General features: G+C 33.2%; 2 protein-coding genes across 5 annotated transcripts; one reads left to right on the top strand and one right to left on the bottom strand.

Moving 5' to 3' along the window:
- Positions 1-12,843: 12,843 nt before the first annotated feature.
- On the bottom strand, positions 12,844-21,556 carry Nlp (Nucleoplasmin). 3 transcript variants are annotated; one of them, XM_085954776.1, is made up of 6 exons: positions 21,453-21,556; positions 20,258-20,400; positions 19,669-19,794; positions 18,786-18,905; positions 15,240-15,287; positions 12,844-14,026 (listed from the first exon to the last, which is right to left on the bottom strand). In XM_085954776.1, the coding sequence occupies exons 1-6, from the start codon at positions 21,472-21,474 to the stop codon at positions 13,904-13,906; spliced, it is 582 nt and encodes a 193-aa protein (XP_085810902.1). In that variant the 5' UTR covers positions 21,475-21,556; the 3' UTR covers positions 12,844-13,903. The 3 variants fall into 3 exon arrangements, with proteins under 3 accessions (XP_085810902.1, XP_085810904.1, XP_085810903.1); XM_085954778.1 differs by lacking the exon at positions 15,240-15,287; XM_085954777.1 differs by lacking the exons at positions 12,844-14,026; positions 15,240-15,287 and adding an exon at positions 17,909-18,535 and having other exon boundaries at positions 18,627-18,905.
- Positions 21,557-26,541: 4,985 nt separating this feature from the next.
- LOC147067310 (uncharacterized) lies at positions 26,542-60,744 on the top strand. 2 transcript variants are annotated; one of them, XM_085954769.1, is made up of 13 exons: positions 26,542-26,682; positions 27,451-27,646; positions 28,171-28,348; positions 28,815-28,955; positions 31,024-31,170; positions 32,560-32,670; positions 32,830-34,961; positions 47,316-50,104; positions 51,055-51,490; positions 51,580-51,697; positions 51,865-52,014; positions 56,623-56,770; positions 59,519-60,744. In XM_085954769.1, exons 2-13 carry the CDS (start codon positions 27,470-27,472, stop codon positions 59,559-59,561), a joined length of 6,570 nt encoding a protein of 2,189 aa, XP_085810895.1. In that variant the 5' UTR covers positions 26,542-26,682; positions 27,451-27,469; the 3' UTR covers positions 59,562-60,744. The 2 variants fall into 2 exon arrangements, with proteins under 2 accessions (XP_085810895.1, XP_085810896.1); XM_085954770.1 differs by lacking the exon at positions 51,865-52,014 and having other exon boundaries at positions 59,519-59,917.
- Positions 60,745-64,354: the final 3,610 nt, after the last annotated feature.

The following is a 64,354-nucleotide window of genomic DNA, read 5'->3' as shown; positions in this document are numbered from 1 at the left end:
CATGTATAGACAATACATTAATTGATTATGCACATCTTTAAGTTTTAGCGAGGGAAGAATTATTTTCTTTTAATAAAAATCATAAGGCATAATAATTATTCTCAATCTATATTAAAAATGTGTCAAGCGCGAAATGTATAAGGTACAACTACTGAGAAGATAGAAGCATATTAAACTGACTTGCTTATTTACTCCAACAAATCGTAACGTACGTCTATTCCTTTGCACATTTAATGCAACTGTGCGGCGTCCAATCCTCCCGGAGGCCAATTGGGTCGGCGTCCAATTGGGTCGGCGTCCAATTGGGCCGGCGTCCGATTGTACCGGCGGCCAATTACCGGAGGCCAATCGCCGGAGGCCAGTTCGCGGTGCCAAATCGTCCCATTCCCAGCATTAACAGGGTTGGGCCAAGAAACAAGAATGGGCAAACGGTACAAATAAAATATATAATTAATTTATACTTCAAACAAAATCAATGTATTGTGGCAGGATGAATATTTAATTGAATATTGATTATAGAATGATGATGGGGATCGTCCCCTCGGACCCGTAAGGTAAAGCCGCCCCTGCATCTATCTATAAAATATCTAAAATTATGCATAATTTCGGATATTTTATAGATAGAATAATATTTATTATCTATTATAGTTTGGTTAGGCAGGGCTTAATGAATTTAAAAAAAAATATCCAAAAATATGTGCACTATGTATTCTTAATCCAACGAAGAAAAAAAGTATCAATGAAAAAGTGTGCACAATTTTGTCGTATCGCCCAAAATATACCAAAACTATTTTGGTTTGGTTTAGGCAAGGTTTAATTGATTTTTAAATACTAATTAACACCATCTGTAAATTGTAGTCTTAGTTTAATAAAAACAAAATATCTATGATCAACAAAGTTTAATGTGCACTATTTATGACGGATAACAGCCTACCTACCCTTCGCTAGTGATGGCAAGACAAACACGTATGGGATATTATCTTTGCCATTTATAATATATTTTCTTCTTCACTTTTGAGTTTTATTTGATGCTATATTTTATGATTCACATACCTAAATATAACTTTTGCAACCAAACAATGACAGTTATTCTTTTGAGAGAATGTGAAAATATTTTTTTCATTTTGATATATTCATTTTCTTATAAGTAGTCCTTGACACTGCATTGTATTATTTGTAGAATTTATTCTCTTGGAGTTATTCTTGAATACATTGAGTCTTTATCTTTTACAAATATATTTTTGCCTGTCTTTATAAAATCTATATCATAGAAAAATAATAAAATGACCATTATTTTTCTGTTAGTAAGTAAGAATAGATTATACTAGAGAATGTGATTTATCAATAAAAAAAATGTTTTCACACCTGCTTTGTTGAATCTTTGCAAAATCTCGATATTATCATCTCTTATTATTTTACGCAATGCTGAGAACGTTTCGAATCGGTTATAGAATTATTTATTTAAAAAAAAACTGATTTTTTTTGCAAAAAATTCTTGGCGGTTTCGTATCAGGCAGGAGTAAAAATGTACATTCCATTTGTATAACCTGAAGTACCTCCCTATTTATATTAATATATTATGTGAAGAGAGAGAGGTAAATTTAATTTAATTTAACTATTTTTGAACAGTGAATTTTCATTGATATGAAATAAGTACACCCGATCCTCTTTTTGCACGGTTTCGAAATAACATGGTTTAAAAAAGTATCGATTATTTTTTATTATCTTTTATTTACACTGATTTTTTTTGCTTTAACACGGCTTAAAAAAACTAAAAAGAATAAAAATACGTATATATGTACATATTTATCAAAAAATTGCGTTGCAATGGACCGTACGCCACTGGTGCACACATATGTTGTCACCGGATGCCGCCCAGATATACATACGTACATACATGGCGCTACTAGTCAGTCACTTCGGGTTCGATACGAGAGACGCGCGGTGTGCTTCAGCGTCGGCGTCATTAAATATATCCAGCGATGAGAGTGATTTTTCGCCAGAGAAAAACAGCAGTAAACGGGCACGTTTATTGTCAAGTAACGAGACTGAATGAATATATTCCTCTATGCTAAATTTAATTTAAATCGAAAACTATGTATTTTATGTACCTATACTTAAATATTTTAATGTAGGTATAAATAATAAATAAATTCGATTTATTTTTCAAGAATTTTGATAAATATCATCTCGCGTGCCATAGGTTCGCCATCCCTGGTATAGGTCATCCGTATAATATAGTAGTAAAAAGTCAAAGATCTCATAGATACATAGCAGCTATAAACAAGCCACTATATTTCAATTCGCCAACTTATAAAATATCATTTTTTCTCATGCTGTCAACTGTACCACATCAAAAACATTCCAGAAATGCCATTGATTGTTTTGATACCAAAATTTCATTGGTTTTCCATTTTGTATAGCCAAGGAGTATTAATTGCACTGATGTATTTATAATATTGGGATAAAATAAAAACAATGTAATATTTATATCGACTGCTCCAAGCCAAAAGGGCGAGTAAAATTTTAGTGATTTTGACTTAACTAAGAGTTTAGGTTTACAAAAAAATATCTACAAACTGGCAAAAGGGCGTTCTTCATAAATGATTGCAAACAGAGTTACGATTTTCTAATTTGGGTGTATGTGATAACATAACCCTACAGAAAGTCAATAAGAATTAACATACCTACCACTAACGTAATGTACCAAAATGATTTAATATAATAAACAAAATATAAAACAACAAATACAAACAAAAACATGAATAAAAAGTTAAAAAAAAACTTTGTTTATTTTCTTGGACAGCCAAAAGGAATTAAGTGATTTAAAAATTATAATTGCAAATAAATAAATTAATTAACACTACACACTTCAAAACAATATTATTCTACTATAAATGAAATAGAAAAAAACTCCAATATGTACTAAAAAAAGAGGTTGTAAAGAAATGTAGTTGTTCTCATTAACATGATATTTTTTTACTGTTTTTGCTCTTCTGAATAGTAGCGATTTGCAACGCCATTTTTGGCTTGGAAAAGTTGATATAGTAACATTTTTAATAAACTATTTTATTCAACGAATAATTCACAACATTTAAAAATGTTTTATTTATTGAACATACATAGTTTGAAAATATCTCATGTCACTCATGTTCACCCACTAGAAAATATCTATTTTAGAAAAAAATATGACACCTGACGGGACTTAAGTCAAGGTTTCTTAACATTTTTCAGCTGTGATAGCTGTAATCCTTTCTCGTCAGTTTCCAGGTAGAAATGTTAAAAATATCCCTTTGATAATATACTTTATAGAATAATTAAATACAAATTGGTTTCTGTTATAGTTGGAAACCCTTACTCGTAGTAATTCATTTATTTTAGTACTATGTTAAATAATGTTGGCTATTCAATTTTTCATTTCAACCGGAATGTTCTTTCGACATGCTGTGGCTCTAAAGTCTAAATGTTTAGATGATTTTTGTACATTTGTATCATAGCGTTTGTATTTTGTAAATATTTTTATTGTTGAAAATATTTCACAACCTACGTAATATACCAATCGACCCATAAGTTAAGAACTGCATTTCACGATAAAACTTCCCCTCCCCCGCTTAACCAGTTTGTTACTTAGGTATTGTTTATAATTATTAATAGGAAGAACATCAATATTTAAAAAATCGTTTCATTGCTGGGAGATTGTTATATTATGATTAATGAGACACTCTGTATAGTTATAGTGTGATATAAAATTTAAGCAAATATTGCAACTGATGTTACAACAGTATTTTTTATAATAAAGTAAATGCTATCAAGTTACCGAGTATTTAGGCTAATTTCGCTTCAATCGCATTGTCAACTTATTATTGAGTGAAAGCAGTTTTAAAATGTGGATAGGCGTAAAATATGTCTTCCGTTTTGATAAGTTAACATTTTTATTTTAAAAAGTTGTTCCACATGATCATATTTATCTCATGTCATGTCATATGTTATAACATTAATTTTATTCACCACTTATGAATGAAATCATAATTGGACATGCAGAAAGTAGCAGGTCCACAAAAAATAAAAAAATGAGATATGATATAGATCAGATGCGAAAAGGTTTTCTCTACGTTCTGCTGAAAAAAGCCAAGCCGCAAACAAATTATTCTTGGAAATAAAATACTATTTACAATTTTACATACATTTTTAATATCATGTTGTTGCTAAAGTGCAATTATCTCAGCTCGACATTATTGTGGTTTGGCTACATTCTGCATAATTACATTCAATTTGTCCACAATATATTTTTTTAAATTCACCCTTCATTTTCTCTTGCTATTGTTATAATCAGTGCTTTTATTCTGGGACCATTATGTATCCACACGATCTTTAAAATTTATTTTATGTTTTAAATGTTATGATTGAATATGCGAAAACTTGGTTTTGACCCTACTGTCAAATATTTAATGATTTAGAAACTAAAAAACCTTCAAATACACACCTAATTTTCTTTCAGAAAAAAAAGCTCTGGTTATATTGCTGTTAATTTGAATCTCTAATAATATTTTGATCTGTATATATATATATATTTTCTCTCCCATGTAAATGTATGATTTATTTTGTATTCTATGAGTTCTAAAAGTTGAAAAAACTAACTTTTCATAAACTTGACATTTCTAAAAAAATAAAAGTAATCAAAACTAAAAAATATTCATAGGATTATAAGAGCGTGATGGAGAATCATCTGGATTAACTTGGCAATAAACGCCATCCAGAGTTGCTAACTTAGCTCGACTTAGTTAAGTGTGTCTTCATTTTAGATGGTTTTGTTCTGGGCTACTGTCTTTTTTTCATAGATTTACCGCCTGATGATAATATGATATTTATTATGTGTTGGTACTGTAGGCGACGAAATTTAAGATGCCGAAATTGGCCTACTAAAGATAGGCGCATATCTTAGAAACTTATGTGCCTAAGTATAATTCTGCATCGCGTTCCAAATGCTATATTTGTTCTGATAATACAACGGAATCAAATATTGAAGACGGAGTTTCCACATCTACATTCAACTGTCTTGATTAATTATTTCTAATTTAATTTTGTCATATGAATACGTGTATTAATTAAGGCGCTAAGTACCAAAATTTTCAAAACTGACATTTTTATAGAAAACTGTTCTACGTACCAAACGCCAATACTGTTAACTATGGTCTAAGTGCATTAAGCAAGTCAAAAAAATACAATAAAACATTTAAATCTGGCGACGATGTAAGTCCATTGGCGTGTTTTATTTGTTAGGGTGTAAGTACCACTGCAGTGTTCAACGGCATTCCATATAAAATGGCTGAAAACGGTGTGTTGACACTCACGAGTTCTGTTAAAAAACGTCGCCAAAAAGATGAAGGAAGTGTCCAAAATGTAAAAAAAAACTAAAAACTAGTGGCCAGAAGTACTCCACAATTAATAGTAAAGTGATTCTAGCCAAAAAACCTTGAAATTCTGAGGTATGTACATTTTTATAATTGTTTCACACAATCAGCTAATTTGTCAAGAAAGCGCTAGTGATGTTCAATGCGTATCGATATAAATGTTATAATATCGATATTAAGCAACTTTTTTTTTCAAAAGCATTTTTCTTCTTGGATTGAAATTTAGAATATTAAGTATATCTAATATATAAAAATCAATATTTGTTTGTTTGTTTGTTCGTATTTTATGCGCTGCCATACCGTTCATCCGATTGTGATAAAAGTTTGTCAACTTATTGCTTGCACTTGCGCGAAGAGTATAGGCTATATCTTATATATAAAAATGAATGTTTGTCTGTCTGTCCCGTATGCGTTCCTATACCATTCATCCGATTGCGATGACATTTTGGTAAGTGGTTGTATGCACACCCGCAAAGGTTTCTGAATTAGAAAAATCATCATCTTCTTCTTCATTCTATTTTCTTTTATTCGTATGGTTCCTATACCATTCATCCGATTGCGATGAAATTTTCATTAGTTGTTGTGGTAACACCAGCAAAGGTTTCTGAATTAGTACAACCATCTTCTTCTTCTATTAGACTATTAGACAATTATTGCATTTTCAATCAATCCCTGATTCGGTCTTGGTTTTATTGAAGAACTCAGAACAATTTTTGGTGGGTTATAAGAAAAAAAATTAAAACCTCAATAAAAAACATTGACCACTAATATCGCCTGGCAACATCGACATTATATATCTTTGTGACCCCTAGAACCTATTCAAATTGTCAGAATGCGTTCCGCATATTATGTATACGAAAAGTCTATGGGATCCTGCACTATATTATAATAATAATAATGTTATCTCTTATACCACATAAGGAAAAAGGCGGACATTTGAGTAAAGTTGTACGTACTTGATTTATGATACTCTATAGCAGCGATTTCCAAACTGGAGGCGCGGGATATTGCTAAGGGAGGCGGGAAAAGTTTAACACAATTCACTTAAAACCAGAATCCATATTTTCATACAGTGAAAGTGACGTGACATATATTTATTTGAATATGTAGATGTTGAATTTATTTAAAATTTAAGAAAAAAATAATGTAACCATAAGTTTGAAGTTTGCAAATGCATAGTTTATAAAACGGTCGCTAGTTATAAACTATACAAAAAAAACAGTCCTATAAAAGGTTGTTTGCAAACCTGTCTGAAAATATGGAGACAAATTTTATAATACGTCACTTCTACACTATTGTGTAGCGCACTGGGTATCTCGTGAAAAAATGAAGTCTGAATCATAATGTTGAAATTTGACGCAAGTTTGTTTAGGAACGATGATTTTGTTGTATTTGGTTGAAATTAAAATAAGCATATGAATAAATCAATGCAAGGACCACTAATGCATTCACTGATTTTAAAACACAAAGTGAAGGCATTCATAAAAATTTGGAACTTTGAAAATCAAAATTACAAAAAAAAATAAGTTCGCCATGTATCCACATTTAAATTATTTTTACTATATACTGAGTTCTAGAATAGTTGATAATGCACTTTTAACATTATTTTATTAATTTTAAAAAAGTCGCCTGCGGCGCTGTTCTATTTCAGGGCTATTAAATATGTGGTTGAAAGATCCTGATCTCGGGGCCCACTTCAGGATATGGGGCCCATGATAGAATCCATTTGTCAATGAACATGATAAATTTGGATTGACTACTATTGAAATTGATTGTGCTAATAAACAAGCACATTCATCGCATGAAAAACAAATTAATTTAAAAATGAATATATAAGTACTTAGTAAAACCTTGTTTATTTTTTTTTCATTTTGTGTTAGTTCATTGTTGACTATTTAAAAAGGTGTCTGTATTATTTAATGAAATAAAGGGGGGGGAGGCGCCAAGATTAGTTTATTTTTAAAAGGGAGGCGTAGTAACATAAAGTTTGGAAACCACTGCTCTATAGTCTCTAGGGTCATATGCACATCGCCGAAATAAAACGCAGAATGATTGTATTAGGACTAGGTAAATACATAATTGAATTATTAAAACAAAAGTATCGAAAAACCTTATTTTTTTAATTTATAATATTTTACCCATCTCTATTGAAAATGTCATCAATGTGTACTTAGATCTCACCAGCGTCCCTGAGCTAGTACTTAGAGCTTAAAATAAGATTCTTTGCGTGGTACTTACACCGTGACCGGAAATGTCAATTTCAAAGCTATGTACTGTGGAAATTCAAAATAAATTTAAGTTTTAAAATTATAGAAGCTGCCGAGATTGCTTCAAACTGTGAAACTACATTTTTCAAAATGTCTACTTCATACAATTTTATTTGACAAATCAGTATTTTGTAGCCACAAGCAAAACTACTTTTTGGTACTTAGCGCCTTAATTAATACACGTATTCATATGATGTAAGAACATTATCATTTCACCCCTGTATGCTTACTTGTATTTAATTTGTTGAGATGTTCACAACCAGAAAAGCCATCTTTGTACTCAAAAGTATCATCGCTGCCAACAAATTCAGACTCGGACTCAAATTCAATTCAGACATTGTGAGAAGTACATGTCGTCATTGTATTATCAATGACGACGTGAGTACTGACCAGAAGATAGTTGCAACATTGCCGGCTGTTTTGATTTATGAGCATGTCAGATGAGATGATTGTGTGTGTGATGAGGCTTCCAGTATGTGTACTGCTGAATGACACTAACAAAAAATACTCATGTGCATTAAGGATTAACCTTTAACAGTACAACCTCGATAATTCAAAGTCCAAGGTACCCTGAAAATTTGATTTCGCTATAAATCGAATTTTCGGAGAAAAATTAATTTTTTTCTTTTCGTCAATTTGTTTTTTGTGATATTTACCAATGAAAAAAGTAACTTACTTAATCGTGAACTTATTCGAAACGTGTTTATACATGTAATTAATCACTGATCACTTAAGGGGGGACATGCTCAGCATAGCTTTTGTTCTATTTTCAAAGCATGATCCTGGACATACCTTAAACGTTGTAGATAATCTATTTATATAATTTTGAAGCCTTATTATCCTTTATATTTATTTTAAACATTTGATGACTGCATAAAGTATTTTTATTACATAAAATAGTATTCTTTTAAACCTCTCGCTCTAATGTTTTAGAATATATGCTAGATATGGCAAGAAAAACGCTAAGTTAGCAACGCTACTAGTCCTGTCAAACAAAGATTCACTTATTGCCATGTTAATCTAAACATCCAGTTGTCAACATAAATTTAAAAAGAAAAGAATCTCATGTAGTTTAATACAAAAATTTATATTGAAAACGTTATTCTGTTGGCTGATATAAAAAATGCCACTGTTACTTGAAAATTATTATGAAATTTCGAGAATAAGATTTTTATGTGCCAAGGGTATTTTTTGTGAAATAAGTAATATTCACTAAAATGTTGTACAGAGTAAATATACGAAATAAAACAATGGGTTCTTTTTTTTTATATGATTGACAAGTACGTGGATCTCTGACATTCACTATGATAATAATTTTTCTTGCATAATATCCGTGGTCAAAAGGAGAAGTAGTATATGTCACAAAAGTGTTATTTTGCAGAATTATTTTAAACTTAAAAGTTTAATATCAAATCAGATATTTATATTTTTAATGGAATTTTAGTTTTATACATATTATAAAAAAATAATGTTTATGTAATCTGCATATTTTTTGCATTTTTATTAGCAATTTGTCTAAAAATTGACATATATACCTATTCTCCTGAATGAAATTCGAGCACTTAGCTGACATAATACTATTATTAAGTTTTTTTTCATAATTTGGTATGGACTAGGACTTTAAATGTGGAATAGATCGTTTATAAGAAGTTGATTATGTGTCATTAAAGTTTTAATTTATTCGTGAAGTAACAATGCAATATCTTAAGTAAAACAAACAAATAAGATTATTACATCTTACAGTTTTTATATGACTAAAAATAATGAAACTTGAAATGATATTTTACTGTTTTACACATTTGAAATATTCAGAAGAAATATAAAATTGAACACTATATAAAATTAAATCTTATTAATCTAGTGGCTTCTCTTCAAAATCTGGATCGAATATAACTATTTTTTCTAAATACAGTTTCCGTATTCTTAATTGTTTTGAAATAAATCATTCCAAATTCTTTTCTGTATTGAAACCATTTCGTTAGCTCAATGGGAACTATTTTATCTCACATTTGAAATATTTTACAGCAGTAGTTTTTGAAACATCCTATTTATGTTATTTATATAGACACATTTATACATCATTATTTTCATCAACAGTCCTACTAAAATATGATGTATAGGTACATTTATCTATACAAGTGATAAGTACCTAAGTAGGTTGTTTCAAAGAACTTAACTTAGAAAAACTCCCTTCTAAATTATTTCAAATGTGAGTTATAATAGTTCTGCATTCAGCTGACGATTTTATTTCAAACCATGAATATTTCTTTCCTTCCGTATCAACTTTGCTGTTTTGGGAAGGTATCCTCAATAAATCAGAAAATTGATCTCGATCCATAACATAAACATGGATATTTTTTCCCCCTCTGATCTTACTACTAGTTGACACCATTCTCGTGGGTGTTTTATCAGTATGCCTTCTTCGTTGTTTTGTTCATTTTTTTTTCTCTCTATTATTGAGTAGTCACTGTTACACTCCATGTAACTGTGCCCTGGTACCTACCAAAAATCTGTGGTCAATAATTGTGTCAACGTAATGCTTGTTATTGAAGTAATGTGCCTGGTATTTTTTAAACAATGCAATCTGTCATTCATTGTTATTAATGTATTACTTTTCTCTTCAAAATAAAATATTCACGTGCCATGCAAATCATCTCGCGTGCCATAGGTTCGCTACCCCTGGCCTACACCAATAAATTTGTAGGTGGTTGGGGGGGTTAAATTGACGAAAAACTCAAAATATGGGAAAATTCAATTTAGTGAGTTTTGAATTATCAAGGTTCTACTACTGTATTAGGTACTAAAATTTTACCAATATTATGTTGTTTATTTTCCAGACATTAAAAGAATACATTTTATCTATCCCCACTCTGATTAATTGCCTTTTATTTTTTATGTATATTTATAGTAACATTGTAAACAAATTGCAAGAATGAGTATTTTTATTCAGTTCATTGGAAATTCTATCTCAGTGCCACATTCCGGGTGCATGACTTGTTTTGACCGCTACAGTTCGACATCCCTGGAATTTTCTTGAAATTGATAAATTGAAACTAAAATTCAGTAAACAGGTTTTTGGATTTATCAATCTTTAATATCCTAGGATAGGAATCGTATGTGGTTAACTTTGCATAACATAAAATGAATCGTGGACTCTTCCATACAATCTGGGCTAATCAAGAATCGCAACTTGTTCAGTAGTCTGAAAATCAAATCACAGTAGAACCAGACTAATATACTTTTGTAGAACATGTTTTCCAAGTTTAATCATTGGTTTCATATGAAGTATAGAAAACAGAATTTCTTTTTCATTCTGGAAGTAAAATATAATTGTATCATTTTTTTCAATTACCCAGACCAGTGGTTCCCAAAGTAGAATGGGCTCCGACCATCCAACAAAAAAATCCAATCTTGGGACCCACCTCTTAGCTGTCTTAGAGAAAAGAGGGCATAAATATTGATAATGCTCAGATTCCCTATTGGCGAGTCGTGGAACTACTTAATGCTGTCTTATTAACTGTTCTAATTGAAATAAAAAAAATATTTTTTAGAGTGTTACCAATATGAATGAAAGACTGTTGAAATAAGAAACACAACTTAAATAAAAAAAAAATTTTACTTGAATACCTACACCTGCAAGGTTATTTCAATGGGTAGGATGTATGTTTCTTATTTTTCTTCATTACAGTTTTAGCATCAACTTCAACTTTAGTTACTTTTAATCGCAGTGAGTTTGATATATCCAATTTATTTCGATATTAAGTTTTAATGTTAACCATAGCCGAAAATCCGACCTCACATAGATATGAGGTAGTAAAGAGGAGGAGGACTTTCATAGCTTCATCGAACAGGCAAGGATAATTATCAGCAACTGTGAGCCAGAATTTCGATGACTGTTTACGATTGAAACTATTTTTCAGTGACGTATCTTCTGATAAATCAACGAGTCCTTCACTTGCTTTTGTTGACATACTAGTTGGTAAGTCGCCTTGAAATGGGTTACAAATCCAACGCAACGAATCAAACTTTTTCATCTCTTCCCCAAAATAGTCGTCAAAGTTATTTATTAACAGTGAAAAAATTATAATTATTTTATCACAGTATTTTCCGTAACTTAAATTTATTTCAATTTTTAGGAATTATAAATAGCTGAATGAAATATCAAATTTATCACTTCCTATTTTTTTTAATTCATGTATACAGTGGCGAGGGCCCACTCAATATTCGCTCGCGACCCATAGTTTGGGAAACCATGACCCAGACTATTGTCATTCCTCCTTAATAATTAATTATTGGCCCAAATAATTGAGGTTTCATTTGTATCAAGTAAGTAATAAGTTCGAGGACAATAAATAGTTTTGATTTGTTTGTGCTCTGCTACTGACCATCGAATGAGCAAAAAAGCGAAAAGCTGTGAATATCATTTCTTCCAATCCTGAAATTGTGTTATTCAGATGTAGATTTGCATAAAATAATAAGGCAGTAAATTTAAATAAAAAAATAATTGTTAAATCTACCATTTTCTGTCTACATATTGATAAAAAACTTTAGGATTATAGGTTTTTTTCAGTTCAAAAAAATTAAACTAACATGGTATTTAATTGACTTGCCGTGCCAACGGAACGCAGGCGTTACTCACTCCACTACTCTTGCGCGTTGGATCTAGATATGAGACCTCCCCTGCAACTGTATATTGATTTTGGGCAGTTCTGAATGGCACAATGTTGTACATCTCCTTGGGCATCGAATGATGTATTGAACAACCATAATATATACATGAATCAAAAGCATTTAAATCAATTTTTAAGTTGCCATCTTTTTTTTCCATAGTGAGAAATGATGTAAGTACAAGGTTTTGATCACTGGGGTGATATACATTGCAGGGATATCTTTCTTATTTATATACAGACCACTAAAAATAATAAAAATGTTATTTGCATTATTGCTTTTTGCTTCAAAACATTTTTTCATTTTCCGACATTTGTTAAAATCGATATACAGTGAGTGTTGTTGCAGGGGAGGTCTCATATGCATTGCAAATAAATAATTATATGTATTTTCATATTGATTACTGATTGATGCAAGGTGTACAGTTAGGATGATTTCTCTGGAATTTGATTCAGTTGGATTATGTGGTTTGTTTGTCAATAGAGAAAAAAACAATATTTCTTATTCTACTTATTTTTATTACTGTTATTCATTTTGTATTTTCACTTACATCTGTGTTAACAATACAATGTAACTCTGCGACCTTATTCTGAACATTGCGGTCAAGTGAACAGTAGCGAGCAAACAACGTTTGGGCGCATTTTTAGTCTTAATTGTATTACTCTGATCGCAATGTTCAGAATGGAGTCACTGGAATGCGCACGAGTCGGAAGGAATGAGGACAACAATCATTAAATAAAATAGAGATTTAGAAAAGTTTTGTTTATTGTTACTGTTATCTTACGTTATATATTATGTACAAAACAAACTAAGAATGTTTGGGATTCACTATAAGTTTCGTTCTACGGTTTGAAGGTTTCCGATAATTAATTTACTCGAAATCGGTTAAATTAAATGACATTCCACAATAATTATATACTATAACTGAAACGAGAGACATTGGTCTACCGGCCCACCGATGGGACGATAGCAAATCGGCAGGAATGAATGCGATACAATAGAAGGAGCCGGAGTACATTCCTCAATGTCCAAAGTCAAAAAAATAACATATCGACGCCGCTACAAAAAATATTCAGTAATAATTCAATATCATTTTTCACACGCACATTATTTTCTTAAAATTGAAAACATGCTCGCGCCATTGTAAAAATGACAACGCGCGTTTACGTATCTTACATGTCTAGGTTTAAATAGCCCTCTCACTGTTCAACTGATCAGGCTTCGGAAAAAGCGAAATACACAGATAAAACAAGGAGCGGTTCATTTCCTGTCCCCCCTTCAGAAGGACATCCTTTAAAACATATTCATAGTCAATGAAAAAATTAAATGTAATTAATATGTTTCTCATTAAAAAGATGACATCAGGTCAGACGTACACATAAAATGAACCATCGATGCCGGGCCCGGCGGGACATATGATTAATGCTAGATCAGAGTCTGAATGATGCCGGACAATACGTTGAACAGTAAAAGTGCACGAAGCTTATAATGTAATTCAACCGAGAAGGTTGCGAGGAGATGAAATGAGGATTGATGGTGAAAAGGAAGTGAGGATATTCATTTCTTGGCGTTTTTCTTGGGCGGAGGAGCTTTTCCTTTAGCGTTGGCATTTGCATTCGCATTGTGTGACATTTTCGATTTCTTATTCTTAGGGCCATCTTCTTCCTCATCTTCATCATCCTTTAAACAAAACAAGCAACATATTAATATTAAATTATATTGCCAGCAAAAAAAACATTTAAAATTAGTTTTGTTTAATTTACTATGGGGCTAAACTATTGACGGATTTATGACTTTTACATATGAAACGACATCACAACAAAACCGTAGCTTTGTAAGCAGAGATAAATAAAGAAACCAATACTGATTTCCTAAAATCGTGTATGCCAAGATATAAAAGATAATGGGTTGTCATCCCTTACGAGTTTACACACATTTGCCAGTAATAATGTCATAAGAACTATTGATCTTTCAGGTTTGGAATCTATGGCAGAAAAAATTGGCTTAATTCGTAATATAAATTTATACTCCACGGTACATTACACAGACAAAATATATCACAATATTTATAAACAATACTCATTATAATACATTAATGTTATAATACATAATATAAAGTGTGGGAGAATTGTGGATAAGCCGTGTGAATTAAATATTTATAATGTTTAAATAGAATACATACACATTTCCAAATTATATCGACTTCCAAGTCATAAAATACATTCATAATAATATAAATAGATTAATAAGCAATATGTATGTTAAATTATAACATATCCAGTAATAAAAGCATTGGCAACATGTACATTTAAACGTGAGTCACAGGTAAGCAAGAACAAAAAGTTTATTGATTGTTGAATTAGCTAAACCATTAAAATTTGCATGCTAAAAATTTTCTTTCCGAAAAACCGGTATGAATGATGAAATTTTACCATATAACTTTGAAATGCAATCTTATCCAGTGTCAACTCAAATATTTTCCATAGAAAATAATTATTGTGTATGTACACACCATAAATACTATAATATTATGTATCTCAAAGGATGTTCAAAGTAATTTATTTAGTATCGCAAAAAAATGTACATCACTGCTTTAATGGAGCATGTACATAATGCAGAATTGAATATTAATAGAATTTTATAAAATAAGTAAGATTCTTTGCATGACTACTTAATGCACAATATACAACAATTTGCACACCGTCAAACACGGCATCGTTTGAATAATTCCCCCAGCAAAAACAAAACAATTACTCGTTTACTAAACAGTGAAGTATAGGCCTCATGCAAAATAAATTTTACCTATATTATTTTTTGATATATGTAATTATAAATACTAAATATATATATATATATATGTATGGGGCAAATGACCAAGTGATAACTTTAATACCTCATCATTCTTGCGTTTGCCAGTTGTCTTCACCTTTTTGGCATCAACCTGCAAATTTCACCAAGCTTAACTTGCCTGAATTATGCTCGGTGTTTAAATTTCTGTGACTGCTTTTTTTTCATTTGAGGGAAGTAATGTTTCTCTCGAAAAACATAAGACATTGCATTCAACCATGGTGGAATATAGAAAAATATATTTTATATTGACGTCCAACAGAGACATTACATTGACAGGTTGCCTATTAGATATTGGGAATAATAATTTCAATATTTATGGTACAATAGTTTTGCCAATAATAATGAACAGTAAGCAGTTTCAATGCATTTTTAGTGGCATAATTTTGGTTTTTGTTTTATAAACACAATTAAAAAAATATAACACTATAATATGTAGTTAAATAATAGGATAATTTTATACCAAGCTGTTAAAAGTGCACACAATGACAATATGTACTACAGTAAAACCTCGTTAATACGAATTCCACAGGACCGAAAATGGAAAAAATTCGGATTTTGAAATGTATGGGGGAAAAATATTAAAATATTTTTTTTTTCAATTCTCATCAATATCGTTCCGTATATGTTAATGGGTTATAAAATGTCAAGATTATTTTTATTACTTTCATAAAATAAGTCATTTATTTTTAAAATAAGTTTTTACAGAGCGTTGGAGCGGAGCTTGGAGCATGGTGGACTGGAGCAATGGGATTTTACCCGGAGCACCGAAAATTTGTAGTGCTCCACTGCTCCGGATGTTTTTTTTTATTATTAAATTTTCATCCCAAAATCCAATGAAAATAGTATATTTTGACACTTTGCAGCACTAGAATTATTTGAAATATGGTTACACAGCAGAGTGATAAATAACCTCACTTTTTTGACAGAAGAGGCAAATAATGAGAGATGATTTGCAGTCGGAAATTTTGTTTAAAAGAATTAATAGAATTAATTTATACCTACATATATTTATTAAAACTTTTTACCCGGAGCGGAACAACTCAAAAAAGGGTCTGCTGCAACGCTCTGATGTTTCACGAAAAGTCTATCACAATTTTCAATGATGGCTCATGAAATATTGTACTTTATTAGGATTTATTGAATATTTTTATATACCAGTGGGTCTATTCTATACTTATCGAACACTAAAGTGATAAATAGTATCAAACTTAGGGTAGGTTTGTATCAAAATATTAGCACTTATTGTAACAATTACACGAAGTTGGTTTTTATTGTTGCAATAAGTGCGATATTTTAACAGCAGCAAGATAGGTGCTGTTAAAATATTGCACTTATTGCAACAATAAAAACCAACTTCGTGTAATTGTTACAATAAGTGCTAATATTTTGATACAAACCTACCCTAAGTTTGATACTATTTATCACTTTATCACTTTAGCGGTCGATAAGTATAGAATAGACCCACAGGACTCTGAAATAATTTCGAATTAAAGGTATTGTTTTATATAAAAATAATGTTCCAAGGGATTTTTTTTTTGCGAAAATTTCGAATTATCCATGTTCTTATTAACGAGGTTCTACTGTATATGAACATGAAAAGAAAAAACTGCATTTTTTACATTAGAATTTTGTCTTGTTCAAAAAGACTTCTCCCATTTTCAGTATACCCAGAATTAAAATTCAGTGCACAGGTGGTGCTAATGTGGGAATGCATTCTATTCAAATTTGTATGCGGTCCAATACTCCGTAACATACGTTCTAAAAAAAATTTAGCTTTCTATTGATGGTCGTATCCATCTGAAAACTTTACTAATGGATCTCATTGACTGTTTCCAAATGAAGCTTGGATGTTAATATAATGGAAGTTAAAATATTATATTTCTCCCTTCAAATGTTTTTTAAAAAAAATTCTTTTTCTTGTGATGCCTTTGATCTGAAACGAAGTGGGTTCATCATATGGAGGAATTTATAAATGTAACATAGTGTGTTATATCTTAGGCTCTAGTGGAGTGTCATCGCCACACCAGTATAGCATAATTTTCATATTCCAATAGATTGAATACATTGCTTATCGCAGTATTTTGGTGTTTTCGTGCCAATTAAAAATTCATACCTCTGGCAAGTTATAACAAAACATACTATTCCGTAATCCTTCTATTTTCCAACATTTATTTAATATTATAATCGAGTCTTTAGCATAAATGATTCAACAAAATAATTACATCATATACACCCGATCCTCTTTTTGCACGGTTTCGAAATAACACGGTTAAAAAAAAGTATAGATTATTTTTTATTTACACTGATTTTTTTATTTTAACACGGTTTAAAAATACGTATGCATGCACATATTTATAGAAAAATTGCAATGGATGGCACGCCACTGGTGCATACATATGTTGTCACTGGATGCCGCTCAGACATATATATGTGCATACATAGTGTCACTAGTCAGTCACTTCAGGTTCGATACGAGCTTCAGCGTCATTAACTATTTCCAGCGAAAAACAGCAGTAAACGGGCACGTTTATTGTCAAGTAGCGACACTGAATTAATATATTTCTCTATGTTAAATTTAATTTAAATCGATAACTATGTATTTTAATGTATAAAATAATAAATAAATTCGATTTAGTTTAAGAATTTCGTATTTTGAGTTGATTTTAGTAATGGAACATCTACCATTTTTGTATGGGCACCTTTTCTTTTTTTACACGGTAGTCTTTGGAACGTATCCCCCGTGCAAAAAGAGGATCGGGTGTAGTTGTTAATACAATTATGAATATATTGACGATTGTTTAAAAACCGAAGGATTATCGAATTCAATAATAATTATAATATATTCAACATGCTCGAAGTTCATAGTATGTATGAGATTCAAAATAACATTGGTTTATTGTTATCGGTCAGACAAATGCCTCATGAAATCTTTGTAAACTAAACCACCAAAACGGCATCAGTTTAGCTCAAGACAATTAAGTAGAAAGCTGTCATCACTCCAATAAGTGCCAAAGAAAACCAAAACAATGCTATTCAATATTACTGCAGAATGATAAAACAGGAAAGGATCAGAAATGGAAATGCCTTCTGTTGTCACCATTTTGAACCGATAAAAATATGGGATGATTTAATTTCTTTAGGCCCTATTATTCTTTTCACCCAACAGGAAAAACACACAAGCTCGAAAACACAAGTCAGACAGTCAAAAGCATGGCGTTCATAAAAAATGATCATCAATGGGAAGTTCTTGTTCAATTCTATCTTGCACAGCTGAATAGCTTATAGCTGAAGGTATTATATTTTGTTATTTTATAATTGGGCCTGCGCGCATTCGCATACCTACTAATCAGATGACGCATAGCTGAATAGCTTATAGCTGAAGGTATTATATTTTGTTATTTTATAATTGGGCCTGCGCGCATTCGCATACCTACTAATCAGATGACGTTATGCATTCAGATATAATTAGGTTTAAAGTTGTCTTTTCTAAGATACACAATGGGATTAAATTAGTGATACTAGAACACGAATGGCATTGACTAGTGTGTGGATTCTGCCAACTGTAAATAATAAATGACATCATCCTTACGTGAGGTTCGTCTCCCTCCTCCTCATCAAGCATCTCCTCCTCCATGTCGTCCATATCTTCGAACTCCTCCACCAGCGCCCCCAGCAGGTGCTGCCCAATCAGATGTACTGGACCAGCGCCCTGCACATAATTCAACACAACCACTCAATGAGACACATTTTTTCAATCAAAAAAATCAAATAAATCCAAATTGTGATAATTGCTATCAGTCAGACAAATGCCTCATGAAATCTTGGTAAACCGGATTGCCAATACGGCCTCGATTTATCTCAAAGTTATGAATGTAGTATAGTTGTCATCACTCTTGACGGTAGAAAAATAACATTATATTTCAAATACAAACAAAATCGCCATTTTCTAGAACTCAGATAAACCTCGTGTTTGCAGTTGAGGAGAAAACCTAATCCGGTGTTATAATCGATAACTAAACAAATTGTCCTCGGTCTCATTCGTCTCTTTATTAAGTAACTTAAAATGAATGTCATAATACGTAGTATGTTTTCATAATCGGTGTGCTAAATAAATAGTTTAAAATAACCATTTATCATAAATATATATCATTGCCGAAATACAACAGATGTTAAAGATCTCCATTCACAAAAAAAAAAAATTATAAAACTATAAAAGGATTGCTTCCATTTTCTTTGAAGTGATAGAAAATTACATCTATCTTTACAAATATATTTGTTAAAAAGTAAATTTGTCTACAAATTCCAAGTATCAATTTGAAAGATACATTACTTTTGACAATTTTGAGATTGTTAAATATTCTACATAGTACAAGCCAAATGGGATCTTCAATTGAAATAATACATTCTTTTGTATAGTATAGTAGTACTGATGCAGCGGTATTATAGGCATTTCATATAAACTCATTGCAAACCTGGATAAGTGTGAAAGTGACAGGTGCATCAGGGAATTCCAAGTCGAGTCTGACTTGTCTATTCTCGCCAGACTTCAAAACGGCCACTGGAATCTTCACTGTGTCTCGCATTGACATTGTTTCCACCTGCAAATCAAAACTTTCCATTTAGAATATGGTTATACAGTTTTCTCAATATATTAGAGATAGCCTATGAGCTGATCAGACAAATGCCTCAGGTGATCACTAGGAAAATGGAAGCCAGGACGGCTTGTATTCCAATCAATATGGTTTGGTAGTTGTGGCTATCATCATATTTTTCGGCAGTATACATTCATTCAGATAGAAATAAATAACTCCTTTTGGTAACTCTTCTACAAGCAGATAAGTAAATACAAATGATATTAGTAAAAGTTTAATGACATTGCGCCACGTCTTGATGCTGTCAATAATTCAAAGTACCTACATATTGGTAGTAGATCAATAAATTAATATAATTAATTCATCCGATTAGCTGCAGTGGTATTGTGTTCTACAAATTAATGTCAAATCCTAACAGTCATCAGTAAATTGAGTGATTAGTGAAGCAAATGGAATGATAAATATTAACCTGGATGACATTGAATTCTCCTTCCTTAGCATCCTGTCCGAGAAGTGCTTGCCGGATGACTAATTTGTTGGTACGGGGGTATTCTTCCGCTTTGATTTCAGGATCCCACGTTTCTGTTTTGTTGGCCTCTGTTAGGGTCACTCCTACAATAATAAAACAGATAACATTGTAATGATGAACTTCAGTCAGGTAAAAAGAACTTTATATTAATATCCTTGATTTCTATCGCCAGTAATCAATCATATCGGTTATCTGGCACAAACACTCAAAATAAAAAGAGTACATATTGGCATATCCTAAAAACTTTAGTATTAGTTAGCTGAAAATGTATAGTGGCTACAAAATTATACAATTTGCCCATGGTAATTAGAAAGGGCAGTAATTATTATTAAGTTATTTATACCACGGTTTCAATTGAATGGATGGATATTTTTATTTCGCGAGTTGTTAACTTTAATCAAATCACTTATAAAAAAAAAAAAACTATGAATCATAAGCCACATGGACTGACAGCATGAGCAAACAGTTTTGTAAACAAAGACTATAGTGTAAAATGTAGTAGACAAAAACCACTACTATGCGCATCGATACACAGCATAAGACACCAGCTTATAAAATTGTCGTGTTTCAATCATCACGGTAGAAATTTGGACACATCCAACAGGCGCACTGAATTTTTGAATAAACGCGCGCCCATGCTGGTCATTACCTCCTATGTTCATGCGAATGCAATGTTTTATTACGCATTGTATGACCAGACAAACAAAACAATATGGAAATCATCGACGAACTTAAACACAATTTCACATCACAACAAAAGCGTCAAATCAAACGTACATAATGTTAAAAATATAGATATTAAGGAAATAATGTCAATTCGTGAAGAATTGAGACTTGAAAATGGCGGGTTTTTAGAGTAAAAATTCTACAAGACGTATAGCACTCATTCCTGCATTTATTATTCGTAGCTACAAGTATACAATAGAAATATTCACACAAATATCGAAAGATCATCATCTTAACAAAAAAAAAGTCAAATATGTATAAAAACCCAAGCCGTGTTGAAAATGGCGAGTTCGCCGGGTTACAGTTAGGAGACGCCCTGCAGAGAGATGAAATTATTCGAAAAGTATGTTGAAATTACGGTAAATAATCATGTCATATTATAGTACAAGGATTATTCAATAGAACTAACCGTAAAAATATTCATCGGCCATGGTGATTAAGTCCTTTACACTGGATTTCTAAACAACTCCGGTTAAGAGCGCCGGCCCAGGAATATGAAGAATGACTGAAGACAGTGTGGACACACCAAAGAATTCAAAGATTACGCTTCCGCAAGATGTTTTTGACTATGGTTTCCAAAAAATAATTACTTTGAAATTAAATTTCCAAATTTATAATTTATACTATTGTTGGTTTACGGTAATTTTTAATTCGAAGCACATCATAATCAAAGCCATTTTAAATCGTACCTAACGATTAAGGAATGTACTTTATCAATAATGTTTATTACTAAATAATTATGGGCTGATTGCCTACTTGAAAATTATAAAAATCAAAAAGATTGTTCATCCAATCGTTGATAAAAACCTCCCAAAGAATACGCAACTTACATAAACAAAAAATCAGCGGTCGAAATAGACTGGAACGCACTGGAGCACATTTCCAGTTCGTAAAATCCTCGAGATTACCGCTCCGTCTAGTGAAAAAGTAAAAATGGCGCTCCGGTTCGGACATTAATTTATATGTTTTAATAAAGTTTCATACGAAACTTGACATGTTGTATACACCAGGAAGGTATTGTTATATTATATTTTCGGACAGTATTATCTAGCGCAAATAAATATCTCTATTAAAAACTTATTAATTAACAATATTAATTACAATAATAATTATATAATTGAGTTCTCAATGTATCTCATATTATCTATGGTACTTCCAATACATTCAATGTACCAATTTGGTCGAAATGAATATCAAAATATTCGAAAATTCTTCAGTTCTGGCTAGGTATGCAGTTATATGTTCATCAGTAGGTAGGTAGTCAGTTCATTTTTCATATTTCATTCCGATTCCATCATCCGGCACATCACTCCAAACGTAAGTATATAGTATATTAAAGTGCTCGGCCGTAGTGAATTGGCGGGCGCGGCGCGGTGGCGTCTTGCGAAACTCAGTGCAAGAACGTGGTGGTCACGCGGGGCGGCGCGGCGGCGTCTTGCGCAACTCAAACGTGTGTGAAATTTTCGTAGACAGTGTCCTTTTTTGGGGCATAATACACACGGTTATACGTTTGAGTTTCGCAAGACGCCGCCGCGCCACGTCCGCTAAACCACTACGGCCGAGCACTCAAAAGTACGCCGCGCCGCCTCCGCGCGACCACTACGTTCTTGCACGTCTATGCTCCAAACTATCCAGTACATGAGTACCTAGGTATCACTGTCAATACCATACGCATACAGTCAATACCTTATTCATACTAGGTACTCGATGGCCTAGTAAAGTATTGAATGGTGACAAGTCAAAAATTCGACATTTCGCGACATTAGTATCAATGAGCTCTTGCCAATTTAGTACAAAAACAATTCGAAGAAAATAATTGGATACCTGAGAGCCAAAACACCCATATGAAGCGTCTAGCTTCAAAAGCCCCTAAAACGACTTTTGATAGTTATGAGAAAAAGTCATATCTATTGAATGCGTGAACTTTATGTATTTATTATTTGATTTATACACTATAAAGAGTATAATATTTAGTATCCCTTACTCACTTTTTGCATATTTTACTGAGAAAATATATTAAAAATCAAATGATTTTCATTTTAGGGGACTTTGAAACTCAACTACCGTTTTAAGGGCTTTTGAAATTAACATGTATGATTTTAGGGGGTAATGCATGGAGGGGCGCAAGAGGAAATTGCAAAAGGCGTCCTGTGGTTATATTTTTCTTGGAGAAAAAATAAAAATGTTTTTTACAAATTAAAAAAATATTTATTCGAAGTAGGTATCTAAAATTAACAATTTAAATTATGTTAACGATATAGAATTTACTATTGTATACATACATATTATATAATTAAAAATATTACAAATAATAATGAAATAGAACAGTAGTCTATACTTATATATAAAAATGAATGTGTGTTTGTCCCGCATGCGTTCCTATACCATTCATCCGATTGCGATGAAACTTTGGTGAGTTATTATGTGCACACCCGCAAAGGTTTTTGAATTGGAAAAACTATATATTTCTTCTTCATTCTATCTTATTTTATTCATATAATTCCTATACCATTCATCCGATTGCGATGAAACTTTCGTCAGTTGTTGTGCGCACACCCTCGAAGGGTTCTAAATTAGAAAAATCATCATCATCATCTTCTTCTTCATCATTCTATCTTCTCTTATTCGTATGGTTCCTATACCATTCATCCGATTGTGATGAAACTTTCGTCGGTTATTGTGCGCACGCTCACAAATGTGTTTCAATTAGAAAAACCATCTTTTTCTATTCTATCTTCTTCTATTCGTATGCGTTCTTATACCGTTCATCCGATTGCGATGAAACTTTCGTCAGTTGGTGTGCGCACACCCCCGAAGGTTTCTGAATTAGTAAAACCATCTTCTTCTTCTTCATCTTTATTCTATCTTTTTTTACTCATATGGCTCCTATAAAATTCATCCGATTGGGACGAAACTTTCGTCAGTTGTTGTGCGCACACCCGTGAATGTTTCTGAATTAGTACAACTATCTTCTTCTTCTATTCTATCTTCTTGTATGCGTGTGCGTTCCTATACCATTCATTCGATTGCGATGAAACTTTCGTCAGTTGCTGTGCGCACCCCCGCGAAGGTTTCTGAATTAGTGCAAACATCTTCTTCATTCTATCTTCTTTTATTCATATGGTTCCTATACCATTCATCTGATTGTGATGAAACTTTCGTCAGTTGCCGTGCGCACACCTGCGAAGGTTTCTAGTAAAACCATCTTCTTCTTCTTTTATACTATCTTCTTCTATTTGTATGCATTCCTATACCATTCATCCGATTGCAGTGAAACTTTCTTCAGTTGTTGTGCGCACACCCGTGAAGGTTTCTGAATTATTTCAACCATCTTCTTCTTCTTCTATTCTATCTTCTTGTATGCGTGTGCGTTCCTATACCATTCATCCGATTGCGATGAAACTTTCGTCAGTTGCTGAGCGCACACCCGCGAAGGTTTATGAATTAGTACAACTATCTTCTTTTTCTTCTTCTTCTTTTATTCTATCTTCTTCTATTGGTATGCGTTCCTATACCATTCATCCGATTTCAGTGAAACTTTGGTGACTTGGTGTGCGGACGCCCGCAACGGTTTCTGAATTAGTACAACCATCATTCAGAAACCTTTGCGGGTATGAGCACAGCAACTGACGAAAGTTTCATCGCAATCGGATGAATGGTATAGCAATGCTTACGAATAGAAGAAGATAGAATCGAAGAAGAAGAAGATGGTTGTACTAATTCATAAACCTTTGCGGGTGTGAGCACAGCAACTGACGAAAGTTTCATCGCAATCGGATGAATGCTATAGCAATGCATACGAATAGAAGAAGAAGAAGATGGTTGTACTAATTCATAAACCTTCGCGGGTGTGAGCACAGCAACTGACGAAAGTTTCATTGCAATCGGATGAATGGTATAGGAACCATACGAATAAAAGAAAATAGAATGAAGAAGAAGAAGATGATTTTTCTAATTCAGAAACCTTGATAGATGTGCACACAATAACTCACCAAAGTTTTATCGTAATCGGATGAATGGTATAAGTATAGTTTACATATAATAATTATTCATATTCTAGTTAGTGGCTGTCCCTACTTTATATTTAGTTATTATCCATTTTTAAATATTTGTATAGAAAATAATAAGTTGGTAAAACCGGTCCTGATAATTAATAAAATATGTGAAAAAAGTATTAAGTCAATAGGTACGTATTTAACGTTTTCAATGGTAAACTGTAATTATTTTAAATCAAGTAATTTTATAATCAACAATAAGGACAGTATGATGAGACACCACTGTATTATTGGACAAATAACACGCAGAAATTGTCAATATTCACTTGCCGTTTTTGGCGTTCGATATTGACTTCCCATATTTATTTTCTTTCTAAACGCTTCCTTGACTCATTGGGCTTACGTTTCAATACATTAATCAGTTCAAAATTCATTATAAATATCGAAAAATACTTTTAACCTACAGAGCGATCAACACGAAGTCACTTTTTATTTTGTTCAGGCAGACATATTGCAATCCGTATCACATGACCATCAGAGCAGCCGCTGATTGGCTAATTCATTTTAGGGGGATTTGAAATTCACACGAAAACTGTTTTAGGGCGTTTTGAAATTGAGCCTAATTTTTGATAATAAATATTGAGGGTTTTAGGCCTTTTTTGAAACTATAACTTTGTCCAACATATAGTGGACAAAAACATATCTCTAAATATATATCTAACTCAAAATTTTATGAAAACCGTCTTTGAAAACAAACTTTCAAACTAAACCAGTTTGTACAGATCCATTTCGAATTGTTTCATAACTGGCGATTGATCGTACGTTTTAATTTCGAATAGGATACATTCGGATATGATTCTTTTTAAAACTTGTGTATTGTAAAATTGTCAAATAATAGAACATGATTATCTCAAAACTACGTTTTTTGAGTTGTTGCTGTTCAATACTGGGCCATCGTACTGATAGACGTATGGGTAGCTGAAGACAATAGACTGTAAGTTATATTGGGTCTAGATGTAAAAACACACAGTAGGTAATGAGCTTGCATTTTTTGTTTTATTACCGATTCAATAACTCAATAAGATTCTATGCATTTGTGTTTACGCATGTGAGTCAATTGATGTTTGAAAAATGTTATGTATTAGTTTATTACAAACAGCGTAATCACGCAAGTTATTTAAGTAATAAAGGTGGAACAAATTATGAAAGAAAAACATTGGATTGTTGTAATCATTGATTGTAAATACTGAAGGACTAGTAATGTACTATTAGTTCTGAATATCAATGGTTTTCATTCTGTCAAATTTGTGAGCTATACACCTTTTTTGTGTTCACAAAAACGCTCAACTCAAAAAGTTCTTCAACTACCTACTGAGTACTGAAAAAATTGACTTAGGTATTTTCACAGACGCTTAATTATTGTATACTATAATAATTGTCTATGTAAAAAAAACGTTAAAAATGTGGTAGGTACCTACCTACTGTCACTGTTTGACTGTTGGCAGTTCTGATTAAACTAGAACGCGCAAACGCCAAACACCGCAAACCGTTGTCGGAATGTCGCCATTTTTATTTTGAATGCTTACAGTTTTATTAGTAAACTTGCTCTTGTATAAATGCATTTGGTATACTTTTTACTTTAAAGTGAGTCAAATTTATCGATATGTTAAAAAAACCGACCATTAAACAATGCGAAATTAATAAAATGTGTTGCTTATGTTACGTACTGTGCTTATGTTATTCATTCTCGTTTCTGTAACGAAATGTTTGGTGTCAGTTCTTTACCTAGCTAGAAATGTCAATTTTCATCTTTAATATAGATCGATGTTTCATCCGGGCGTATCAATTACCCTTGTTTCTAGTCAATTGTGAATTGTAATAAAAGTTGACTTGTGCAAAAGTTATCGCCCGCGATATTCAAATTTCTAATAGCCGGTTACTAAAGTTTGCATACAGCTCGGACGCCCAAACTTTCAAATAGAAACAGTGATAATATCATTATAATACATAAAATTATTTGAATCTCGTAGATTAGAGATAATACGCGTGTTTTGGTTGTGGGATTTTGTGGATGTGAATACAATAATTGTATAAATTTGTCACTTGAACCCCCTGTTTCATGATAATACTGTTAATTAATTTTGTGCTGATTGTTACTTTCATAATCTGTTGGTTGCCCTAATAAATATTGTACTAACATTTGTAATGAGGTAACTTGTCAGTCATTGTCAAAGATTGGATCCAGTTTCCTCATTCAATTATTATAATGCAGTATGTAATGGAAATGCCATAATTGGCGACTGCCGGCGGACGCATTGCACAATTTATATTCTTACCTCTACCACAAGTAGACCTTAGTGACCCCTTTTGGCTCGTATGTATTTGGTATTATGAATTCTGTTTTTGTTTTAGAACATCGTATGGTTGAAGAATGCCTTTGGCCGGAAGTGGCCAAATAGTGATAATCAAACAGGACGGAACTGATGGATCAAATTATTCCTTACCGGATGAAAGTATAGATATTGGAAGTGGGAAGGATTGCGATATTAGAGTACCGATAAAGGAATTCCCCAACAGACAGTGTTCGATAACCGTTCTTAAATCTCAGGTAAAAACTCCTCATGGTTTACTTAACTTCTTATGGTACAGGCAGTCCTCAACTTTCATACATAATTGCTTCCCGAAAATGTGTATAAATGTTGAATGTACATACGAATGTAGAGCAATATAGAAAAAAACATCAAAAAGTGTATTTTAAAATATTTATTTATCGGAGGAGAGGGAAGTGACTGCATGGAAACACAATTTTTGCATTATCGACAAAAATCTAAATTTCAAGAAATGTACAAAATAGCGAATTGTGTAAAAGTAGTATGTATGAAAGTCGAGGACCACCTGTAATGGCTAATCTCTTTTATCGTGAATGAGATCAGTATATTATCATAAAGTAAAATAAAAATGTTCATCACTAATTATTCTGCTTCCAAGACAGAGCAAATGGATCTCTATAGTTTGGGGATATCTTATCAAAGTTTTTCTATGTGTAAGATTTGGCTATTCGCTCAAACTTCTTGGGTCCTTGAATTGATCCAAATATGCATGTTGATTGTATTTTGTAATGTTTTGTTTCAGGCGACTTTAAAGAATTGTTCTTTGGTTACGTCCACACTTGTGAATAACACTCCAGTAAATGAAAAAGTTTTGGATCACAGAGACATTATAACGTTTACAGTAGATATTGGAAGGTTTCGGTGGGACTACCTGAACGGCAAAGTTTCACAAAGAAGCGATTCAAACAAGTTATTAAAAGGTTCGTCTCTTGCTGCAATTTCATTGAATCATCGGTAAGAGTATTTTGAGGCCCTCATTCTTCAACTCACCAAATATATTTAGCGCTTGTCCACAGGGACGGCAGCAGCTGGTACAACTCAAACGTATAACCGTGTGTGATATGCCCCAAAAAAGACACTGTCTACGAACATTTCACATACGGATATACGTTTGAGTAGCGCAAGCCGCCGCCACCCGCACGACCACTACGTTCTTGCACTTAAGGTCTCAACTCTGCAGGATATATTATTTATCTGGACTGTCTTCTACTATGAAAAATTACTCACACGCAAAATTGTTTTTCATTCTACTCTGCATGAATTTTCCATACTTTTACTTATTCATTTGACCAACAATGATTTTTTTCTTGTCTTGTCTCAAATGTCTTTTAATTTAATTTGTGATTGAACTGTTGCTTGTCTTTAATAATAATTGATACGTTATAGCAAGTGGCATAATGAAGCCTAAACTGGTGAAGAAAACGAGAAAGAGTATAGGCCGACGGAAGAGTGAAGGAGTGACCAAGAAGGTTGATCACAAAACAATTTTTGACATCAAAACGAGGAGAAGTCTTGATACTTTGCCAGGTATGTAGTGTGCATAATAGGTAGAAGTGGTGAAAGTCTCCTCGATGATAGTATTATTTGATCGATAATGAAATGATTCATGTTTCTGTTTTCTTGTTGTATAGATGAACCAAAAAATCATGGCTTGATCATCATGATCTTTATCATGATTGATCATCATGATCCATTCGGGTATTTTTTCATTCGCTAGATCAGTGTTTCCCAAAATGTGGTACGCTTACCCCCTGCGGTATGGGAAGAGTTTGGCAGGGGTACGCGCTGCACCGGGCTTTGGCTGCGCCTGGTGCAACAAGCATTAATACGACATCAATACAACATCTAGAAGATTTATCGCACGTGGAAGAAGAGCAATTGTTGCAATTAGCTTCAGACGGATTCTTGAAAAATAAATTTAAGCAGTGTACTTTAACATCATTCTGGTTGTAAATGCACCAGTTTTAACAGAGAAAGTCCTGAAATACACCTTGCCTTTTCCAACTTCATATCTATGTGAAGTTTCTTTATCATGATTAATTGTAGACATTAAGTAAAAAAAAAAAAGGAAGAGGATTTTGGATGTGGCGGTTCCACATCTAAGATTAAAATTAATAACCAGGGAACCAAATTATGATGATCTGTCTCAACATAAACAATTTCATCCTTCGATTATAATGAATGTTATTTTTAATATAAATTTTATTTATATTTTATTATGAATGAATTTTATTTTTCGTTTATTATTTTGTTTATGTAGGGACTAAAAAGGAAAAAATACTTAAATATATTTTGATTGTTATTAAAGTATATGCAATTTTTTTTTGATGAGGGGTACTCAAGTGTTACGAAAATTATAGAAGGGGTACACAGATGTCGAAAGTTTGGGAAACACTGCACTAGATAAATGCATCGCTTCAGTTTCAAAATGGCCGTTTTTCGTGATGAAAGTGCTAGTGCACGTAGCTCCATCACCGATGGATTTCTTTTCAACATTACGTCAGTGTTCCCAACTGACTTTCCACGAAAAATGTATAATAGTAAATTATACTAAAATTTTACCCCAAATAAGCAAAGAATACTATAATTTTGAAAGATTCGAAACAAAAAATGATCTGTGCACTATAGTTTTTAAAGATGCTATAATTTTTACATAATATAAGTCATTATATAAGTTATAAGTATAGTTAAAGTTAAAGGTTAAAAGTAAGGTAATAAGTTATAGTATAATTTTTACATAATATAAGACATAAGTCTTTTACCTCTAAAGACGCACTAGGCGTGTGGCCATTAGATCTAATACTTTCACTGCTGGCGAGTTAACACAATCACTGCTGACCTGTTAATTAATATTTAATTACCACCTTTAATTATGCTAATTGAAACACGCCAGTCGTATCTTTAGCAATGACCGTATTGTGGTAATTAACCGACCAGCATGGAATGTGTTCAAACCAGCATTTTAAAAAGATGACAACACCGCTTCCCATGAAAAATTTAAAACTATTTGATGTACGAGGTTAGACAGTCGACATGGTGCATAACACACTTTCAACCTAAAGCACATGTAAAACTATTTGATGTTAAAGCCAGAATTAAAAAGCTAAAGTGAAGTGGAAGATGAAGTGATCAAATGTAGACATAGCATTTCACATACATGCCATGGAGCCCCGTTTTCATTCATTACTCTACATTACCGCCATGATCTTTTTCATATTTCATAACTGCCTTAAATTCTTCCCAGATAGATGTTTTTCAAAATATTATATACCTACAGTTTTTTCTACTTTTCTAGGAGGTATCAAATATCATTTTTGTTATCGATAACAATGATGATTTTGGAACACACTTTGCCGCATTCCGATTTTTAAGGTGTATCCGTACATCTGACAACTATACATTAATTATTGTCTTTATCCTTTTCCGTTTCTCCTTACTAATTATACGCCCTGCCCCCTATTTAATTTTTAGTTGAGCACAAACCTTAGCAAATCCATTTGTCAAGTAAATTTCAAATCAATAAGATAATAATAATTTATGCTACAATATTTATTGTTCTTCTGAAATTGGATAAGTGGAATATTTTTATTTCCAGTTGCATACTCTCCGAAAACCCGTCAAGTGGCTGTGGTGAAACCTCAAAGGCGTGATATGGGAAATTCATCTTTTGATGCTGGTGTAGTTATATTGACCCCACTAGCCAATCACAGCTCTGCTAGAAAAAATGAAAGCCGCTCTGTTGGTAATAATAATGTGATTTTACACGATTTTGATTATGTGTATATTTGAATGTCAAGTTTAGCAGGATGGTACCTACTTGTAAACTAGGCTACATATTTTGTAATTATAAATTATGTATCTTCATAATCTCTCTAAATTTTTCAACAGAAACGGCTTAAAACTTTGAATTTTGCATAATAACACTTTTATATTCTCATCTAGGTAGAGTACCCATCACGTAGCCTTGCAATTTGGAATAGATTTTTTTAAATTATTTTGAATACTAAAACGTGAGTTAAACCAATCAGGTGCCTGGAATTTACTAATACAATCATACGGAGTGCGTATTACACAATGACATTATTAATGGACAACGCACTCAATATAGTAGCTAGCAAGTAAATTCGCACATAGTGACATTCGCACATGTATAGGTAGACGTCACACAATTTCCGTTATGCGATATCACGCATCGGGAATTTATAGCAATATCACCTTTATGGTAATGGCATTAGAACAGTGTTTCTAGTGTCAACGTTCACTTGAGCGAACCCGTTCGAACCGAACTATTCGGCAGACCCGACAAAAAGCATCGGGAATTTATAGCAATATCACCTTTATTGTAATGGTGTTAGAACAGATTATGCCATTCGGCAGACCCGACAAAAAAGTGAGTGTCATTTTTTTCCAGATGCTTCGTCCATATTAATGTCATTGGTATTACACACAAATCTCGTCATTGTGTGCACTTGCAAAGTTAGGAGGGTACTATAGTTGGTTAAATAATAATTTCAACATGCTTACATAGCACTTACTAATTTTCAAATAAAATACCATTTTTGCTCATAAGCCAAACATACAGAATGAAAGTGGTTTTAAAAGACCTTTTACAAGAAATTTTTGTTATTCATTTGTACAATCTAATATGATCTTGCTCTATTGAAAAACAAAATGTATTATTTTTATTGCAAGAATCTACATATAGGAAAACTATCCTCACAAAAGTGACAACCAAAAAATTTGACCTGTATTAAGTCTGTCCCAAAGCAAAAACCATACTAAATACCTACCGCTGTGATATCAATATGTATCATTGTTCACTAGATTTATTTCATAATTATAGTAAAATCCGCCACTATGTTGGTTAAAGTTAGCTGGTACCAATTTAACAAGACTGTTGGCCACTGCCAGCTGGTTCTGGTACTTTAAAATAAAAAAAACTCTTGTTTTTAACTAGATAATCTGTGTTGATTTTTGTACTTATTTTTTGTTTCTATTTGTCCCATTTTATGTGTTCCAGTTAAACAACATTAAAATATTGAAATCTTCCTACGTGTTCCAAATTTAAACAATTCAACTGTTTATTTTTTAATGTGAAAAGAGATTCAATGAATGTTATCTTTTGTGACAGGTAAAGGGCAAAGCAGAATGGGTAATTCAGCTGACCTCGTGTATTACGACTCTTCATCCAAGAGAAGGAAGACCAATGAAGTTGAAAAATTGGATACCCCTGTTGTGTTAGGTCCGTATTTATTTCTTTTACTGTATTATGTTTGAATTTTGTTTCTCAATGGAAGTTAAAAAGAATATTATATTGTTCATTGAATAAAAATAGTTTAACTATGTATTTTGAATGTGGGTTTCTTCGGGGTGATAATAATTTTGTAAAAACTATTTACAGACAAGAATAAAAGGGCGGCACTGATGCTTTTAACCAGTCGCAGTCCGGTGAATAGAGGGACCCCCAAGTCTCCAGCGGTGAAGAGATCTCCCAAGTCTCCTTCCACGAGAATAACCAACGAGAACTGGCCACAAATGATGGTGCAAAATATTAATGTTCGAGAATCGCTAGCCTTCGATGGCAACTTGTCTTCTAAAGATTCATCGAATGTGCCTGTTTTGAAGCTGCAGGTTGAAAAATTAACTCTGAATAAAAAATATAAAGTCAATTCTAAGATTCCATCAACGAAGGGATCTTCCGCCGTAAGTTACATACGAAGCAGTCGTCCTGTACCTGCTAGCACCGTATCTACTACTCCCGCAAGAAGAACGGCGTCACGCTTTTCCACTGGAAAAGCTTCTGCTTCGGCTCCCAAACTGACACAAGCCAGATCTCCTGCTGTCAGATCGAACTCTGTCATCAGACCGGGGCACTCCGCTACTCCTATTAAATCATTCACTGCCAAAACCCCACAAGTCAAATTGGTGCAAGCGAAAACGCCGACAGCCAAAATTATTCTTCAGAAAACTTCAACGAGAAGCATTTCAAAGCTTCCCGTCAAGAGTGCATCCGTCAGCAAAATAACTCCCATGAAGAGCAATCAGAGGAACTTTGCGAAAGTCACATCAGTCAAAATCACCTCTGCCAAATCGTCATCCATCAAAAAAGCTCTGATCGAAGCCTCCCTCGTCAGGGTCAGGTCTACTCCCAGGCGAGCTAATGTTATTTCTATTCCAGAAGAAAAATCACCTGTGAAGTCTTCTCCCAAGAAAGCTGTTCCAAAGAAACTCACCTTAGAAGAAATTTTATCGCCAGTGCCGGTTAAAACTGCTCTTTCAAAGACGTCACCTCTCAAAATGATGACCGTAACCGCTTCTTTATCATCAAAAGATAAAAACAAAACATTGTCCCCATTGAAAAAATCGCCTGCGGCTAAATCTGTTAAAGATACTCCTGTCAAAACTACTAGCAAGGAGAGATCTTCCACTAGATTGTCAATGAATAACAACTCCTTAAATTCACAATTGCTACAGATAAAATTGTTAACTCCCGCTGAAGTAGTACCACTCAAGCAGTTGTCGTTGAAAATTATAAATGATGTCACGAGGAAAACATCCATGCGGAAAGGAAGCCCAAAAAAGTTTACTGAGTCGATGTATGCATCACCTCTCAGTGTTCTGCGGTCACCTGTTAAAGCCTCACCCGAAGCAAAAGCTATGTCACATGTGGACACACCTGATTTTTCTGTCAGATCATCATCTAAAAGGACATCAAAAACACCATTAGCGTCTACCCGTAAAATGCATCTTATCGTGACCCCTATGTCCACTCGAAAAGGCACACTCAAAGTGAATACAAAGGGCACACCTAAATTTTCTCCAAAAGTTACTGATGTATCCATTCGTAATGGCACTCCCAAGTTTGACTCGAATTCGATGCTTACCTTTGATTCAAAAGTTTCACCCAAGATTCCATCAAATTCGTCTAAGACATCTCTTGTTGCTGATGTCAATAAAAGCACCTCTGACAAGCGCATGCTCACAATGACTCCGAAACTCTCTCCTGAAGGGACACCGAAAGCTAATCTTAAAAATACAACTAAATTGAGTTCTACAAAATCATCGCAATCCACTTCTAAGACACCGGATACATCTATTGCAAATCCTAATCTGAATTCTACACGCAAGGCGAGTCCTCGATCTTCTCCAAAAAAAAAGATAACACCTAAATCTACTCTTAAATCCAGTTTAAAGACACCTAAATCTACTCGGAAGTCTGCTGTCAAATTAAAATTCAAGTTAACACCGAGATCTGTTACAAAAGATCTTGAGGATGGAAAGAATGTTTCTGGGACGTCATCATATTTTAATCTGAGTAGTGCAACTTTGTCCAGTCCAAATTTCCTCGGAGAGAGCACTCTGCTTTATTCTTCAGCTAAGTCGACTCCGGCAAAAGAGAGCCGCAGATCTCAAAGAAAATCTACGATTGCCGAGCTGGTTGTTAACACATTGAATAAACGGAAATCATCAACACCACTTGTTGAAAGTTCTTCTAGCTCTTTCTTATCCACGAGGACATCCAGAAATAGTACAGTAAGTTTCTTTTATATTCTTATATTGAAAATTCTTTACATATTTGTGTATAGTGAATTTTTGTTTTTTGCTGATTGATTTGGTTTTCTTTGTTATTACAGATTTGCTTAAATATCTCTACTATGTAGTCGATAAAAAACTATACGTTACGATGTAACATTCTTTATTAGAAATATATAGTTTTCAAATTATATACGTAGTCAGATGCTTAGTCATACTTATATAAAACCTGGAAATTAGCTACATAACCCCACCCCACCCCTGCCATAGTGGTGGAATTTAGAAGTGCAAGTGACGGTTATCAAAATAAATATGTTTTATACACATAAATCAAGTGAATATATTATTGAATGTTAAATTCTCGTTTCTGACAAAGCAAAAGTGTATCGAGCACCGATTATCTACGCAAATGTGAAAAATTATTACTATTGCATAATAATGTAGAGCCCTACCGGCATAAGAAGACCCGCGAGATGAAGCGGGGGGAAAAGAAAGAAAAATATTGCCAGGTTCAATACATATTTTGTCTCGTTAAATAATTAATCTTTGCTTCTAATAATAATAGTTTTATAGAAGTCCATTTGTGTAATAATTATATTATAATACATGGAATTTTAACGAAATCATGTGTAGGTATAGAACGTATAAAATATTTTGAACGTATAATGCACTATTAATTATTGATGAATGAACTCATTCAAAAACTCAGAACATTACATCACCTTAAAAATGTATGTGTCCGAAAGATTTAAGACAGTACTTACATAAAAAAATATATTAACCTAATTTTTTCCAAGAATTTAAGTAGGTATGAGCTTCGCCCCAGACAATATTTATATTTTACAACCCCATGTGGCATCCATGTGTTTGGGACTTTGGGCAGTTTGGAAGTATTTTAGGCGATTTAAAAGGCAGCAAGGCCTATTGTTTACTTAATTGGTATGCAAAGGAATGGATATTAAGTGTATATAGACAGGTACTTTTTGTAGATAAGTGTAGATATTATAATTTGCGCAAGAAAAATAGAATAGTTGGTCTGAGTGGGTACTAATACAAAATACAATAGTCATATTAAAACACACATTTTCAAACACTACTTAGAAATCAATGTCTTTTTGAAACTATTAAGTACAAGAAATAAAAATAAAGCTTCATTTTTTTCTTTAAAAAATATCAAACTAAATTTTAAATTATTGAGTATATTTTATCAGCGTATGGCAACATTCACATATATAGCAAGACCGTACATGTCATCATGGACGCTCTAAGACAGTCTAAGAATTGAATTTTGCAAAGGGATAATGACTTGCTTAATCTCTATTTCTTTATCGCAAAATTTTGCAACCTTCTAAAACAATCTCCCTGGCAGGTCCGGGTATTGGTTTTCCAGACTTTGTAGTCATTTTGTAAGAGATATTGTTAAAATACTGGAGATGTTCGCGGTAAATGTTTACTGAATGGAATGTGTCGCTGGACATGAGTGGACCTATCACTACCCCCACCTTTCGCAAGTCTTTCCTCTCACCCCGCTTCATCTCGCGGGTCTTCTTATGCTGGTAGGGCTCTAGCTTACTTTCAGTGTTTTTCTTATCATTTTTCACTGGTCATTTAGCTTGTAAAAATTACATCTGGCATGTGACATTAAATTTGGTACATATTTCTAATATTGAAACTAGTTTAAAATTTTCACATAAGACCGACAGTTTATATTATGTTAAACGAAAAAGTACAAGCCTATTACTTACCTTAATTACTTGTACCCCGATCAAAGAAAATGCATACTCTTACACTCGTGATTCGGTGAACATTGAACACTTTGATCAAAATTTGTATCAAAAATATTTAATATGTTCTGATACAAATGTCCATGTATATTTGTTTTCGACATGGATGGAAAAGCTTGTTCACAATATACAGATGTTCCTGATATGGACTAGGCCTTAAAATTATTTTTGTGTAGAATTCGTGTTGCGAACCGTATTATAATTATGTATTATAAACATATCAAAAATTTATTAATTGAGTTGGCATTTACTTGGTAGAATTCCATTTTACAACAAATGAAAATATAAATAATATTAAATTCTACAGGTTTTTTTAAAAAAGGTTTTGTCTATATCTATTTCGGTTGTAACACCATTATCAAGACTAGTAGAAGAGTAGTCTTGATAATGGTGTTACAACTGAAATAGCTATCGACAAAACCTTTTTTAAATAAACCTGTAGAATTTATTATTATTTATATTTTCATTTCATGTCAAAAATTGATTGGTCATAACATTTAGCGCTGAAAACTGAACCCTTGCAAGAAGGCAATTCAAATTTTTTGGGCAAGATCTAAAAAACTCATTCTTAATATTCTGAACATTGCCGAACAAAGGGTACTCTGGATTCGGAGTGTCCCATTGCACATATTTTGGGTTTGTTATTCAACGTAACCCAGGTTGTGTAGCTTCTCCGGTGATAATTATGCTTCGGTCAGGTGGTATGGATGTTTGTAATATGATGTTGAAATGAAACAGAAAATAGAACTGTATAACTTTGTTTGTGATCCCAAACCATTCTGTGACAGTGTCATAAATTCTGGCACAGATCTCGCTATTCTCATGCAGAGATTTGATCAACGCGACGATCGTGGGAGGTATCCCGTATGTATCCAGTATTCTCCGAAGTGAAGAGTGTGGTGGATTTTCGAAGGTCTTCTCGCAATCCGCAGATAGTCACACTAGTAAGGGAAAAAAGGCTGCACTTTTTAAAGAGATTTGGATATCTCATCCTATGGACTTCAACAACATTTAACCCGATCGCCACGGATAAGACATCTGTTGTTTTAAAAATAAGCTCTGATACTGGGCGGATGTCGCACCAACTGATATTAAAAATTGAAAGTCAGTAAATTAGGAAATACTCTGATTCGTGTTCGTACTGCCATCTCCATAGGTTTGTCAAAAACAATCTGTTAAAAGTTCATACACATCATTTCTTCGAACCACTTCAAACTATCGCATATCACTGCCAGTCTGAAATCAGTTTAAACTCGCGCGCGTTTTTATTACGCAAGCGCAGTAGCCAAATCCATGTGTTCGCGAATGGACTTTGTGTCGATAGTGTTTATCTTTCGATCTTTATGATTCAAGTTTTGATACACTGTTTTTCGAGTGAAACTTATAATAACTATTACGATTTTGAACTGTGAAATTAAAAACTGACTATAGTGTGCGTTTAATTATCTGTATTTTGACTTGCGTTTATTGTTTTAACTTTTTAAAACTGTTTATGCATTTTTCGGTTATAATTTATAAATAATATTTGTGGAAAAACTTTACAATGGCGGAAGTGAACGTGGGTCCGGGGGAAATCATGAATGAGGAATTGGACCAAATCGAAAGTGATCATGACTTGGATACGGACTCAGATGAGCCAATTGCATTTTTACGTTCTGGGAGAACCGGGCCACATATTCCAGTATTTCATGAATTCGATAACTTTCAATCCGGCGTAACATCAAATGACCTCAGTGAAACCTCTTCTGAATGCCATTTTTTTTGAACATTTTCTTAATAATAATATAATGTCGGAGATAGTGACACAAACAAACAATTTTTTTACACATATTTACACTACAACTGCCCTGGGACCGAAATCGCGGTCACATAACTGGACCTATACATCAGTGCCGGAACTATACACATTTTTTGCTGTCTCTTTGCTGATGACCATAAATAAACATACTACAATCGAGGAGCATTGGAGCACCGATCCGTACCTCCATGCTGATATTTTTGGTAAAATTATGCCAAAAGATCGGTACCAAATAATCCTACAGATGCTTCATTTTTGTGATTCGAATGTGACCACCACAGATAGGCTGGTCAAAATACGTTTACTTCTGGAGCACACGTGCAAAATGTTTAGAGAGACAATGCTCCTGCTCCAAAACTTGTGCATTGACGAGAGTATCATTGTTTTTAAGGGCAGGCTCATATTTAAACAATTTATTCCGTCAAAAAGGCATCGTTTTGGGATAAAAATGTTTGTATTGTGCGATGTCATGACCGGCTATATAATCGATCTTATTATATATTGTGGCGATGGCACAGATATAGTGGACTACTAAAATTTGGGAATATCTGATGCGGTTGTAACAACGTTATTAAATGATTATATTGGAAAAGGTCACACCTTATGGTGTGATAATTGGTATTCCAGCCCAGCTCTTTTTAAATTCCTCCACATTAATAGAACCAATGCTTGTGGCACGGTTAGGAAGAACTGGAAGGAGATGCCGAGCTTTGAAAGTTTGAAAAAGGGAGAGATGGAAGCCAAACCCAAACACCCATTATTGGCCCTTAAATGCCACGATAGGAGGGATGTCCATATGTTAACCATGCTTCATGATGACTCATTTGAACCAATGGGAAAAATTAATTTTAGGACAGGAAAGCCATCATGAAGCCTAAGTGTGTATGATTATAACAAAAATATGGGGACGGTGGACAAACTGGATATGATGCTCAGTAGTCTTTCGTGCATGCGAAAGTCTATTAAGTGGTATAAGAAGGTTTCCACATAATAGACTTATATTTATTAAATGCTTACTATTTATACAAATTTGTAACAGGTTGCAAAAAAACATTGGCCGAATTTCCGTTATGTGTAATCAAACAACTTGTGGAAAAATATAGTGTAAAAACTACATCCCCATAGGCCACGGCATCAACTAGTGATAATCTGGTACGTTTATTACCGAAATCCGCTACAGACCATTTGCCAGAGCACATTCCTCCCAACACCCAAAAATGCCAAGCCGCGCAGGAGATGCCATGTCTGTGGCAATTCAAAAAAGGTAAAAAAATGTACAAATTATCCCGTTTTATGTATTCAAGTGCCAAGTCGACTTATGTTTACGTTCATGTTATAAAATTTACCATTGTTCAAAACATTTTTAAATTCATTTATCCTTTTTTTAAATGCAGTTAAGTTTTAAGATTTATTTTTTAAGTGTCATGGTGTTGAATAATTAATGTGTTTTCTAATGGCAAAGGTTAAAATAAGTGATTGATTTACGAGTGTGAAGTTGTAACGTGATACCAAGTGATACCAAAAGAGGGTCGGCGCAGTGGTCCCAGCCGATTAGCTTCAGACAAAATGGCGTATTTGCGTAGCGGTGAGTTTGTTTGTATAGAGATGTTTATTCGACTTTACATGATTGCATAAGGCCTTTATTGTTATTTTTAAGTGTGTTTAACTTTCAATATATCGTCGATGCACATCAAATATGGTCTATGTGACGATTTTACGACTACATTAGTTTTAACAATGGACTTGCGGAGTGTGATGTTATGCCCTAAATTGCTGGCATCTGCTGTTTACTACAAACAGAAACTACAACTACATAATTCCATCTTATATGTCCTAAATAATGGGGACGTGACTCCCTGCGTGTGGCACGAAGCAGATGGATGTGTGACCTCCAACGAGTTCACAAGTTATATTATCAACTATTTAGGGACCAGGCCACGTAACTATAATAAGATCATCCTAATTTCTAATGGTTGTAATTACCAAAATCGGAATCGAATACTGGCAAGAGCTTTAAGTGACTACTCAAAAATGACATAAGTCACTGTAGAACAGATATTTTTGACCATAATATGATGGAAGCCGATAATGTCCATTCTGTGCTGGAGCATTACTTCAAGCCCCCAATATATTATCCAAGTGATTATGTATCACGCATGCAAATGGCTCGACCCAAATAGCTGTATAATATTAAAAATGTTCATTTTGATTATTTTTTAATTTACGAAACTTTAAATACGAATTTAACTTCTTTGAGACCAGGAAAGAAAGTAGGGGATCGTGTTGTCACAGATTTAAGGGCTCTGGAATATGGCAAGAGTTGCTTCAACGCCGCAAGACTGGCTATGTTCTCCCATTGCCACTGTATAACAGACCCCTTGCCTTGTCTGACTCCAAATTCAGGCATTTGCAAGAATTAAAACTTGTGATAGACAAAGTCTTTTTATGATTCCCTAATGTCCATGTAGGAATTGGAGCAAAAACGTTAATTTAGTTTTTGTGTGTTGTGAATTATATTCCAATTAATAATGTCAATGTTGTATAAAAACAATTCGTTTTGTTGGTCTTATTTATAGTTACTAGCTGAGCCAGCTGGCTCTCGCCAGTCTGTCTCGCTAGGTCTTGCAGACGGCTTGGCTGTGTTGGATTTTAATATAATTGTGAAGTATGCATAGATGGCGCCACAGTTTTCTCTTCGGGATGGGTTTTTTATTTACGTCAGACAGTTTGACATTTCGCTGATAGTAGTAGAATGAGGTCGCGGAATCCTTCATCCAGCAGTGGATTGATCCTAGTTGATGATGATGATGATAACGATATGAGTATGTAGACAAATATAATATCACCAATTTTGATAAATACAGCAATTCAAATGACAGATAGGAGTAGAATATGGGTAGGGAGGCCTTTATCCAGCAGTGGATTGGATCAGGTCGATGGTGACGATAACGATATTAATATGTAGATAAATATAATATCACCGATTTTGATAAATACAGCAATTCAAATGACGGAAAGGAATAGAATCAGGCTAGGGAACTCTTCATCCAGCAGTGAATTGATCCTAGTTGATGATGATGATGATAACGATATGAATATGTAGATAAATATAATTTCACCGATTTGGATAAATACAGCAATTCAAAAGACAGAAAGGAGTAGAATCAGGCTAGGGGGAGGCCTTTATCCAGCAGTGGATTGGTTCAGGTCGATGACGATAGTGACAATATGAATATGTAGATAAATATAATATCACCGATTTTGATAAATACAGCAATTAAAATGCAGAAAGGAATAGAATCAGGCTAGGGAGGCCTTAATCCAGCAGTGGATTGGTTCAGGTCGATGTCGATAAGGATGATATAAATAGGTATAGTATCACAAATTCGTTTAACTGCTAGTAGTAGAATCAGGTTGCGGAACCCTTTATCCAGCAATGGATTGATCCTAGTTGATGATGATGATGATAACGATACGAATATGTAGATAAATATAATATCACCGATTTTGATAAATACAGCAATTCAAATGACAGAAAGGAGTAGAATCAGGGTAGGGAGGCCTTTATCCAGCAGTGAATTGGTTCAGGTCGATGATTATGATGACGATATGAATATGAGGATAAATATAATATCACCGATTTTGATAAATACAGGAATTCAAATGACAGAAAGGAATAGAATCAGGCTAGGGAGGCCTTTATCCAGCAGTGGATTAATTCTGGTTGATAATGATTTAAATAATATGTATAACACCAATTATTGTTGAATACCTTTTAAATATTTTTGGGTTATATGAGCTAATTGAATGTATATAAGTTTCATTCGTTTAAAAAATTATCATTTAACAGCCATAAAAAAATGTTACGTTATCAAATTTTGAAATAATATTCTATGGTATCCAGTGTTGCCATGTCTACTGAAATTTCAGTAGATCAACTGATATTTTTTTTCGAAATTCAAGAAATCTACTGATATTTGTGTTTCTCCATAATTGTAAATTAACTGATGATTCTTTTAATAATAAACTTTAATCCTGGGTCTGGCTAGTACACATATTGTTTTTCAATTTGTGTATGAGTCTGAGTATGGACCTAATAGGTTGAGCAAGTGGCTGACATCCATTTCTCGTAAAAACAAAAATCTGTCAATACAAACCTCCACTCTGTGGAGGCCCATATGATCCTATTAGGATCGGACATGGTCGAAAGAAGAAAAGAAAGAATGATTTACGCATGACCTTTTTTGATGTTATACACTTCTAAATTGACATAAAAAGCATTGTAACTCTACCCAAGAGCGCCATCATTGCTTACAATAAATTAATATAATCAGTTATTGTTATTCTTATTAGTTTTAAATCATATCTAATAAACCACATTTTTCAAAATCTACTGATATTTTATGAAATCTACTGATTTTTTTGTCAAAATCTACTGAAATTTTAAATTTTGACTTGGCAACACTGGGTTGATCGCATAGTCAGTGTTGCCATGTCTACTGGAATTTCATTAGATCTACTGAAATTTTTGTCAGGAAAAGAAGAAATTATGATATTTGTGATGAACAAAAGTCACTTTTTACATGATTTTTTAAAAGACACTTGTAAGATTGTGTCAATATGCACGCTTTCACCAAACACAATCGTTGAATTTTATACATTTTTGTCAATCTACTGATATTTTGAAGAAAAAATCAAAAAATCTACTGAACTTTGAAAATTTTAGTTGGCAACACTGGTTGATACCTTTTAAATATTTTTGGGTTATATAATGAGCTAATTAAATGTATATAAGTTTGATTGGTTCAAAAAAAATTCATTCAACAGCCGTACAAAAAAAAGTGACATTAAATTTGGAAATATTATTCCTTGGTTATGTTAAAACGCCGATATTTCGTGCGCCCGCGTTTCAATGAAATGATCAGTTTTAATCGGTATTCGTATAAATGTTATTGTTTATTTGAATAATTATAGTTATCTACGGGTACTTGTTATAAATGTGAGTTATTATATAGTGCTGTGCATTTTTAAATCATTATGAGACGTAAATAATATCACCTGTCGTTTTTTACATGAACAACAAATGATGTATGGTACCTAGTTTTTAAAAGTGATTTTTTTGTGACTGTTAAGTTTTACAAAATTGTGCTCACTTTAAATTGTAATTACTCGAATGCATCTGATAAGTAAATATGTGGTGAGTCAATTGAAATACCGTAATTTAGTATACATCGCGTGATAAATATGCGCAGTGTCAAAAGACTTCCTTTCCGTCAGAGGTGTAGAAACTTAACTTAAACAAAGAAAATAATTCATAAAAATTTAAATAAATCAGTTCTAATATGTTTATCTGTTAATCTTATTATGATTAGTTTGTGAAAATTGATTGTATATATCGGTTAAAACGCATTTTAAATTTAAAGCGGCCATCTTTGGTTAGTCGGTTTGAGTGTTGCAAACATTGTGAAAAAATAAATTCCCGACATAATCAGTTGTCAATAAAGTGGCGTGTCGCTGGAAAATGTATCGGGAAATGAATAAAAATCACCGACTTCGGGTGGAATTTCGTCAAACGGCTGTCAACTATGGTTTACCGATATTTCACGATCCGAGAGCCGATTTTTCATTTAAACCTATTGGACATGACGAAAAAGGCACACAATCGCTCGCAAAAACGGGCAAAGCTGTAGGATAATAATATATAGGAGATTATTTTGTTTGATGTAGGTATGTACGATTTGAATAAAAATAACATTAAAATGAAGTTGTGTTTATTTTTTCAATAGAGAATGATTAATATTCATGCTTTCAATATTGTTAAAGAATAACAATTTATTCTTAAAGAAAGAGGGAAAATTTAAATGAAGGCCTCGACTTTGAGTTGAAGCTTACGGGTTTGATTCCCGCTACACCGCCAACATGTTTTACATGGATGTTTTTACTGTGTAAATATGGGTGCTGGTGCTGTAAGTCTGGGTGTTGTGATGACCCAATAATAAGTGTTAAACTTCATGGGAAGATGGTAAAAACATTATCAGCCGAAGTCAAATAAATTTTTGCCAAAACAGAAAATTAATAAATTATTTTGTAATAAAAAAGTCATATCCTCTGCATATCACTACACGATTCCATTGCATAGTATGTCCATAACATTCACATAAATTTTGTGATAACAGAATCTCATATTTTAATTCTGTTAACAAGACACTAGACTAGTGCCTAGTTATCAAATTTGAATAATTTTGAATGATATATTTTGATAGCTAGCATGGGCGGCTGGTTCCTAGGGTCAAATAGTCAATGACCTCCCAAAAATAAATATCTTACAATCTATATACATTATACAATGTCAATTATCTCCTATATATTATTATCCTACGCCTTTTTCCATTTTGGCGAGCGATCGTAACGTGACGCACGCTAATTTGTATGTACGTGTATCTAACCACCATACACACACACGTATCTCAACTCTCACAAGCGTTTCTCGGTCAATTTCATGAACGCCAAGATTCATATTTCTTAATAATATTTCTTTCTCTCTCATTTCCCATATGTGAGACGGAAAGAAAGCACAAAACACGCCTTTTTTTCATATTGTTTTATCGCTTGCATACACTAAATTTTGGTCATTGCCGAAAACGAGACAGCTATACTATTTTCAATATGTAAAATGAAACAGAATGATATAAATTTTTCCTTAAATGTTTCAAGAGTTTTGTTCTGTGGTTTCAAGGTCTCATTTGTGCGGCAAACCTTTTTATTCTTATTTGTTGTCGCTTATTATTTCAAACTGACCATTGTTCTCTGAAAGTTTCATATTATTATGTTATTAATTTGTAGTTCAGTTTAAATCCAACCTTTGAGTAAAACCCATCGACTGCATTTTCTGTATTAAACCATTGTGTACAAGTTACCGATTAAAATGTAATCTGCTATATTAATCATAAAGTTACCTTCTAATGAGATCAGTGGAAATATAAAAAGTGTTTATATATAAATGATCCCGCCATTCCATAACACTAGGTATTATAATGGAGTTTTTATTAAATGTGTTTGATTGTTTTAATCTTATGTTCTTAAATAGTATTAAGTACAACAGTTATTAGGTGTATAAATAGACACACAAAGTTTATTTTTTGACCTAATTTACAAAAAATTATAACGTGTTGGGTGCAATTTCGGTTAACGATGAGTTGACAACGTGAAAAATGGAATTTTTTTAAGGGTAAGTAACCTACATATAAAAATTTATAGTACTTCTTCTATAATGTATAAAAAGCTAATTTGCAATACGTCTTTTAAGTATACAACGAAAAGGCAAATTAAAATAATATATTCAAAATTGACCTACCCCGTTGCCAGGCTTAAGGCCGCTATTGATAGCTAGTATTAAAAATGATTCATGTGACGAAAACTGTGCATAGAATATGAACCATGTGCAAAAAACGCAGTAAAATGCCATTTTCTTGTTCAAAATAGTAAATATTTGCAATAAAATGTATTCTCACATTGAATAAATATTTTTTCCCTAATTTGTCCATTAATAGAAGTGTTATTTTCCATTCCGTTTTTTTTTAAACGGTTTTTATCGATTTTCTCAGAATGTACTCAGAGTCACATAGACCATATTTGATGTGCATCGACGATATTTAAAAAAATAAAAATAATAAGGTTTACTTTTGCTAAAAAATTTGTGGTCTCTCACTTGCCGCCATACAAAACCTCCCCATACCTAACTTGGAAGTACATATTAAATTTATTTAAATTGTATGTATGGGGTAATTTGGGAAACATGGTCGCTATTTTGTTGGGGTTGAATGTCAGATGTCTCTCCTTCCCAAACGTTGGTGATGAACATGATGTATGCCAAATTTGGCAATCTCCTCAAAAAGTGCAGTTTTGTCCAGATAGGAAACCAGCGTGGTTTTCCTGAGGACATACATTATAGGGTCCCTTTTTTTCATCAACCTTTCCCTTCTGCCACCACTGTTGTAACGTTATCTATAACCGCTATTAAGTATAAATACGTTACTAACTGACTCCTAAAATAGTCGACCGACCTATGCAATTGTAACGTTATTTATAACTGCTATTAAGTATAAATACGTTACTAACTGGCAATACCGAAAACAACGCAAAACACGGCAGTGTTGGTAACTTGGAATATTTTTATGTGCCTTGTATATATGTTATATATATATTGGTATATTGTTATATATGCCTTGAACGAGACGATTTCCGATATGGATCGATGACGTCACTTCTACGCGGACGATGCTGGGAGGCGGTCGACTAGTTATCATCTGTGCTCCGTTTCACTCCGCCACGCTGTCGGATGGAGCGTGGCGTCCTCCATGATGGATAGGGTAATTTGTATCTCAAATTCATCTGGTGTTGACTTCTTTTATTAATTTAATTTCTATTGCCAGTTAGTAACATATTTATACTTAATAGCGGTTATAAATAACGTTACACTGTTCTTCCCACATTTTATCATCAGGTGAAACATTGGATGCCACACAGTCGATAGATCATACATTAATTTCAGCAGTCGTAGGTATTGAAAAGATTTCTGATGTCATTCCTGTATTCCGCCTGATCTACTGGTTTTTAATTTTCCAGTCAACAAACTAGCATTTGTCCAACCACGCGGATCTCTCGACTTGGATCCGGTTGTCAGTTCGTTTGGGTCCATTCTTGCACACATTTTTTGTCATATTATAAAGTAATCTGTTTTCTTTATTATTTATTTTGTATATCTTTTTTCAGACCACATCGACATCACAAAAATCTGTCGAATTTTTCACACCAAAATCAGGAAAGAAGTCATCTGTTAATCAACCACAAAAAAGACCATACACCGATAGCAAGACACAATCTTCAACCGCGGCCAGAGCCGACAGCAGTTTAATATCATCAATTCGAACGGCATTCAATGTTTTAAATAATTCACAAATCAATTTGAAGTCGGCTCTAAAGTCTCCTGATTCGAAATCACGGAGAAGTGGAAGAAAGTCTGGTACTATCAAGTTTGATCTGTCCAATGTTGAATCTCCTACTGTAGAGGTAATGGAAATAGGCCGTCCGAGTTCTATAACCAGTAAAGTCGATTCACCTAATAGATCTGTGCGATCCAGTAGATCCAGCCTGGCTAAAGATATGTTTATTGGGTTCAATCGTTCCGATGCGTCTGCCAATTTTGATGACGATGAAGATGAAAGTATGAGATATTCGTTTAATACTAGTTTCAAAGGAAACAATTCGAGAGTGACACCGAATAAATCTGATATGTTTTTCGATTCAGAAGAATCCTATATTGACTTGTCAACAGTTTTTATGAACGACTCGTCCTCGAGTCAATCTTCATCATGCGGTACTGGCACATGTACGTCTGCATCGCCTCGCCAATCCGGAAGAAAATTCTTGTCTGAATCGATCGGGTTTGTCACTCCGAAGAGCAAGCAAAACTCCCTGGAAGTGCAGAAGAAAACCTCACCAAAGAATTCCGTAACAAAGGGTAACATTATGGGTTTTTCGCCAATCGTATCCCCCAAAGTGAGATCGCCTCAGACTCCCGCTGTGCAGTCTAAGAAAGAAACCATTGTTACCACTCCTAACTTGGGTAAACTTTTTGAGATGCAGGCTTCCACGCCAAAAGTCGCCGGTAAACCTTATGTACTGATGGAGGCGAACATTGTTGCCTCACGACTGTCCAGTACTGCTAAAGATGAGAAAAAATCTCCAGGTGAAAGGATATCGAGAAAATCCTCTGCTTTCTCACAGTCAAATTCCAGGAAAAGTTTGCGAGGCGTAGTGAAGACGAAAGTGGACGTTCGGAAATCGAATTCAATGAATCTCTCGATTCCCAGAAAATCAAGGCGAGGGGACATGTCGACAGATCAAGCTTCAAACAGTTCGGGCGGAACGGATGTCAACGCTCCCTGTACTGACAATGAAATCGTCATCACTCCGAAGACTACCATGAAGTTGATCCCCGAGGTGTTGAAAGAAAAGCATTCTACTGCCAAAAAGTCCACATCTCGAAAAACTATCATCGATCATTTGACAGATCTGCCAGACCTTGCCAAAGAACTGTTTGCCAGTCCCGTGAAGAGAAAATTATCACAGAGCATGCGGCAGTACAACGCCTCTTTCAGGTTAGACGACATTGAGGACGCTGGCATCAGAGACGCTTCCTTTGAACTCTTGAACAGTTCAAAGAAGAGAGGAAGGTCCGGCAAGACTTCTGACATTTCTATCAATTCAGGAAATTTGAAAACACCCAACGTTTCTTCTGAGATGTTCGTCAGTCCGATCCCGAATTCTCTCAATAAGAAAGTCGCATCCCCTGGAAGAAATAATTCCCTCGGTGAAAGGAAAGTTTCCGTTAAGTCCACTAAGACTTCTACAAATACCATCGCGAAGACTCCTAGAGTGCAGAAATCTCCTAAGAATGCTTTGATTAATTTCGATGGAGTCAAAAAACTATTCAGTTCTCCAGCTCGTAAACAAAAATCACCCAAAAATGATTTGCTGAACATAGTATCCGTAAAGTCATTTTATAACCCTCCCCAAAAAAAAGCGAGGTCCCCGAAGAACGATCTGTCCGATGTAAAGGGAGTCAAACAATTACTGAAGACTCCAAGAAATACTCAAAAATCTCCGCGTAATGACCTCACCAATGTCGCGGGAGTCAAGTCTCTTTTCGGATCGAAGAATCGATCGCCTCGGAATGATTTGACAAGTGTGGCGGGCGTTAAAGCACTTTTAAAAACACCCGGCAGAGTTCAAAAGTCACCCAAGAATGAGTTGGTAAATGTTAGCGCCGTGAAAACTTTGTTTACTTCGAAAGGTAAACAAAAATCGCCACTGAATGATCTGACGCGTGTCGTTGGGATTAAAAAAATATTTTCCACACCGAAGGTGGCGAGGTCGCCTGCCAATAATTTGGGTAATATTTCGGGACTGGAAAAAATATTTGAGACTTCCTGTGTTTCAAGAAATTCTCCCAAGACCGATGCGAAAGGTAAAGGTATTGTTGGCGCTTCTGCAAGGATTTTATCACCTACGAGAGCTGAGAAGAGCATTTCGGAAAATATGTTTGATTCTTTCACAGGGACCACCCCCGTCAGAACATATTCTAAAGGAAGACTCAGCTCTGTGAACTCTCAAAAGTCGTCATCATTCAATGTGACAGCTAAATCTGTAAATGTCTCCAAAAGTTCTGTTAAAAAAGATACAAAATACACAGAGACATCTACAATTTTGGCAGTGGACAGTGCTAATAATTCTCAAAATAGTAGGTCAAGGCGGCAACTCACCATCGACAGGACCATTTTTTCATTTGAGGTCTCTAAAGTTGAGGCTGCATTAAAAAAAAACACCAAGAAAGACAATGACCCGACAGAATTGTCCATCTTAGGACAGTCGACTCCCGCTAACCGAAGGAAAAAACCTTCAGTTAATGTGAGCGTTATCAACATCCGACATTTGTCACCCATTCTTTCGCTATCCAAGAGTGATCCTGCCGCATCTCCGATCAAAACTGAGTCTCTACGGTTAGTGCTGATTTATTATTTTGTATAGTTATTTAGAAGTCAGCTGGTTTCCACTACCTACTGCGCAAAATAGGTACACCGCCAAATAATGGAAATGTTTGATAGAAATCTCAAAAAAAATTAATCCATTGGAGACAGACAGAACAAGAGAAAAAAGTGGACCATCCGCCAGGTCAAATTTTGTAGTAAATTTAATAAGAGTTTACTAAAAGTGCACAACTTATATTATATGATTAATTTAAATATTTTTTCAAAACTTGTGTAGGTATTGAAACACTCATTCTTTTAAATATGTTGGTAAATTTATAGGGTTTTAAAAATATCTAAAAGTTAAAAATAAAACATTTTTACCGAGGCCAGAATCACCACACACAAGTCAACAGCGGCCAAATTTGCGCCGATTTTCTCCAATGGGTTAATTACAGTGAAACCCTGATTTTACATTTTTAAAGGAACTGACAAAAAACAATTTAAAAAGCAGGAAAATGTAAAGTATTAAAAAATCATTCAAATTGGTTGTACGAAAAAAGATGTACAAAGCAACCTACGTATTTTAACAAACAAACCTAAAAATAAGAATGAAAAATGCGATTCTAATATTCAACCTAAACTGGAGAATGACTACAAATTTAATTCTGTTGGACACACACACTTGCTAAAGTAAAAGTTTGTCCACCAACTTTGTGGCCTGAATATGCATCAGCACCCTAATCAACAACGCTGTAAACTTTGGACACGGCTGGCATACTTATAGAAAGAAATGTAATTGAATGTATTAAAAGTAATTTAATTTTTAATTTACAATATTTTAGATGTGAAATATGACATTTGTTAGTAGTGTTAAATGCGATATTTTTAATACATAATCGTATTGTGCCATTGTCGCTGACATTCTTATTGCCTTTGTCTTTGTAGGAATATATTTATTTTCATAATACACAATTTTTCAGAGGCAAGAGGTCATCTGGAAAAGCTGTGAAACAGATCCCAGCAAAAAAAAAGAAAATCCAGATTTCTCCGAAACTGAGTCCTGTCAAATCTTCTCCAAAGCAGGCGAGTCCGGTTAAGAAAGTTGCTGCAAATAAGCGAGCACCGAAGAAAGAGAAAAAGATAGTCGAAGCGGGCACTGGACAACCGAGTCCTAAAGCAGAACCGATAAGCCGATCGACTCGGGGGAAAAAGTCACAAGTTGCAAAACAAGCTAAAGATACGTCTACAGCGAAAAATATTCCAGCAAAAGGTGCGAAAGTGACCCGATCAAAGAAAGTGGCAGTTAAACAGACGGAATCGGTGGACAGTGTTGAAATTGTCAAAAAGACTCGAGGAAGGCCGATGACTTCAATTGGGAAAAAACCTTCAGTGAAAGCGACTGTTAAGAAAGCTACTGTATGTATACTTTTTTCAATTCTCATCTATTATTTACACTGATAGTTACAGCCTTTTTCTTTCCATGTTAATTATTTTTCATATTTCAGCTACCCGCTGAAAGTAAGAAAAAAGTCACCTTTGCACCAGATATTACTTCACCCGTAACAAATGTTCAAGTGGTGAAATCGAGATCGACCCGCAGCAATAAGGCTGCCAATATCAAAGGTTTGTTGTGAATGAATAATGTTTTTGCAAATTAGATATAAGAAAATAAACAAATGTTCTAATCTGAGAAATACAAAACGGCTTCCAATCGTCGGTAATTGGAAGGGAAACGGATTAGGAAGCATGTAGAATAATTTTTTTTTTACTGTATAATATTTGTATTTTAGAAATGTCCCCTGTGAAAGTGATAAAGCCCACCAGAAGTAAAGTAGTAGTGAAGAAAACAAATGCAAAATCAACATCAACTGCAACAAAGAAAGAGAATCTGGCTAAAAATAAAACTACACCACCCAAAGAGGAGACGACCACCACTAGAAGTGAGTTCAAAAGATCTATATCAGTGATGGGCATCCTACTGGCCGCATATGACCCTTGAGATAATTTTCTGCGATCCAAGATTATTTTTAACATGTATAATATGTTTTACCGCTCGCCGCGACTATTAAAATAAAATTCTGTGCACAAATTTCAATTGTAACGCATAATGTTACCAGCCGAATGCCTGACGTTTCTCGTTCGATCACCAAAGTTAAGCAACATTGCGCGTGGATACTTGTTGGATGGGTGGCCGCTTGTTTACGGTATAAATATTAACTGCGAATGTTTGAATCCCAATGTCGATAAATATTTAAATATTTTATTATTAATTTATATTTTTAACCTTAGTATGACAAATATACATAGGTAAATAGGTATTTTAATATGCAAAATAACATTTTGACATTTTTTATTAATAGTTAATTATATAATTCGTCAAGACTGCTTAGACTAAACAATGGGTGACCGCTTGTTTACGGTATAAATATTAACTTCTTCGAATCTCACAGCTGACAAATATTTTTGTATTATATAATTAATTTATGTTTTTAACCTTAGTAAGACAAATATACGTAAGTGAATGCGTATTGTAATATGCAAAACAACATTTTACATTTTATTATTAATATGTTAATTATATAATTCGTCAAGACCTGCTTAGACTAAACAATTGACGATAAAAAATATTCTTCTATCTATAAAATACAGTCGAACTTGGTTATTACGAGGAAGATGGGACCGACTGAATTTGCTCGTTATAAACGGTACTCGTTAAATCAGAGAATAGGTATTTTTAAATGAGCGGTCACATAACAAAAAAAGTTGAAAATAAAAAATCTGAAAACCATCATGAAAATTCCCGAAACAAGCATGGCCTTCATAAACTACAAAAGAAGTTGTTTATTGCAATGAATGCTGGTAGGTACCTACGGAATTCACAAACCTTGGATTTTTCAACCATGTGCGTGGATACTTTTTCATTATTGTCGGCGGCGAAAACAACAGTTAGACAGTGTCATAAATGTAATCCGTCCCCGGCGGCATCCTGTCGGATCGGATTTTATTACTTATGGTCAAAATGTTTTTAAGCGATCGACACATTAACAGTATTTTAGCTCGGTATATCCGATAAGTTGCTCGTTATAACAGTGAATAAATGTATGGATAAAATCATAAATCAAATGTCAACGAATGTTTCTTCATTACATCCGAGATCTTGCTATGTCCGAGATTGTAATAACCGAGTTCGACTGTATTTAAAATTGTGTACTTATGGTTTAATGGCATAATTTTAGATGTGTATTTAAAAAATAGATTAATATTTTTTGACTATTATCTAATATGACTTAGACTTAGGTTTTAATTTAATTTTAAACACTATCTACATCAGTTTTCGGTAACCTTTTGAGTGACTGGGTAAAAAAATCAATTTTGAAAAAAATATTTGGTTAGTGGGTAAATGTTTAGTACCTCCGCTACATGGAAGTACATTGGAATGTGGATATGTGTCTTCAATCGCTCTCAGACATATTATACATGTTCCAATGTATTTCCATGTAGCGGAGGTACTCAGCATCAGGCTACTGATGCATTTCTTTAATAACTAATTTTAATTAATACAATGCATTTCCTCCAAGAATTGACAGTTTTTTCTAATAAGAAAATACATCAGCAATATGAACTTATTGAAAAAAATCTTCTACACATTGAGAAAACTCAAAGAATCAAAAAGTTTATCAATATGAATAATAAAAATATAATAGGTAACTGTAAGATAAAAAATTCAAGTTCATTTAAAAAGTTATTTATATATGTCAGAAGAATGAGATTTTATATTATTAAATAATTGATTTGAATAATTATGCTAAAAAAAATATAAATGTATATAAATGCGGTCCCCAAAATGTTTTTGGTATTTAATCTGGCCCTCATAAAAGGAAAGGTTGCTCATCATCGCTGTATAGTGTATATATAGGCGGTTCTTGATATCTTTCACCAGTTATGTTTGGCTCTTTTGAATAATTTCTTGCATTTATAGTGAGTGACATTATTTTGTAATATCTACTAATATAATCCTTCTTTGAAATGTTGCTGAAAGCTATTTGTAGTCTTCAATGGTTTTTTTCGGTGTTCACATTTCATTTTGTATAAATAGAAAATTCTATTCACAAGCAAAAAATAAGATGAGTTTTCAATCATTTTTCATCTCAATTCAAAGGACTTCTAAAATCTATGAGATTATACGGGTCAAACATTATGATAAAGAAGACCTGGGAATGTCTCACTACAATTTGGTGGGTGCTTTGTGATGAATAGACTTTGGATGTTTATGGACGCGCTAGTTCCGTAATGCACAGATGATACAATTGTAAGAATACATAATATCATAATGTTTTGATAAACCATGATTTTTTGTCTATTAAATCTTAATTAATTACAATTTTATATCATTTTTGTTCTGGGAAAATTGGATGCTTCCTTATTCGAGTGCAAAAATGGAGTTGTTTAGTGACATTTTTGTAATTTTACTAATATCTTCAATCAAACAAACATTTGAAATAATGTGAAAGTGAACAGACTGATCCATCTGGGGTATCTGAAATTCTTATGGTGCATTTATTTTCATATAAATAGGTCAGGAATAAGTTATGTATAACTGGGCGTCTTACGTGGGCGAAGTCGGCGGAGCGTTGATCGGCGCGCGCAACTCAAAACGTATAACCAAAAAAAAGACTTTGTCTACGAACATTTTCACACACGGTTATACGTTTGAGTTGTGTGCGCCGCTCAACGCTCCGCCGAATGCGCTTACGCAAGAGTAAGTGTAATATTATGTAATGATATAAGTGTATAAATTAGAAAAAATATTTAGTTATTATTCAAAGATATCTTTCAAAATAATTATTTTATTTACTTATCAATGATATAAGTGTATGCCACGCATCTGCAGGCTTTTCGTAAAAAAACAATTAATCCAGGCAATCTTAATATTACACACGGAGTCTAAATCAAATGACTGCACGTCTCTCCCACTGTCCGCCGAACGGCCAATCGCTGATCAACAAAAAATCAAAATCATCGAGATCATTAAAAAAATCCATATAAATGTAATCAATAGTTAGTCAGGTTGGTGGATAAGTTTGTACAAATTTTGAATGAAATTCAATAGAACATCAAAAAGTTCAAAATTTTGTAATACTTTTCCAAACATTTATATTTCTTTGAGATTTTTTCTCTGTATACATACCTCCAGTTAATTACTATAGTGTCATGGTGTCACGGTATCACGAATGTAAAATTATTTATACAAGATCATTGCTCAAAGTCTATTGATATTAAGTTTACTTGCATTGATGTCACTAGACCTCGAAATAGCTTTTGATGAAATGATGGTGATTTTGTAATCAAAAAGGAAAAAAGTATTCGAAGGTTACATTTTAATTTATTTAAAGTTGTTTTCGGGGGCCCAAATATGTTGCCCAGGGTCCCCTGAAGCTTAAATCTGACACTGCATCTTGTGACAATACATTGAAAACAAAATTTGTGCAAAATCCTTACTGAGTGCTATAGCTCAGATAATTCCGGTTCCATTTGCAACAAATTATCTCTGCAAAGCTTGGTTTCAGCGGTAACTTTCATAAAACCAAATACATATCATTCAAAACTCATCATAGTGAGTAATTTGACTCTGTGATATGAAGAAATGTATGTGGGCAATAGGCTCACTGCTCACCCTGGAAAAATCATTATTATTGCGGTGTATATTACAGTAAAACCTCGTTAATAATATGAATTCCATGGGACCGAAAATTAAAAAGAAAATCGAATTACGAATTATGAAATGTATGGAGGAAAAATATAAAAATTTTGAAAAATTTTTTTTTTTTTGATTTTCATTAATATCGTTTACGATCATAGATGTGCCTACCAAATTTCGAGTTCCGTGTGTATTAATTGGTACATAACATGTCAGGATTATTTTTATTACCTTCTTAAAATAAGTAATTTATGATGTTTTAAGAAAAGTCTGTCACAATTTTCAATGACTGGCTCATGAAATAGTGTACTTTATTACGATTTATTGAATATTTTTATATGTCAGGACTTAATTTCGAATCACGAAATTCGAATTAAATTATGGTTTTATATGAAAATAATGTTCAAGAGACTTTTATTTCACGAAAATTTCGAATTAAGGCGAATTTCGAATTATTCGTGTTCTTATTAACGCGGTTTTACTGTATCAGGTTATTTGATATCCGTGGAGAAATTTTTTTGAAATAATCAGAATAAACAATTTATTAATGATATTAATACTATCGACTGAGGCGGGGGGGTACTTAATGGAATTTAATTTATTAATTGAATACTCGTTTATGTGGTATAACTTTATTATAATAGTTTTGAAACAATTGGCGGTTTGCAGCAACTCTATAAACAATAAATTTTAATGTAATTTGAGATTTTTTAAAATTTATTTATTTATGCACTCTATTTGGTGTCACAGAGTTGAAATTGGACAATTTAATTTGGTGTAGGTTTCACAAATAATGACCACCAGTTGAACTTTGTAAATAAGTATAAAATATTATTAATAATTATTGCAGAGAGAAAGCGCGGAGCATCAGAAGCGGAAGTGGTGCAGCCCAAGATTAAAAAGGCCAACACTTCAGAGAAAGTTTCTGCAGTCAAAGTTGTGGCTAAAAGTATTCCAGTCAAGAAAACCAGCAATAAATCTGCCGCTGTCAGCAAAATGTAATACATTTATTACCATACTTTCCAATATAATTCATCTAAATAGCATTATTGGTTTTCGTATTGATCAAATATACATTATAGGGAATTAATTACATCTGGCAACAACAATGTTGATAAACAAACACTAGGTGTCGAAAGAGAACTTGATTGAAATAATGGTCCGGAAATTTGTAAGTATGCAGATGTCGGTATAGTATTGAGATCAAATTCATGTCTAAATGAATACACCAGAATACAAGGTAAAGACAAGAAAATAGGTAGGTAAGTAAAAATACAATCATATCGAATAGTTTATTGAAATTTTTGGTAGGTGCTCGTAAGTATCAAGTCATACCTATCAAATATCTGATAATAATGACATTGTTATTTTCAGATATTTGATACTAATCAATATCAAATTAATGTTATTGAATGAAATTGGAACATTACGTCTTACTGTCTGTAATGGTCCACAAACACGTATTTTTTTTTGATCTCAATGCTATACGGCCGGCACCCCGACAAAACCGCCCAGACATTGCCGCCCAACCAAATCCACCCGTACCTGTGCTCGTCAACATCGCCCGGACAACTCCACCCAGACAAAACCCTCCGCAAAAAATACATAAAACAAGTGCTTTTTTAGTTTTTCGAATTGCTTGTTGATAGAAATTTACATACTTACGATAATCAGTGTAATTTGAGATTTAATCCGATGCGAATTTGGTCTTTTATATGCAGATATTTTGAAGTTTGTATTGTTATGTGAATTTGATTTTTCCAGTGCAAATCGAATATGTGTCGTGTTTGAAATAGCCGATGTATAATATAATTATGTAATTGAACAATATCATAATCCATTCAACAACATATTCAAGTTTTAACACAATGGCTAGGGCACTTTTAATTAATTTAGTAATTAACGTGTCATTTGAAAATCAATTATCGAAAACACAATTTTGTGCACCCCGCAAGCATTGAGGATTTGCTCAGGCAATATTATTCATGTAATTGGCAAATTGAGTGAATATAACATTTTGAAGTGCTTGTTGTTTTTGTTAGTGAAGTTTGTTAAAATGAATCTGCAGTGCAAAACGAATTGTAATTATTTATGCATTAGTCTTGTAGTTAAATAAGCTTGTGAAAATTATGTTATTAAAAATCAGTTTAATTTGTAGAATCCACGTTTTTTGACCACATCTATACATAAATAATAAATACCTATGTTACAAAAAAACATTTTTGTTATTGGGTAGTGGAAGTACCAGTGGATTGGTTAAGACAGTAGTTCAGTGAAACGGCAAATAATTTTCAACTATAGGTGCAACGAAATTTTGGACTCGCTGGCAATCGGAGAGCGAACGTCAAGCTGTGAACACGTCAATTTGTTTCGTGATGGCGACAGGGGTATTAATTCTTAAATAGTGTAAAGATGACTAAATAAAAAACGTTTCCCATTTACTTGAAAAAGAAAACATGTTAATGAATATATTATTATTACTGTTACTAATAGAACAATAAACAGAACATTAAATGGACGCATGTTGGATTTATATGACAAATTATATTTCGTTCGGCATGCGTCATTTGCACAATCCGCACATCGCCTGGCCACAATCTTTTTAGACCATGCCTCAACTGAGGTATAGCCTTAACCCTTAGAATGCTACGCAATGATATATCGTTGTTTTTGATAATGGCCAGAAATGCTAACAATGATCGTCGTTTTGCTTTTCATGGCTGAAATGTTAAGTTGATTTGGGAACATACTACTGCACCAGTGGTACGAAACATTGTTTTACCATCTATTTAGTTGTATTGTTGTGTAATATAACCCGATTCATATGTTTTGTTACTGGGTAGGTTTTGAACTTATAACTATTGTATTTTTTTTCATGGCATCAATCACCCTTTTTACAGTAAAAACATTAATTCCAAATACAAATTACAGTTTACAATGTAAAAATTTGTTTACAGTCAAATTTTTGGTGGAAGGACAATATTTTATTTTATCCATTTGAAAGAATGGGAAAGTCTTTTACTCAACTCAGTGTTTAAAGTAAAGTGGATTTGTGCTATATAAAAACAGTTTCATTTAAGTATAAAAAAATAATGAAATAAAATCATTTCTAATACATATTTTAAATGTTCCAATAAACAAACACCATAAAGACCCTTTTCACAAATCACGCATACTGTACGCAATCTTTTAACGAGGCCACCATGCAAAAAATTTCTTTTCGGCCGGGTAGTTTCCTAATTTCACTACTTTGTATTATCCTTCGTGTGAGACAACCGATTGTTTCCAATAACTGGTAAAAATCAAAACTCCGTGCGCGGATCGTGGATTTCGCTTGCTCTCGCGATCGCCCGTATGATGGAGCGAGAAAGAGATATGTCAATTACTTTTAATAGCACATGCAGCGGGCTATATCTAATTGCCTCATTATCTATTCAAAACGATAAATTACTTACGAAACGTGTTTTCATAATATTCCGATTTCGCAGAATCAATTAGAGTGGTTAGACACCTTACAATACTTTAATTTATCGATAATTATTGGTAGCAATCCTCAACCGGATTTTGCACAACATCGTAGCAGCCAAAGGGTTAAGCATTCACTCAGCCCAATAGGCCCAAGCCACATTGATTAAAAAACATAGTAATTTGATACAGCCAGTGGGATTTAAACCGTCATCAAAACATGTGAATCGGTAGAATAGTGTGCTAATCTATTTCTAATAATCAATATATTTCTTTTCCAGTTCCCCGGTAAAGGTGACAAGGTCAACACGACAAAGAAAATGATTTGAACCCTGAAAAAATAAATATATTTAAAATTTAACTTATCTATTAACACAAGTACAAAAAAGAAAGATTATTGCCATTAATTTATTTAAGGTTTATTAAGTACACTTGGCCTGTTATGCTATATATTTTCTGCGGACGAGTGAATTAAAACAAGCTATTTTTTTATGGAAATTTAAAAAAAAATGTTTCAATTAAGTGACAATAATATAAGGCATCGGAAAAATTACTTTTATTGATTTATGGAATTTTTTCCTGCAGCGTATTTCAGATTTCGAAATATGCGAAATTTGAAAGCAATAGTCTTAATTTTAGCATTTTTTAACGTGTAAAAAGGCATATAACTTCATTTGACCAAAAAACAATGTAGTAAAAGATTACATAATTTATTGCCAATTGCTATGGTTGCAAGTGATGATAGGTAAGTCATAGCAAATAAAAAGAACCATTCGGCATCTTTGTTATGAAATTACATGTCAAACATTCTTTTGTTTTTATTATTGACATTAAGCCGGCTTGCACATCACAACTCGCCTTGTGTGTCTGACCGCCATAAATCAAAACTTCCGAGAACGGGCGGCAAGTGTTGCATGACACAACCTCGCACATCTATCTAGCGACAGTCGCGCATAGCCTTCGAAACTTATGGATATTTCAATGCGGTGATCGGCGAGCCGGTGTAGGAATGACCAATTCGTATGTGTTTCTTTGTGACTTCGACCCTCCGACTCAGAGCCCGAGAAGGATGCAACATGTCGAATGCAACAGCCAGATGTTTTTTTCAGACGAAACAGTTGCATTCGATCGATCTGCGAAGCTCCATTTGGCAACACGCAACAACATATGTTTCGTTAAATAACGATGACGTCACATCGACGTATTCGACACGTTCTAAGGCGAGACGAGTTCCAATGTGCGAGCCGACTAAATATTATATATTTCAATACAGTATATGCCTTGAAGATGTAGTGTAATAATTTTTATTTTAGTTATAATTTTAGGCGTGTGATGTGTGATTATGATTTTACAAATTATTTGCAATGGATTTATATCAGTGAGTTTTTTAACATTTGCTTTGATGAATCAAAATTATAACTTGAATTTTATTATGAAAACATTGTAAAAGCAGAGGATTGACAGTAATGTGCCAACAACTTTCTTTTCATAAATTCTTTTTAGAATTGAAAAGCAGTTTCATTTTTGATCTTTTGACATTAATTAGTTATGTGTGAAAAATGATTTATTTTTGTTCTATGATTTTAAATAGTATTGTTGATAATGTGCTTCTCAACATGTTTTGCATACAACATAGACTTACCAATATTTACATGATGTTTGACTCATCTGAAATAATAGGTCACGGTCGGGATGATTTTCATTGATTATGTTAATATAGAATTAGTATAGCAATTGGATATAAACTCAGCCATAATAATGTTCAAACATATTTTTATAATAAGCATTATTATAATAAGCACAAACTTGTGATAGCTCAGGGTGAATATTGCCGATCATATTGATTCGTTCATGTTATTTGTATAATTGAAACATATACATAATCGTAAGAACCATCTGTGCTTTATTTGATTATGTAGGCATTGTGTGTAGGATGTAAGTAAGTATGACTACCTAACCTAACTCAACAACAATGTTGTGAATACTTCACTCAATAATTGTTATGCATTGAATAATCAATTATCATAGATGACAAGAATCATTGAAGTGCTCATATGAATATAATTCAGTTTTAAAGTAATATGTATGTCATCCACAAACAGAATCAACATCTATTTAATTGCCGAATGCTCATAGTCTGTGTTCTTATTATTATCGATCTGTAATATTGCTCATGTTAAAGATATTATAATAATCGTTGTTTAGAAACCATTTTTGGCTGATACCTTATTCTTTATTGTTTAAATGAGTTTGATATAGCTTTAGACATTTGCATATAGAGAATTACTATTAAATTAATTTAATATGCGGGTCAAAAGATCTCTCGATAGTGTTTAATTAAGATATAAAAGTAGTTTCGCTTGTGTGAAAACAACGCATATGGAAAATGCAGCTGTATTTTGTGTCATATACAACTTCATATTAGTGTAGGTACATTGAAAATGGCTGTATTTTACATATGCGTAGAAAGCTCATGGGTTTAAATATAGAAGTGAAATCCCAGGTTTAGGAAAGTTCAAGTAGAGACGACTATAATTGAACTGAAAGACAATCTGAATAAGTAGCCTGTAGGTACTACCTAATATTTCAATGGCACGATTGGGACATTTCACACAAATGTTCCATCTATTACATACACATAATTTAATCACCATATATATATATATAGATAGATTTACTAATCTCTGGAAAATTAATATATTTTATTACCATTGCATATTGTATCTTTTTTCAACTGTCACATGATACGAGTATATCCGAATTTACAGAATAATTTTGGACAATTACTTTGATAATTTTAATAATTCACATTATTCAAGAATTGTATTTTGCTTATCAAAAACCATTGTACCATAATATTATGTATATTAGTTGATAGTAGGTAACTTGACAGTTAAAAAAAGTAATTGTAGGTATTACGATAATCACAGTAAGCGCTGCTACATATTAGAATCAACTTGTTTACCTTTGAGAGAATATAGCTAATTGTAATTTATTCTACTTTTTAGTGCTAACAAAAACAAATTTATCTTAAAAAGATTTTGTATTATGAAAAATGAGTCTGGTTGTGATTTTTATGAAACGAAAATTGGTTTTTAGATTTTAGAAAATCAAACTGTACACTGATATTATAATATAATATTCTAAATTCATTTTGTTGACATCAGACTATCCATAAGCATTATTTTCTTCTCAAATCTACGGTATTTGAGTATTAGATGTCATTAATTAAGTATCTGTCACAGGGCATATATTTTGATATCAAATTACATTCACTGAAGGCTGAGATGTGTAATTAATGTATAACTAATGCTAATATCTATGAAAATAAATGTTGAGTTATAAAAGCGGCAGGTTACACATTTAAAATTAATTCTAAAATAGGTCACATGTGCTAAATAAGAATTAACTTGTAAAAGTGCATTTATTTTATGTACAATTATAAAAAAAATCTGTGAAGAATATGGGGCGTATGTCATGTAATGCACTCATTTGTAATGGTGCTCCTGTATCTAACCACTTAGCATGAAGTAAATATGCCCACGCAACGCCATCTTTAGATTAATAAAGCCTGAGCATATCTTTTTGCACAAGCAACGAGTGCTCCACTGTTCAGCTGTCAAAATCAGATCCCAGATTGCTCGACATATTGATTTGCCCTTTCTCATTTCAAATTGAATTATAAAAAATTAAATCAAATATATTAAACTATCAGTGTTATTTATAAATAGTATACATTCATGTTATTCATCAGCTGTCAGAGTCAGACTAGTCCTTCACACAAAAACCGGTGGTAATATTGATTTCCAAAAAATATGTAGCATTGATCTATGCATTACATTTGTAGAAGGTGTGTTAATGCTAGTATATTATTTATCATGTAACTCGTCTATCCAAATCAAACAATTCCCTGTGTGAACACGACAGATGCGTCAGTATGAGCACTCTATAGAACAATGACAGGTCATCCATAGACAACAATGGGAGGGGCAGAAAAAGTAGGACCAGATGTGAATGTATCGGCTTTCTACTTGAAACGGCAATGGCCCACGACATGACCAATCACTAGGATTAGATGTACTGTTCGGGAACTTCAGGTGCTATCGCCCAATTCCTTTTATATGTCTATCAATTTTCATATTAAGTTGTCTGCAGGTTCTATTGTGAAATATGAATAACGAAACATGCCACATTAAATTGTTCAATGGTTACATAAAAATATTGTAAGCTACTCCATTCTTGGAAACGGTAAACACAACATATTTACCCCATAAATTAAATATTGAATGAATCAGAATATCAGTACAAAGTGATTTCTCACGATAATTGTTGTTAAATTAATGTATGATATGAAGATTATGAAAATGGTAGGTTAGCTAATATAGTTTTTATAAATGCACAATTTCAAATAATGCACAAGAATAGGAAATTACTATGTGCCTTATAATGGATAAATACTTACAATTCTTCAGTATAATATATACTTTAGTATGTGAATTTTGGTTCTGTGTACACTGCAAACTTGAAAAAAAAACACTCAGTTACTATAAGCTTTGCAGAATAATTTTATCATTGCGGACATATATCTTTGTGTGGGTACTAATCATGGCCCCCACATCCTGAAGCGGGCCCCTATACCTATCGCTAAGGATAAAGGCAGTGTGACACACTACAGTAGCGTTTTCCAAATGGTGTACGCAGTAGAACTAATGTGTATATTTAGTGTTTTTTTTTAAATATATTTTAATACATCCATTTGAATTATGGGGTTGTCGAGTATCGATACACAATTAAAAATTGTATCGTACAACCACATATTTTTGAATAACTATTGAAGGAAAATAGCGCCGTCTTTTTTCTATCAAAGAAAATTTGTGAAGTGTGTTTATCTCACTTATTTGGTCAATTTGCCTCACCGGGCCCTCAGGCTAGAGCCCTGTCAGCCCCCCCCCCCCTTATGGGGGCCATGATACTTATATTTCCAGTATACATAGTTATAATAAAAAGGCAAATTTTCAACAAATGTATGAAATCTCAAAACTCTTTTCTGTCTGTAGTAGATGACTTCTGTTAATATTAATTACCTTTAGCATATCTTACCAATAATAGCTAGTGTT

Source organism: Rhyacophila brunnea, unplaced genomic scaffold (assembly GCF_057557595.1).
Source record: "Rhyacophila brunnea isolate RB1 unplaced genomic scaffold, BYU_Rbru_1.0 scaffold_4, whole genome shotgun sequence".
Taxonomy (NCBI): Eukaryota; Metazoa; Arthropoda; class Insecta; order Trichoptera; family Rhyacophilidae; genus Rhyacophila; species Rhyacophila brunnea.
The sequence above is the reverse complement of the archived record's forward strand: the minus strand, read 5'-3'. Positions and strand labels throughout refer to the sequence as shown.

What these genes read in the sequence shown, in the direction of transcription:
- Nlp (XM_085954776.1), bottom strand. Translation starts at nt 21,474, where the DNA reads ATGGCCGATGAATATTTTTACG. An exon ending in AGGAGGGAGACGAACCTCAC is followed by an intron (nt 15,288 to 18,785) that starts GTAAGGATGATG and finishes TGAAATTTGCAG; the next exon opens with GTTGATGCCAAAAAGGTGAA. An exon ending in GCAAACGCAAGAATGATGAG is followed by an intron (nt 14,027 to 15,239) that starts GTATTAAAGTTA and finishes TTTTGTTTAAAG; the next exon opens with GATGATGAAGATGAGGAAGA.
- LOC147067310 (XM_085954769.1), top strand. Translation starts at nt 27,470, where the DNA reads ATGCCTTTGGCCGGAAGTGGCCAAATAGTGATAATCAAACAGGACGGA. An exon ending in GGAGACGACCACCACTAGAA is followed by an intron (nt 52,015 to 56,622) that starts GTGAGTTCAAAA and finishes TAATTATTGCAG; the next exon opens with AGAGAAAGCGCGGAGCATCA. An exon ending in TCTGCCGCTGTCAGCAAAAT is followed by an intron (nt 56,771 to 59,518) that starts GTAATACATTTA and finishes TTTCTTTTCCAG; the next exon opens with TTCCCCGGTAAAGGTGACAA.